The sequence below is a fragment of the Hyaena hyaena genome, unplaced genomic scaffold, assembly GCF_003009895.1.
Source record: "Hyaena hyaena isolate Hyena2069 unplaced genomic scaffold, ASM300989v1 scaffold_74, whole genome shotgun sequence".
In the NCBI taxonomy this organism is placed as follows: Eukaryota; Metazoa; Chordata; class Mammalia; order Carnivora; family Hyaenidae; genus Hyaena; species Hyaena hyaena.
Genome location: NW_024080706.1, coordinates 2,388,828 through 2,460,916, shown reverse-complemented (window position 1 = coordinate 2,460,916; position 72,089 = coordinate 2,388,828). Strand labels below are relative to the sequence as shown.

General features: G+C 43.1%; 1 long non-coding RNA gene across 1 annotated transcript; it reads left to right on the top strand.

The window, feature by feature from the left end:
* The first annotated feature begins 20,343 nt into the window (after window positions 1-20,343).
* LOC120232577 lies at window positions 20,344-53,216 on the top strand. The gene is made up of 5 exons (XR_005528595.1): window positions 20,344-20,423; window positions 25,412-25,541; window positions 49,024-49,107; window positions 51,483-51,639; window positions 52,670-53,216. It is a non-coding gene; the product is annotated as an uncharacterized LOC120232577 (long non-coding RNA).
* The last annotated feature ends 18,873 nt before the right edge of the window (window positions 53,217-72,089 follow it).

Genomic DNA, 72,089 nt, shown 5'->3' with positions numbered 1-72,089 from the left:
CCAATCTAAGAGTGTTTATGAGATTGTTGTACCTGTGCAGGACTTTGAAGTGCCCTCAAGTGCATAGCTTGGTTATCTACCCAACCCAGAGAGCTGTCTATCATTTTCTGAGAATCTCCCCAGACTCCTCTGAGAAGATTGTCTAACTTTTAAATCCTTAAAACAAGATCAGTTCTCTCTTCCAGGGAGATATTAAATACTTGACAACCAGTACACCATGGGAGTAGGGTAACCAAAACCATACCAGTGGTAAGCAACCCATAAGACCAAACTGATCCATGCCAACTGACCATCAGTCCAGCATCTCCTTAACCTAAGAGGGACATTGAAAGCCTGTTCTTCTGATCTCCACAATAAACGTTGATAACAGCTCCTCGTTCCCTGGGAGAAGTACTGAGATCTTCTTTCCTGAGTTTCACAGACCCATGGCTTTGTCAGGGACTCGAGAATTTAGTGTGTCAACTGTATGATGGAAGCCGCCTTCTTAACAGAGCTGCACTTAAATGCCATGCAGTTTGCTGCTTTCTCCTGTTTACTAAACTCTGGAGTCACTCTGCCTGAGTTTAAAACCCAGCTCTACAACTTACCAGCTCTGGGATCTCAAGTAAGTGATTTACCCTCTCTGGGCCTACCTTTTTACTTGTAAAAAGAAAATAATAACAGACCCTGCCTTATAAAAGTTGTTGGAAGAATTAAAGGAATTAAAGCTTACAAGGTGCTTAGCATTATACCTTGTTCATAATTGGTACTCAACAAATGCTTACTGTTGTTGTTCTTATATTATTAACATTTATCTTCTGAAAACATCAAGGGCACAGTATCCTTAGAAACAATGTGTTCAATTCTTTACTTGGACAGAAGGGACTGTGAGGCCCTGGGAGGGTAGTCATTTGCATAAGGCCACACAGCCAATTGGTGGAGCACCATGACTGTGATCCAGCAGTTGAATGGGAGACATCTGTGCATAGTGGTCTGTTGACCCCATGCATAGACCAAGAAGGTAGGTACTTATAGGGGCAGCGTTGGAAGCCTGGGATATCCATAATGGAACCTGCCTCACCATTGGCTGTGAATGGCATCCAGCTGTCCCAGGCCCTCCTGCCACCCCTGGTGGGGGGTTAGCAGGGAAGACAAAGTGGAAGTGAAAGACTCCAGGGAAGAAGAGTCACAGAATCTAGCTTTTGTCTCTAACCTAGCATTATGCTAGCTCCATCCTGCTGGGAGTAACTGGCATTTATGACTGCCTTTATTCATCGCAAAGCAGTTTTACATATCCTATCATTTCATTTAATCTCCACTCCTCCCTGTGAACTAATTATTATTATTAGTCCATTTGAGAAAGAGATAGAGGTTAAATAACTTGTAATTTATCCTTTTTAAAAAAAATGTTATGGAAAGTTTCAAACATGCATAAAAGAGAAAGAAAATAAGACCACAAATCTCCATTTATCTACTGACAGTTTCAACAGTTATCTGCCTATGGCTGTTCTTGTTTTATCTATGTATACCCTCCCCACCATTTTCCCTCCTCCACTATAAAGCAAAGTCCAGACACCATATCATTTCATCCATAAATATATTGCTAAATGATAAGGACTCCCTTTAAAAGATAATCAGAGTACCATAATTCTTTGATATCATCAAGTAGCTGTTCCTCATTTATGGTTCTTTTAAAATATCTTAATTGTTTTCTTAGGAAAGTAGTAATTTCTTTTTTCCTCAACATAGTATCATAAACATTTTACCATGTTGTTAAATGTTCTTCTAAAATGGAATATTTAGGGGCACCTGGGTGGCTCAGTCAGTTAAGCATCTGACTCTTGATTTTGTCTCAGGTCATGAACTCATGGTTCATGAGTTCAAGCCCCACATCAGGCTCTGTGCTGGCAGTGCAGACCCTGCTTGAGATTCTCTTCCTCTTTCCCTGCCTCTTCCTGCTCCCTCTCTCTCATTATAAATAAATAAATTTAAAAAATAAAATAAAATATAATATTTAAGCATGCATGATGTTAATGAATCAGTTAATTTATTGAGCCAATCATGCTTTCAGATATTTATGTTATTTCCAAATTTTCACTGTTAAAAAAGGCTTCCAATTAACATCTGTGGTAGATTCTAGGTGTCTCCAAATATACATATTCCCCTTATTCTTTAGGATAGAACCCCAAATTTACTTGGTGTGACAAAAGATAAGCTAAAAATATTTCACTTCCCAGTTTCTCTTGCAACTAGCTGAGGCCGAGATATGAATAGACATTACACGGGGTCTCTGGGAAGGGTGCTGGAAGGAAATTGATTCGGCTGGGAAGTGCTCATTTTCACCCTCCTCCCCTCCCTTCTTCATACTGCCTAGAACACAAATAGAGTTCTTAGTGGTCCAACACTCTAAGATACACTGTAAGGTGACAGAGCAGGAAAAAATCTTGAATCTCTGGTGACCCCCTGATGACCCCTAGTCAGAGGTCTGTTTACCTCCAGACTTCCTTTAGGTGACAAAGTAAAAACTCTATTATTTTTTTTAAAAAATTTATTTATTTGTTTTTGAGAGAGAGAGGGGATGGGAAGGGCAGAGAGTGAGGGGGAGAGAGAAAATCCCAAGCAGGCTCCACACTGTCAGCGCAGAGCCCACCACAGGGCTTGATCTCACAAACCATGAGATCATGACCTGAGCTGAAATCAGGAGCTGGACATTCAACCAACTTTGCTGACACCCAAGTGCTCCAATAACTCTTTATTTAAGCCACTGTGAGGGCTTATCATTTAGTGTGAAGCCCTGAGACTGGCATATGCTGGTCTTCACACAGAACAGCAAGAACATGATGTGGCTGGAGCAGAGTTAAGGTGTGGAAAATGGGTTCTACCTATGAGGTTGGAGAAGAGTCTGACAGGCCATGGTGAAGACACACATCTTATGTGTGCTATGTGCCTCACGATGGCATGAACCTTCTAGAGTTACTCCAAGGGAGTTATGTGATAGTGTCACCACATTGCCTGCCTCATGGTAAGCATTTACTACTACAATTATCATTATTGTTATTACTAATGACAGGGCAATAGCGTTGAAAGAGAATGGGACCAGGAGTCAGAGAAGTTTTGGAAGTTGCCAATCTCAAGACACTAGCCAAGTGTCTTTGCCTCTTATGATTTCAGTTGTGTCATTTGTAAAATGAAGATGTGGAAGATGTAAGACCAGGTAGATGACGGTCAAATTTATGTTAGCCTCAAACCCCCTGCTCAAATGGAATATTGACTAAGTCAAACATGCCCAATAGACACAAGCAGAGTGACTGTGGTGGAGGTGGGCATTGCTGAATACTGTTGGTACTTGCTGGGGCTTCTCCTTTTCCATGCTGATCCTTCAGGAGGCTTCTCAAGGTGCTGCTTAAAAGCCATTAGACTGAGGGGCACCTGGGTGGCTCAGTCAGTTAAGCGTTTGACTTCGGCTCAGGTCATGATCTCACAGCTTGTGGGTTTGAGCCCCATATCGGGCTCTGTGCTGACAGCTCAGACCCTGGAGCCTGCTTTGGATTCTGTGTCTCCCTCTCTTCTGACCCTCCCCTGCTCATATTATGTTTCTCTCTCCTTCAAAAAGAAATAAACATTAAAATTAAAAAAAAAAAACACTAGGCTGAGGCTGGACATCATTAGACAGTAAAGAAATGCATCAAAACCACACTGAGACAGAGGACAGAGGATTTTCAGGGCAGTAAAACTACTCTGTATGATACTACAATGGTGGTACATGTGTCATCATACATTTGTCAAAATCCAGAGGATATACACCATGAAGAGTAAACCCTGATGGAAACTATGGACTTTGAGTGATAATGGTGTGTCAGTGTAGGGTCATTAATTGTTAGAATGTACCAGTGTGGTGGAGGGTATCGGTAGTGGGGAAGGTTGTGCGTGTGTGGAGGCAGGAGTAGATGGCAACACTCTGGACTTTCCACTCAGTTTTGCTATGACCCTGAAACTGCTTTAAAACATTAAAAATTAAGCTTACAAAATTTAAGTTTATTAATTTAAAAAAGTTTTCTTAAAAAAAACCACAGGGAGGGGCACCTGGGTGGCTCAGTCGGTTGAAGGTCTGACTTCAGCTCAGGTCATGATCTCACCATTTGTGGGTTCGAGCCCCACGTTGGGCTCTGTGCTGACAGCTAGCTCAGAGCCTGGAGCCTGCTTCGGATTCTGTCTCCCTCTCTCTCTGACCCTCCCCTGCTCACGCTTTCTCTCTGTCTCTCTCTCAGAAATAAATAAAAACATTTAAAAAGTTTTAAAAAAAAACACACAGGGAGATACCATTTCATACTCACTAGGTGGCTATAATTTAAAAAAAAGACAAAACAAATGTTGGCAAATAACACGAATTAACAAGAACGTGGAAATTGGTTGGAACCCCCATACTTTGCTGGTAGAAATGTAAAATGGCTCAGCCACTTTGGGGAACAGATCAGCCATTCCTCCAAAAGCTAAACAAATAATTACCACATGGCTTAGCAATTCTACTCTTACGTTATGCATACAAGGATTGAAAACAAGTATTCAAGCAAAAACTTGTATACCAATGTTCATAGCATCACCATTGACAATAGCCAAAGAGCAGAAACAAACTGAATGTCCATCAGCAGATGAATAGATCTGTGGTATGTACATGCAGTGGAATATTATTCATCAATGAAAAGGAACAAAGTAGTGGTAGATGCAAGAACATTACGAACCTCAAAAACATCATGCTAAGTGAAGGAAGCTGACAGAAAAGGTTGCGTATTGTACAATCCATTTACATGGGATATCCAGAAGAGACAAATCCATAAAACAGAAAGCAGAAAGCAGTGGTTGCCAGGTGCTAGAGGAAGGGGGTAATGGAGAGTGACAGCTTCATGAAGATGGGGCTTCCTCTGGAGTGATGAAAATGTCCTAGTACTAGGGGCGCCTGGGTGGCTTAGTCGGTTAAGCGTCCGACTTTCGCTTAGGTCATGATCTCGCGATTCGTGGGTTCGAGCCCCACGTCGGGCTCTGTGCTGACTGCCAGCTCAGAGCCTGGAGCCTGTTTCAGTCTGTGACTCCCTCTCTCTCTGACCCTCCCCTGCTCACGCTGTCTCTCTCTCTCCTAGAAATAAAAAAAAAGAAAAGAAAAAGAAAATATCCTAGTACTAGATGGAGGTGATGGCTGCAAATGTTGCAAATGTACTCAATGTCTCTGAATTGTTCACTGAAAATGGTTAATTTTATGTTATGCAAACTGTACCTCAGCTTTAAAAAAAAACAAAACATCAGACTAGAACCCTCTAAATTCTTTCCAATGCCAATGCCCTGGCTGTCCTACTCCATTGCCATGCATAATTTGTAATCTGGAAGTGGGTTGGTGAATGCTCATTCCCAAGAAGAGAACCACAGCTTATTTTGCCGAATAGCCCATATCACCATTATCCCTTAAGCCCTGAACTAGGCTCTGAGGGGGAAAAGCACCCAGTAAAGGTAAGTTTTAAAAGGATAAAATATAGGGGTGCCTGGGTGGCTCAATCAGTTAAGCGTCTGATTCTTGATCTCAGCTCAGGTCTTGGTCTCAGAGTCATGAGTTCACATCTAGTGTTGGACTATGCTGGGCATGAAGCCTACTTAAAAAATAAATAGAATAAATAAATAAAAGGATAAAGTACAGGAAAATCCAGAGTATGAAACACAAACAAGGTATGAACATAGCATAAACAGGGGTGGGGGTGATAGGTACTGTACTGTGATGGAAGGTCTCTGAATTTGCCAGCCTCTGGGAGTAACAGAAATAATTGTGCAGTTGGAGGGTTAAGTAGCAAGCTATTCTACTCAAAGCCAAAGGGTTGGGTTTTTAATTGCTTATAACGGTTGAAAGAAAAGACCCTCCAGGGCTCCAAGGGATCTGCAGAAGGATCGGTAGAGAATTCTAGACATCTGCTGTCCAATGTGGTAGTCACTTGTCACATGTAGCTATTGAACACCTGAAATGTGGCTAGTCTGAATTGTGGTGTGCTGTAGGATAAAATACATACCAGACTTGGAAGACTTAGTGTTTTTTTTTATGTAAATATCTCATCAATTATTTTCATATTAAGTCTATGGCAAAATGATCATAGTTTAGGAATACTGGGTAAAATAAATATATTATTAAAATTAATCTCACCCGCTTTTTAAAACTTTTTATGTAGCTACTAGAAATTTAAAAGTTATGTATGTGGCACTCGATTTTGCTTGGACATTATATTTTGCTTGGACAGAACTGCTCTGTGGACCATTGTACTACTCCTCCAGGGCAGGAGTGGCACTGTCCAGGGTCTCTTGCAGAGCCCACCCAGCCTAAAGCACCATCTGGGCATTCAAGCTCCCCAAATAACTGCTGGAGAAATGTGGTCATGTCTTTTCCCAAGACAGCATAACAAACAGAACTCATTAAGCAAAGCAAATTTTGCTTGTGGCCTGGATACAAACACAGGTGCAGTGAAAGTTTCAAGTCTTTTTAAGCAACTCTATTTTCTCAAAAGGACAGTGTGGTCATAAGCATAGTGTCAGGGCAGGAGGGAGGTCCCAGCATGCCCTTCTCCCATATCTCAATATGTATCTCAGAGTCCCAAAGGGTAAATGGAATAGCATTTTTGAAATTGGCCAGGAAAATTGTGAAATGTTTATTTAATGGCAGAGTAAAAATTACATTTTCTGTCAAGATGGAAAACAAGAACAAAGATCCAAATAGGCAGTCCCTCATACTACCATTTTAGTCACAGTCGGCCTGTGCTTTTGGCTATGTTACAAAATGAAATAAATCCCTTTATAATCCCTCACACTGGCTCCAAAAAGAAGTATTTTCACAAGCACCAGAGCAGACCCTTTGGGTATTTCTTCTTACAAATGTTCATCCTTGCTCAAACCTCTTTGCCCTGCTCCCTATCACATCCTTTTACAAAATGGTGAACTGAAAGGACTCTAGTGCTGGTTATGTCATGGGGGGAGGGGGTTCAGAAGGAGGGAGATAGAGGGAATGGTCCAAACAGGAATCTCTCTCACAAGCTCAATATCCTTCCCAAACTCTCCATAACCCTTCCCAGGTCACTCACCTTTGTCTGTTTCTTCTTCCAACTAACACATCAAATTTCCTATTTTCTGCCTGGCAACAATTCTCTTGCACTGATGTTACTTAACACTTTCACATAGTTTTTAGTCTTTGAGCAGCGGGACAGTTCCCCTCAACCCTCATCCCTATACCTAGCTCAGTATAACCTCATGTAACACTCAATAAATATTTGTTGAATGACTGAATGTATTTGAATCTGATATTTTCAACTCCGATAAAATAGAGGAAATCAATGTCAGGTTTTCTAGCTAGATAGAGAAACAGGACAGCTATATAAAATGATCTGAAGGAAAAATTGCATCCAACACTTTACTTCCAGGTCTCTGAAGGAGGCTGTTATAACAATGGACTATAAATACAGGGTGAATGCTGTATCTGTAAGGAAGCAATTCTAACAGTGTTCTGGAAGAGCCAAGAAAATCCAGCTTCTTCTCCCTGAGTATACACACAGGTGCGCTGTGTGGAATGAAATCCACTTAACTTGATTTTATGGACAGTGATTCATGCAAACTCAGTTCCAAACTGCTCAGCACGGCTCAGTTAAATAAATTACAGCAAGAGTAAGCCAGCCAGCAGTAAAGGCAAAAGACAGAAAATACACTTGAGGTTGAGGGCTGAAATTTTAGGAGTGCCAAAATCATCTTTCTTCTAGGGGTTCTGAAGGGCCTTCAGTGGTCTTCAAGGTCAAGGCCATGATCTGACTGATAGGGAAACTGAGGACCAGGGAAGACAGAGTATATGTTCAAAGTTACTTAGAGAGTGACCGGCAGAATCAGGCCTCCTGGGTCCCAGGTAAGAGCGTTCCTTCATCTCATCAGGCTCCTGAATGTCTTGTTCACTGCCACAGTACCAGGCACATCCAAGAGACTCGATAAACATTTGTTGAATGGATGAATGACGGAATATTTTAGGCTGGGGATAGCAAGTCAGCCTGAGGGTGAGAGACAGGGAGAAAGATCTAAGATGACCCTCTAGAATGAATACTCATGTATTTAGGGATGGAAGGAGTCCTCCTTAGGTGCTCAGTACTCTAACTCTCACTTGAGGAGACACAACCAGCCCCATACTTCGGCTTCCTTTCTGGAGTGTGTGACGGGCCTGCCCCAGCGTTCAGTCCTAGTCTTTCCCTTTAGTGACATTCCCTGAGGACTCCCGTCCCTTCCTTCAGGGCAAGGCCATCCCTGCCTGGGAATGGAGATAATTCAGTGGGGATGAGTTTGCCTCATTAACCCCTTAGCACCAACTGGCCCTGAGCACGCAAAAGTACTACGGTGACGTCCTTGGAGTGTTCTGTGAGATACTAACGAAACCTTAAAATAAATTACTCATATCTTTTTTTCGAACCTAGCTTCAATTATTTTTTCCCTTTGTAACCAAAAGATTCTTACACAAAATAAAGGATCTTAATAGCTAACACAATGGATAGATAAGTTTAAGGTATGTCAACTTTAAAACATGGCTGAAAATTCTTTGACAATTGTCCCATCACAAAATGAAGTCTACCTCCCTCCCCTTGAATCTGAGCAGACTTGCAACAGTCTTAGCCAATTGAATATGAGAGATGTAAAGGTATATGTCAGTTCCAAGGATAACCCATAAAAGGGCATGAAGTTTTCACCTCACTCTTGGAGCACTGAGCAACCACATAAAAAGCCCGACTGCCATGAAGCTATCATCCTGCGGATAGGCTACATGTTGGGGTCAACAGTCCCCAGCCCAGGCACTACACATATCTGAAGGAAGAAGCTTCTAGATGACACCAGCCTCTGCCATTCAAGTCCTCCCAATCAAAGACTCAGATATCCAGGAGCGATGACCTCTAAATTCCTGACCTGTGGAATATAAGAACAAGAAAAAAATTGGTGGTTGCTTCATGCCATTAAGTTTGGGATAGCTTGTTACACAGCAATGTATAACTGAACCAGAAGTGCATAAAAGGAAGAAGAAAAAGGCCAAGAGTATGAAGCATTGTTTAACTGCTGTGTACAGAGGGGGACCATGGAATTCCAGTTTTCAATCTGAAGATACAAGAGGCAGGTAGCTTTGGGACAGGGAGAAGGGACAGCCAAGGTGGGTTGTTACATTGTCTTCTTTGGTCTACACCTGGGCCAGTTCTGGGCAGAGGCCCTCTCTGTAAGATGAGGAAGCTGACAGAGGGAATAACCAGCCTGCTCTTTGAATGTGCTTTAGACATTCCAGGTTGCTTTCTCAGCCACATAGCTCAGGACCAGAAGCATCACAGATGGGAGGGCAGGCACTGTAGTTTTTCAAAGCTCCCATCCCTAGAACTTGAACTCTTTAGGTTGCAAGGGATAGAAATCCAATTAACTAGTGTAACCAATACGTGAACAATATAACATGGAGCTTACCATCAAAATACAACTTTATTTCTTTTAAAGTTCATTTATTGAGGGAGAGAGGGTAAGAGAGAATCCCAAGCAAGCTCCATGTTGTTAGTCCCGACACATGGTTCGAACTCACGAACTGTGAGATCCTGATCAGAGCAAGGGTCAAGAGCTGGATGCTTAGCCAACTGAGCCACCCACGCACCCCCTCAAAATGCAACTTTAAATTTTATTCAGTAGAGGGTGATGGCATCACACTACTCCTGGTGGTCCGGCAATGCAGGGCAGCCATGGGGATGTAGTTGTGTACTGTCTTGACCATGTTCTCAAACACACTCATTGTTCCCACATGCTTCAGTAAATAGACACCTTTCTTAGGTAATGACTTGACGTTCTGCTATGCTGAGGCCAAGTTATACCTGAGTTTATCCACCATCATGACCTACTAGCTAGTATTCTGTCCATTAGATAGACACCATAGTATATATTATCTATCACCACAATCATGTTATGAAACAAATACCCACAACACTTCAGTGACATATGACAATTAACATTCTGCTCACGAATCCCTGGGTCAGCTGGGTGGTTTCTCTGGGCTTAATAGGGATCATTCATCCATCTACACTCAACAGTAGGTTGGCTTAGGAGGTTCGGCTGATCTTGGCTGGGCTGGACTTCCTCACATATCTGGGGCTTCGACCTGGCTTTGCTTCCCATGTCTCATTCCCCATCAAGCTAGCCCAGACTTATTCCCATGGTGACAGAGGAGCAAGAGGTAGAGCAAAAGTAAGCAACGTCTCCTGAGGCCTAAACTTGAGACGAACACACCAGCATGTTCACCACATTCTGTAGGTTGAGGCCAGTCACAAGATCAGCTCATGCCCAAGGGGTAGAGAAATATCTTAGTGGGGGTAGTTGCAAAGGCAAATTGCAAAGGGCATGTATTAAGAATTAGAACCATCTCAGAAATCAATGTACCATATAACATTTGCCACTCAGCAGTAAAATAATTTTGTATGTAAAATTTAGCAACATGCCTAGTACAGGTTTGCACTACACCAGAACATCGGTATACAGCTTGAGAATTAGTGGTATGATGGCTGAGGACTGGGAGTATAGCATCAGACAGCTGGATTCTAATTCCTACTCTACCACTTACTAAATGAGCTTGGGCAAGGCTCTTAACCTTTCTAAGGCTCAGTTTCCTCCCCTAAAAAATGGGCACAATAATAGCCATCCACATCAGAAGCTTATGAAGGTTGAATGGTAACATCTATTACAAAATTGCCTAACACAGTGCTTGTCATAAAATAAGTGTTCAGTAAATAATAAATAACAATTATTAATTTCTTAATAAGGTGCCAGAGCAGGAGGGGGAATTGCAAAGATCTACCCTGGCATGGCTGTCATGATCACTCCATTCATCTCACCCTCATGGAGTTTTGTTAAAAGTGGAGGGCAGACTCAGAAAGAAATAAATATGAAGTAGCAGTGCTCATATTAATTAATTCATTCATTATATGTCCCTATGCAATCTCCAATTTGCCTTTAAAATAGTATAGTTTTTTTTTAACTTTATTTATTTTGAGAGAGATATAGAGCTCGAGTAGGGGGAGGGACAGAAGGAGAGAGAATCCTAATCAGGCTCCATGCGATCATCACACAGCCCGACATGGGCCTGGATCTCATGAATCGTGAGATCATGACCTGAGCTGAAATCAAGAGCTGAACACTCAACCAACAGAGCCACTCAGGCACCCCTAAAATACCATAGTTTTAAAGTGTGCTGGCGTTAGCAAATAGTTTCAGATGTGCCCAGAGATTTAGTTCCAAGGATTTTTAGTGCATTATTGCTGATAACAGTGAAAAACAGAAATTACAGGAGACTAACAAAATAAATTATACCTTTGAAGAGTGAAATATAATGTAGCCATTAAAAATCACCATGTAAGGTAGCTAGGGGCACAAGATGATGACGCTGTATTGCTTAGAGAGAAAAGCAAGGCGCTAACAGTGTGTGTAGGGTGATGAGCTGGTTTTGGTACCCCCATCCCCCATTTCCCAGTGCACTTGTAGATCCATCAATTTTGAGATTATTGGAGATTCAATCATTCCTTTTTGATTCCTTGCTGATTCAGGAGGCGGAAATATTGGCGGCCTCTTCTCTCGTGAAAATATTTTTCCAGATTTCGATCATTCAGTGCTTCAATCTCCATCTTATTCTAAATCTAATCGTGAATAGAGATATGGAAAAGCACTCAACTTCACGAATAGTCAAGAATGAGCAAATCAAAACTATACTGAGATACCACTACACATTTCGCCACAGCCGAAATAAAAAAGGCGGACCATCCCAAGTTGCTGAGGAAGCGGTGCAGTGGAACTTGCACATGCCACTTGGCAAACAGTTTGGCTGCCGTTATAAAAACCAAATATGCACACCAGCTATGCGCATGACCCGGCAGTTCACTCCTAGTTGACACTCAGCAGAAATGTGGGTGCCTATGCACTAAAAGACACACACGGGAATGTTCATGGCAGCACTTTTTACAATAGCCAGACTGGAAACAACCCAAATGTCCGTTTATAGTCAAATTGACGATTTGTGATCTCATCATATAGAAGAAGCTTCTGTAGTAATGAAGATGAATGAGGTACATGCAGCAAAGGGAAGTAGAACAGAAGAGGCCAGAGATAAAAATGTATGCACACGGCCCCACACATGTACCCACATATGAATAGTTCCAGTTATGTAAAGTTTAACCGCCTAAAACTGTAGTCTTAAAAGTCAGGGTGGTGGGGCGCCTGGGTGGCTCAGTCGGTTAAGCGTCCGACTTTCGCTTAGGTCATGATCTCGCAGTTCGTGGGTTTGAGCCCCGCGTCGGGCTCTGTGCTGACTGCCAGCTCAGAGCCTGGAGGCTGTTTCAGAGTCTGTGACTCCCTCTCTCTCTGACCCTCCCCTGCTCACACTGTCTCTCTCTCTCTCTCTCTCCTAGAAATAAATAAAAAAAAATTAAAAAAAAAAAAAAAAAGTCAGGGTGGTGGTCAGCTTTGGGAAGGTTGGAGGGAGTCATGCTTGAGGAAGAGCATGAGCGGGCTTTCTGGGGTGCAGGTAATTATCTATTCTGGACCTGGATGGTAGTCACATGCTCTACACTTTACTATAACTCATTGAGCAGTATGCTAATAAATTGTGTACTTGTTATGCATGTGAGATTCTTTGCAATAAGCATTTTTAAGTAAAATAAATTTAAAATGGCTCATACCATAAGATACTTTCTAGGAGTTACTGTCTAACAAACTGAGGTTGTCTGTCCTTATGATTCCTTGGGAGCCAAGGGAGTGTCCCTCTGAGAGTGGCCTGAAATCCTAGGAGCCTTGAGGTAAGGCATAAACAACAGGCCCAGGCCAGTCCTGATGAGAGAGAGCCCAATCTGGCTGCAAGCTCAGCCTAACAGAAACCCCAGGCAAGGAATTTCTTTGAGGAGCCCAAACAAGTTGGGAGACTCACCCTGAGGGGACAGGGACAGGGGCCCAGGGATAGGGGACAGGGTGGCTTACAGGAGCCCCTCCCTCTGCTTGCGTTGGAGATTGGCAAGCATTTAAACTGAACAAAGCCCCACTGACGGGAGCTGTTTGTTTCCAAAGGGCTGGTGGAACAACTAACTGTAAGCTGGGGAGAGGAAATTACACAATGGATGTTGAAATGTAGGCTTGTTGAAAAGTTGTCACTCGAGTAATGAATGCCCTATTTCCTGTTTTTTTTCTTTGTTTTTTTGTGTGGTTTTTTTTGTTTTTTTTTTTGTTTTTTTTTTTGCTGAAAGTTAAATGCTGGGCATAATTAGCTAGTAAAAAAGCAAGCTTGGCAGCAGAACAAAAATAGCACATTTTGGGAGCCCAGGCCAATTAAAATTGTTTATGCAGCCATTTAGCAATATTTTTCTCCAAACTATTATGACCGGGAAATATGCAGCATGAGACTGTAAGGCAAAGCTCCTCAGAAGAAAAATGGCCCACACACTGATCCTTTAAACAGCCTGCTGTTCTCAGGGGATTTTATAATAAGAATGAACACTTCCATCCTCCTGAACTCCCTGGGCCTCCTCGGGATCTTGAGAACAGCATCACTCACCCTCTGGAGCAGACAGCTGTTGATGAGTTCTGCAACCTGCTAATGTTAAGATTAGCCAAGCTCCCCTATGTGGTAGAGAGGCCAGCGACTACACAGTTAGCTGCCTAATGCAGTCATTTAAATCATCTGGCTGATGCCGTAATTGGACCGAGCGTATGAAACATTTTTGTTAGTAACCGGACAGTCTGGCTGGTGTTAGGATTAGTTGCTAGAACTCCACGAAATCGCCCTTGGTGAAGTTTGTCACGATGCCAGCTCCTCCTCTCTGCTCTCTCTCTCTGCCCTCTCTCTCTCCAGCACTTTCTGTGTCTCTGATGATCTTCCCCCTCAAGTACACGGGTTACATCTTCCTTTCCCTCTCCAGTCTCCTTGTCAAAACCTACTTTCAGATCCTTCACTTACAATCACGCGTAATGGACTGATAACAGCTTTAGAAGCCATCACAGCTCCCAGACACTTTGAGTATGGAATTGTGGGCCCTGAGTTAAGGGATGGAGCAGGCACTTTGGAGGCAGAGAGCCTTCTCGACATCCCTAAACTTTCACCCAAAGGAAAGAGCCTATTTTGCTTAACTTACTAGGTTAACCCACTTGGCCAATGCCTCCATTGGCTAATGGGAGAGAAATCTTTGGAGACCTTTACTTGGCCACAGGCCTTGCTCCTGATGCAGCAACAGGGTTAGTCTTAGCCTGGCCACCTCCTCTGCCAGAGTTCTAAATCTTCCGCGCCCTGAGGCATCCAGGTGAGCACTGTTCACCTGGAAGGCTGACTGTGTAAAGCTTTTTGCCATCACTGGGTTGGACATGCGTATTCAAACAGCAGAAGGGCTATCTCTCATCTTCCTGTTCATGTTCTGTTCATTTCACATTCGTTTGTAGACCGTATTTATAAAATATATGTGGACCAAAAACAATAATTTAGCTTAATATTAAGAGCTCTCCTTGGCTTGGTCCCAGCTTCCCTGTCTCGCTCTTTCTCTGACGAGTCATTTTCCTGAGTTTGCCAAGACCGTCCTTCCTCCGAACCACACGCTATACTTTCCTACTTCTATGCTTTGTTCAGACTCTGTCCCCTGTCTGTGCTCCTTTTTCTCCATGTATCTAAATCTCTCCCATTATATGAGGCTAACCTGAATCCCTCCCTCTTCCTGCCTATAAAGAAAACCATCTGTGACCACTCCTGGCCATGACAATCTACTACGCATCTGATCTCCTGTGGCATTTATTCCCTCAGCCTGTACATGCCGTGTGGTCAAAAATTGCCTTTGACATGTCCTGTATTCCACTGAACATTTTCTCCTTGCATAGAAAGTATGGCCTAGAGTTGGCTCCCTCCCTCCAGCCGATGGGCATTGGAGTCAGGAGGGGGCCTCTGGTCAGCAGTTTCCAGATCAGAACTAAACCAAGTTCCTGGCAGTGGACCTGCCCCTGCATCCCCACAGGAATTTCCTGTCAACACCCCCGCCCTCTGCCTTCCACTTCCTGTCTTCCAGGCCTCACCTCTGAATCATGAATTTCCCTTCTAGCCCTTCCATTCTCTCCCCTGCATTCAATGAGCTTTACGAGGCTTCAGATAAGAACATTTGGTGAGAGCAGCTCCTGGAGCCTACAAGTGGGACAGTGGTGTAACCCTTCGCTGTTAGCCAGCCAGCGACCTTGAAAGGTCATCAGCTCATTCATTTATTCGTTCATTCAATCCATAAATATTTTCTGGAGTGTATACTGGGTGCCATGCCCTGTGCTGGGCCCCAAGGACACAGCAATGAACAGATCCCAGGCTCTGCTCTCCTTTTTTTTTTTTTTTTTTTTTTTTTACAAATAGTTTATTGTCAGGTTGGTTTCCATATAACACCCAGTGCTCTCCTTTTTTAAAGAGCCAGAGATCTAGAGGGTGATCCCGGCGAGAACACTAGCAGTAACAATAGTATGCAGTCTGCATGAGGGGAGAGGTTTAAGGTATCCCGTATGGATGAAATTCTGTTCTGTTGAACAATATCTGTTGAGAAATAGGGTCCACAGTACTCTACTTTCCAGAAGCTGCTGTTCCTTTATGGTGCACCAAGTCTTCAAAAATATCTGGTTTTTCCCTTTGCCTGTTAAACTTAGCCATAATCCATTAAAAAGAGCTGGTCACAAACTTAGCAGGATTCTTCATGTATGTCACGATAATAATCAGGCCATGCTTCTAGTATTCTACCAGGTGCTTTAACTTCGCCTGGTGTTTTAAAATGATGCTACGAAAGTGATAATTCCAGCACTAATGGTACTATCACTTACTGACCATGTGTCCAATGCCCCAGGCACTTTTCACAGGCCTCATAGAGAGATCTGAAGGCCAGAGGGGGCTTTTTACCTTACCCCGGGCCATTAGTACCTCCTTTGGGCCTATGTCCCCCAGATGTCTGTTCCCCCAGTGAACTTGCATCATTTTTGCCTGCCCCACCTCCGTTCTCCCCTCTTCTGGTGTCCTCACTCTCCTTTGTTAGGGACAGACCATCCAGTTTTCCATCATTCTTTGGCCAAAACCTAGTGCCTCAAACTAGACTCAACAGACATTCCCTTCCCTTAAATCTGAATCTTCAGGAGCTCCCCCGGTGCTCATTCAGCCTCGTAGCCGACTTGTGAGGTGACTTCCCAGTAGGCCCCACTCTGCTTACATTCACACAGTTGATTACTGTGGCTGGCAACCAAAGAACTATAACGCAAGCTGTCGTTAATTGCAGCCTGGTACAGTCTTATCATTCCTTCGTTCCAAAGACGACAATCTGATGCTGTCTGGAGCTCACGGATTCTGCTCAGCACTCTGTGGAAAGAGGATGGACTCCGACGCCAGGGCTGTGGACCGTGGGACGCTGGAGAAAGCAACTGCCTGACAAACAGCAAACGTGCCAAATGAGTGCTTTCAGAGAAACAAGGGTTGCCTGCACAATATTGATTGTAGGCCCACTAATGGTTCAGGCTGTGAGGCTGGGCGTGACAGCTCAGCCTCGCTCAGTGCAGTAATATACCGCCAAGTCAGGCCTATTTTCCGGTGTCAGCAGGGAAATGGGAGACTATTAAGGACGCACCTTATCAGGAACTGAGCTCAGTGTCACTGGGGAGACAGTGGCAATTAGCATGATGGAAGCCGTGAGGCAGCCCCAGCTCCGGGCCAGGTGCGGAAGAAATTAGTAGGAAGCCTCTTAACTGACGGGTCAGCTCAGGCTCCAGCAGGGCGAGAGCCTCTAGCAAATGCTGATGCTCCCTTTTCTCTGGCCGGGAAGACCCCCGCCCCTTCTGGTTGCCTTTTGATCTGCTCTCTGCACACACATTTGCTGGTGGACGTCCATCCACTCTACCTGCCCCAATTACAAAATTCTCTCACACGTGAGTGGAGCTCTCTCATTTATTCTATCAGGCAGGCAGTAGAGTCAAGGGCCCAAGCTTTGGAGACCGGTGTGTCTGGGGTAAATGGGGGAATAAGTCAGGTGCTATCTTTCTCTCTGGGGCTCTTGAGCTGGAGGGAGCCATGAATGAGTGTGTGAGGGGCCTTCTTCTTTTGAAGAAATTCCCACCCAAGTGTCACCACTTCCCCGCTCCCATCCAAAACACACACGAAGGTAAAGGAAATAGATGTGGCCTGTAAGCTAGGAGACCCATTTCCTGCTCTGCATGGGTTTGACGTGTGGCCTCAGAACATTGCATCTCTGAGCTCCAGTTTTTTCAACTATGAACGGGTCATAATCCCAGGGTTGTGGGATTGAGCCCCAAGTCGGGCTCTGTGCCAAGCATGGAACCTGGATGAGATTCTCTTTCTCCCTCTCTCTGCCCTGATCCCCCACTCACACTCTCTCTCTCTCTCTAAAAAATTTTTAAGTGTATTTATGGCGAGAGAGAGAGAGAGAGATGGGAGGGGCAGAGAGAGAGAATCCCAAGCAGCCTCCACCCCGTCCGTGCAGAGCCCAATGCAGGGCTTGAACCCACAAACCCTGAGATCGCGACCCAAGCTGAAACCAAGAGTCAGACACCTAATCGACTGAGCCACCCAAGTGCCCCCCTTCTCTAAAATTTAAAAAAATAAAAGTGAGGCAATTACTAGATGATCTCTGAGTTAGTTCAGGTCCTCCAAGAAGCAGATGTCAAGAGGAGTTGACTGTACTAGGGTGTTCTGAAGAGCTTCTGTGAGAGAAAATGCGGAGGAAGGTGAGAAGGGCTGGCAGAGCCCTCAGACTCGGATGCTCGTTTGGCTCTGAATCAAGAAGAGAGAGAAGGACGCTTACGTGGAAGGATCTCAGACTAAAGAAAGTTTAGCAAGGCCACCGGAGAGTCCTTGAGCCAAAGACGGCTGTCACAGGAGTCCAGTGTCTCCCAGGGACAGGTCTGCCCAGCATCTGTGCTGTTCTCTGGGAGCAGCCGGGAGGAAGTGTGGCCTTGGAGGAAACACAGTGATGGATTTCAGAGCAAGCAGCTGCGGCCTCCTGTGGTGGGACGTCTGTGAGGTATATTCTTTTGGTCACAATAAAGCACCCTGTAGGCTCTGTGCTGCCATGTTCTAGAACCCTAGAGACAGGCCAGCAGACCCAGACCCATGTCACCCCGAGGGGGTCTGGCTGGGCGTTGTGGAGAGCAGCTGCTCTCGGGCACTCCCTGAAGCAAAGCTGGCAGGATGTTTGTGTGTTGGGATCAAATGCTTCCTGTCTCTCCTATTTTTGGCCTTGCTTTGGTCTTCAGAGAAGGGAAGTGAGGGCTCCAGTTTCCCTGTTGTCATCTTTGTTTGAAGGAAAGCCAAACAAAAGAGGCCCTGCCCTGATTACGTCTGTCTTGCCTTTCCTGGGTCCCCCCAAGCTTGGACCCTCCGTGCACATGCCCACACGTCCATACATGGGAAGCTGTATGCCTTTGAGTTCTGGATGAGTCTGGGCTCAGAAAAACCTAGATATGAGTTTCAGTTCCGCCTCTTCCTGGCTGCGTAACCCTGGGCGAATGACCACCTCGTTGAGCCCTGACGTTCTTATCTATAAAAGGAGGGAAACCATACCAACCTCTTAGGTATGGTTAAATAAGCCAATGGGGTGTCTGAGTGGCTCAGTTGGTTTAAGCGTCCGACTCTTGATTTCAGCTCAGATCATGATCTCACGGTTCATGAGTTCAAGCCCCACATAGGGCTCTGTGCTGGCAGTATGGAACCTACTTGGGATTCTCTCTCTCCCTCTCTCTTTGCCCCTCCCTTGCACACTCTCTCTGGCTCAAAATAAATAAAACTTAAAGAATTAAATAAGGCAAGGCACATAAAGTCTTTAGCACATTGCGGCACCTACTACCTGCTTGATAAATGACACTTATTAGTGGTGTCACTTACTAAACACCTACTATCAGTATCTTTATTATCGCCCTCAATATTATCTTCTGGTGAGAGACGCTAAGGTCTCAGAAATTCGTCCTGTCCCCAAGAAGCACGCAGATTATGGGCAAGGACATGTAGAAAGCCACACCGAGATTAGCTGCTAGCCTGTGGGGCTGGCTTGGGAAGTTTGTTACAATCAGGGCTGTCTCGTTCATTTCACAACTTTTACAGGACTTCCCTCTCCTGTCTGTGCATCTGGTTTCCGGAGCTTGCAGGCAAGATCTTAGACCCAACACACCATAATGTGTAGAGATGGTGATCCTGGCTTGCAGAGTACATGCTCCAGTCACGAAAGAACTGGAAAGAGGAGTGCTGGTCGAAGGTGATGACAGACAAAGCAGAAGGAAGAGGTGGGCTGGCAAGGCCAAGTGATGAAGGGCCTTGTAAACTGTATTAAGGAATTGGACTTGATCCTGAGGGCAATGGCGGTGCCCTTGATGGGTTTCAAGCAGGAGAGCCATGTAATCAGATTTGTCTGATGGCTTCAGAACAATTTACCCAGGTTAGCCCCCCCTTCCCTGGGGAAAACCTACGCCCCAGAGAGGAAAATATGAAGAGAAAGGATTGGAATTGCACACGCCCCTTAAAAGCACTGCCCGCTCAAACTTTCCCTGACCCGTCCTCATCTGAACAAAGGCCCCGCGGCCAGCTGGAGAGGAGCCGTGTTGATTACTCACAATTCCCTTCCCGAGAGGACAGGCGCTGATGTGTTTTCTCTCGATAACACTGGCTCCTTTCGAGCAATAGGACTTCCTGTCTGATGGGAGAGCAATTACTGTACCTCCAAAGAGAAAATGCTTTAAACAAATCTAGTTTTAGCCCTCCATGATAAGGGAGATGTTTGCTCACAGATCCACCATTAGCCCCGAGTTTAAGGAAGAGCGGCCACTTAGGACTCCCAGCGACCAGAATGACATCTCCAGGTCTGTTTGGTAAAAGATCCCGGTGGCCAAAGGGAAAGGGGATCTTTCCCCCCAGGGAACCTGCTCCCTCCAACACCAGCCTGGGCCTGGAGCTCCTGGCTTTCCTGCTCCCCACCCCCCAGAGGGGGCCAGGGGCCTATGAAGATCACTGCTAAGATTTAATCAACTCAGGGCACGCCCAAGCTGATCCAGTCAAATGAGGTGCCCCTTGGTCTGTTTCCATTAGCAGATCATGAGGGAATCTGCATGAAGACAAACTGCTCCCCAACAGGCATCAGTAAAAACTGCCTTGTTTCGTGCATTGGGAGAACATGAAAACCAAAGACGCCACCCTTCAATGAGCACGCCAACCAGAGACATTCGTTGTTTTCACTATCTTTCCAGGATCAGCTGGAATACGCCTGACCCCTTGCTCGCCATTGCAATAGCATTAGTTACACTCGTGTAGCACTTGCAATGTGGCAGGCCCTGCTCTAAGTGCCGGACATGGACTCATGTGCAGTCGGTGTAGGTCTCCCAAGGACCCTCTGCCACAGGTACTATTATTATTCTCAATTCTTAAAATGACATAACTGGGGCATATCCCAGAACTGAGGACATATTATGGTATAGCAAAGGCAGGGATTAAGTTTACAGATGAAATTAAGGTTGCTAATCAACTGACCTTGAGATAGGGAGTGTGTCCTGGATGATCCGTCTGGGCCCAATGTGGTCACAGTGAGAGTCAGGGTCAAGTTTGAAGAGGCAACACTGCTGGCTTTGAAGGTGGAGGAAGAGACCTAGGAGCCAAGGGATTCAGGGGGCCTCTAGGTTCTCCCCTAGAGCCTCTAGAAGGAATGTCACCCTCTAACATGATGGTTTTAGACCCTTGAGACCCATTTCAGGCCTCGGAGCTCCAGAACAGGAAGATAATAAATTGGTAGTGTTTTAAGCCATTAAGTTTGTAGTCATTTGTGACAGCAGCCACAGGAAATGAACACACTAGTACTGAGTGTACAGTCGTAAACACAATAAACATGGTCTCTGCCCTTAAGAGCTTGCTGGATATTGCCAGTGTTTGCGGACTCCTGGGTTTGGTCAGCAGTTCCTAAAGCACATTAGGCAGTGGGAGCTCTGCTTTTGCTGGAGCCCAGGGCTGGCAAGAGAGCTGAGTGCCCTCCTTGGCCTATTTAACTTACCTCCTTTGACTTAATAGAAAATATTAAGTATTTTCTAGTATTTGGGACTATAGTAGGTGTTTTGCATATAGACCTAATTTCATCCCGGCCACAGCCCTCTGAGAGATATTTTTATCCCCATTTACCAGATGAAGAAACTGAGGCTCTGAGAGGAAAAATGACTTTCCTAAGAGCACGCCACGAGTAAGTGGCAGGTGTGAACCCAAGACATCTGACTCTAAACCATCCCCGCTGTCAGCCCCCCAGCTTCTGTTCCATCCTTGATGCCGGCTTGCCCGCCCCACCACCCCCACCCTCATTCACATCTGAAGGCAGTTGCAGGGCCCACTCATGGATTCCAGTAATAGGGCGGAGCCCCCGTTTCGGGCAAACGCTGTTCCTATGCATGAACACAAAGGGGTGTTTTTCAGACAGAACCCTGGTGGAGGCTGAGATAAGGGTGGTTCAGGACAGCTCACGAGGGGCTGTTCGGGATAAAAACCCTTGGCAGACGGAGTGGACTAGGGCAGCACCGTGTGGAATCAGAGACTACGTGCCAAGCGCGGGGTGAGCAAGGGGTTCTGTTTCTTGGGGAGCTCTGGGCCCAGAAATGACCCTGAGGAAGCTGACACTCAGATCTGCCCCACCCCAGGCCTTCACATCTAGCCAGCCCTGTCCCTCCCGGCCGTGGCCTCTGAGGCTGCCGTGTCTCCACACGTGTTTCCACCACGTGAGGGCAACTTGAGCTGGCTCTCAGCAGACCGTTGCTTGGGAGGGGGTGGGTGTGTGTCATTATTGACAGCAACAACAGCAACAAAAATAACTGTCACAGCCACTATTTATTAAGTGCTTAAAAACATTAAAGTAATCTCATTTAAACCCTCATGACAATCATTTGGGGTGATCTTATTATCACCATTTTACAAAGAGGGAAACTGAGGCTCGAGAAGGGGACTTCCCAAGGCCACACAACCAGTAAACACAGAGCCTGCTCTCCCTTGTTCCAAAGCACATGCTGTCACAGAAGTCAGGGACACGCTTCCCACTGGGATCATTAATGAGGAGGCTGCCTGTCTCATTGCCTGCAAAGGAAGTGGGGAAGGAGTGGTCTCTGGCTGCTCCCATTTCTCAGGTGACCCTGTCTCTGATGAGGCTCGAAGCCACCACCTTGGCTGTGGAGACGGGATGCTCTGGCCAGCAAAGGGTGTGAGCCTGTGGGGCGAGCCGCACTATCGCACTGCCGAGTGGGGAGGAAGTGACTCAATCATCAAAGGCCTGGTCTTCCTCGGGGAACTGTCCCTAATCACAATTATCCCGCTACAATAATACCATTTCAGAGAGACTGTGAGCCGGGGCACTGTGTAGCCATGTAAACTGCTTCCTGTATCTGCCAAACCCAACAGCATTGGGCAATTAATAGAATCCAGCTAGGCCTCCCGCTCTGATAAGGCCGGAGCAGTTGTTGCCACTGGCCGTGTTGCTCTCCTGACGAATGGCCCTCGTGCTGCAAAGTCATTCTCTCTCCTCCCTGGCAGCGCGGGGCCACAGTGGCCTGGGGCCCCCACCAGGCCGAGGAGAGCCACGCACGTCCTATTTGATTTGGCATTTTGTGGAGATAAAAAATGATTTTCATTCTGCTGCTGAACAAAAGTCATGACCGTCGAGGCTACCCCAGGACCCTGGTGGCGAATTGACGGTTTGATTGAGCGGGACCCCTGCTGTCTAGAACAAGGACCCACAGACAAGAAAGCACTTCATGAGGCAGCTCAAGAGAAGAAGGAATTAGAAAAGGTTTAAATGGCACACCCTCTAGGTCATACCGGGGCTCTAGGGTTCTAAGAGCCTCAGATCCTTACAGTAAACTGCTTCGCAGGGCAGAGAGAAGGGCTTTAGGAAATGACCGGGCCCCACCCAAATGCTTCATGGCTCTTGGGATACAGTTGGGAGGCAACACTTCGTAGTTCCAGGGCCTCCCTGAATCTAGGGGTGAACGTGGTTTGGCAGACAATGGTGGCCCACGGGGCAGGCCTGACTGCTGCCCAGACCTCCAGGCCCTACGGGACGGAAGCATGTTAAACACCAAAACGTAAATTGGTGCAGTCACTATGGAAAACAGTATCAGAGATCAAAAAATTAAAAATACAATTCCACTCTGAGTATTTATCCAAAGGAAACAAAAACAGGAACGTGAAGATACGTATGCACCCCTGTGTTCATTGTAGTATCACTTACAATAGACAAGATATGGAAGCAACCTAAGTGTCCATCGATGCATGAATGGATACAGAAGATGTGTTATATGTGAGATATATATATGTTTATATGATATATGTTATATCTATTTATAATGGAATACTATTCAGCCATAAGAAAGAAGGAAATCTTGCCATTTGTGACAACATGGATGGACCCTGAAAAATAAGTCAGACAGAAAAGACAAACACTGTATGATCTCACTTATATGAGTAATCTAAACTCAAACAAACAAACAAAACAAAACTTATAGAAAATATATTGGTGGTTTCCAGAGTCAGGGGGTGGGGTGGGGGGTGGGCTACATGGGTGAATGGGGTTAAAAGGCACAAACTTTCAGTTATAAAATAAACAAGTCTTGGAGATGTAAGGCACAGTGTGACTATAGCTAATGAAACCGTACTGTATATTTAAAAACTGCTAAGAGTAGACCTTAAAAGTTCTCATCACAAGAAAAAAAATTCTGGGACACCTGGCTGGTTCAGTTGGTAGAACATGCAACTTTTGATCTTAAAGACGTGGGTTCAAGCCCCTGCATTGGGCGTAGAACTTAATTTAAAAGATGAATAAAAAGAAAATAATAATGAGAAAAAAAATCTGTAATTATATGTGATAATAGATGTAAGTAGATTTACTATGTCATTTCACAATATATACAAATAATCAAATCATTATTGTTGTGTGCCTGAAACTAATACAATATTATTATAGCATAAAATGTTAACTAAAATAATATGAACTTAACCAACAGAATGTTAACCCGTATAATAATGTCAACCACATCTCAATTAAAAGAAAAGCCGGCACTCTTCTGGTCTTCCCAGTTTCCTATTTTCTTCTTGGTGACCAGTACTCTCATTTTGTGTCAGTGGGTAGGGCGCACTCATTTTCTTGCAAAGGATCAGGTGTCTACATTCTCGGTGGTAAAGTTTAACTAATAAGTTTGTCTCGTCTGGAACCCTTAAGCCAAATTCCCGAGAAGTCTCGGCTCATCGAGTCGAAGGTGTGATTCATTCCTCAGGGGAGTGAAAGTGAGCTCCCTCACTTTCCTCCTCCCGAGAACAATGCAAATGAAGGCAGAGGGATTTTTGCCTGGGCAAGGTCAGAAAAACCTTTGAGGAGGAGGGAGTGAGGCCAGAGGATGTGGGTGTTTTAAAATTGGCTCTGCCTTTGCGGGAAGATTCTCTCCCAAGGTGACTTGCAAATTGTACTCAAATGTAGTAATTTCCCCCCCATTTGGGCATTTTGTGTTGTTAGTTGCTATTCTGTGTTGAGGCCCATTCTGATGAACTTTCTTGGGAGAAATTTCTTTTCATGGTCTCATAGTTTTTATGCTCTATTAGGAGGGAGACGGGAGGTAGCGAGGAGGCAGAGGTGAGCAGGGTGCTAGAGCAGAATGGGTAATCCTTTGGCAGTTAGGATATGAGGCCCAGCTCTGTACCTCCTAGCTGTGCAACCTTGGGCAAATTATTTAACTTCTCTCAGTGTCAGTCTCCTGATCTCTAACAGGGTGATAATTATAGGACTCAATGCCCAAGATTTGTTGTGAGGATTAAGTTCAGTCCTTGGTGCATGTAAGTGTTCAGCACCCACATATTGAGGTTTTAATGAATGACTTTTCATTGTTTTGTCATTTTAGATCATTTTTCTCCCCTACTCCCAGCATCCAGATCATTCTCACAAATAGCAGGCCTATGAAACATCCCTCAACCATACCCAGGCCAGTCTCAAACACCTCCAGAAACAGAAGACTCACTAGCGGACTCGGTGTCTCATTTCATTTTCAGAAAGTTCTGGTTGACAGATGTTTCTTCCTTTCATTGAGTCAAAGTTTGTCTCTCTGGGTACATCATTTGGTTCTTGCTGTGCTCTCCAGAACTGTAGGAAATTTAAGTCCAATCTATGTGCAAATGCTTCAAATATTTGAACAGAGTTGATACACCCTTTCTGAGACATCTCCACCTGGAAAGCTTGAGTCTTTTATGAGGCTGGAGACTCTCATCGGAACCCGTCTCCCACATATCACTCTCTCTCATGAAAGTGAGTTCAAAGAAACCAGAAGACTCATTCAGTTAGCTGGAACCACATGACAAGTTTCACGTCTTTTGTTACAGAGGTGAATCCCCATGTCTACAGCACCAGAACAGCGGGAGGTGGTTGATTAATGGGACCTGGCTCTAGATATCAAGTGCACCCCAATGTCCTGTGGCTGGCAGAGCATTTCCTTCACCAGAAGGACTGGAGGTAACTTTAAGAGCAAGATGACAGGGCCCCTCAGAAGTAGAGCTATGGCTCAGCCTCCCCAAGACCAGGCGGCAGGTTGGGCCAGATAACAGCTAGATAATGGCATCAAGGAGTCACAGGAAGGCCAGCACTAATCTCTCAGGCCATGTTGTGTGAGCATCTGGAATCTGGGCAAGGGATGCTCCAGTCTTTGAACCTCCTACTTCTTCCTCTGCACACAGCAGTTAGCTGTTTCAGAAGATAATAGTCAGTCTCATCTTTGCCACATCGAGTTCAAAGGGGTGGCTGATCTTGACTTTTAATTGCTAACTAATGAAGATTTTAATCCAAATCTCTCAGCCCAGTGACATACTGAACAATCATTACTATCACACATATTTTAGCCTCAAGTTACTTTGTCTAGTGTTTGGCACTGTTCTTCACTCTTACACTAATACCACACTCACAACACTTCTGACACTGGCTATGTGGGTTTATTCCCACACCAACCAATTCTTTCATACCAGCAAGGTTTTCTACAATTTAATTCACTTCTGACACTACCTCCGTGGAGATAGCATCCAAAGCCATAGGTTAAGGACTCAGTCCCACAAGACTGTCCCCATTTCAGATATCAATGGCAAGTCCTAGGTTGCCCCTGGTATCTATGCCCCTGGGACTTATGAAATGGGGTTCCTAGACCCCCTCTTTGGGTTTGATATTTTGCAAGACCAGCTCACAGAACTCAGGGACATATGTATTTATGTTTATTAGTTTATTATCTAATAAATAATATAATAAAGGATATAGATTAGTAGCCTGATGAAGGACAAGGTCCAGAAGGGTCCCAAGCACAGAGCTTTTGTCACTGTGGAGTTGGGGTGTGCCACCCTCCCTGCACATGGATGTGTTCACCATCCTAAAAGCTCTTTGAACTCTATTTTTTGGATTTTTATGGAGGCTTCAGCACATTGACATGATCAATCATTAGCTCAATCTCCAGTCTCTCTCCCTTCCCAGAGAATGAGAGATGGGGCTGGAAGTTTTAAGCTTCTAATTATGACTTGGTCTTTCTGGTGACCAGTCCCCATTCTGGGGCCCATCAAGAGTCACCTTATTACAGGGCACCTGGGTGGCTCAGTCTGTCAAGCGTCTGACTCTTATTTTAGCTCAAGTCATGATCTGACATTTTGTGAGTTTAAGCCCCACATCAGGCTCTGTGGTGGCAGCGTGGATCCTGCCTGGGTTTCTCTCTCTCCCTCACTCTCTACTCCTACCCCACTCATGCTCTCTCTCTCTCTCTCAAAAAAAAAAAAGTCTTTTAGAACAAAAGACATTCCTATCACCCCAGAAATTCCTAGGAACTTGGGGACTCTATGTCGAGAGCTGGGATCAAAAAACAAATATTAGGAGGAACTTGGGTGGCTCGGTGGGTTAAGCATCTGACTCTTGGTTTCGGCTCAGGTCATAATCTCATGGTTCATGAATTTGAGCCCTGCATCAGGCTCCATGCTGGCCTCATAGGGCCTACTTGGGATTCTCTCTGTCTCCCTCTCTCTCTGCCCCTCCTCTGCTTGTACTATCTCTTGCTCTCAAAATAAATGAACTTAAAAATTATTGAAAAAATATTTTAAATGTGGAAACTAATTTGACAATAAACTATTTGTAAAAAAAAATATTTTAAAAACACAAATATTAGAACAAAAGAAGTTTCTAGTACTCTTATCATTTAGGAAACTTTTAGGAGCTTGGTATCAGGAACCAGAGTCAGAGACTAATAAATATGTTTTCTGTTATTTCACATGCAGCCTGGGCACTTAGAAAGCATTTGTTCATTTGTTTATCCATCCATCCATTCATTCAACAACTTGGTTCTGAGCTCCAATCATGTGCCAAGGCACTGTGGTGCACATGGGACTCTAATGGTGAGCAAGACCAGACAGATTCCTTCTTGGCAGAGCTTAAGATCCAAGTGGTAGAGAGAGAGATTAATTAAATGATCATTAACATGTGCACAGGACAATAAACCACTCTAAATATTATAATGAAAAGAAACAAAGTTCTGAAGAAGCTGTTTATGAAGGATCTAACCTGGGTCTGCAGGAATCAGAAAAGGCCTGAGAATACATGGAGAGAGTGTATATCTGGTTTACTCTCCACCCTCCCCACTTCCCAGGGGCCTAGCATAGTTCTCAACACATAGTAGGTGTTTAATAAATGTTTGTGGATGCAGGAATGCATATATGAACTAACCATGTTGTTCTTGATTAAAGTGATAGACTGAATGGAGTTTTATATCTGGGTAGCTCTCTAGAGATTATGTGATGCTTTCACATGCATAACTTTGTGTCCCCAAATACCCTTGAGTAGTGGGAAAGATGGGTAGTATTCTCCGTGTTTGATGGGTAAAAGAAGGAGCGAAACTCAGTTGATGTCACAGGGAGGAAGTACAGTGACTAAAAACGTGCTCTTGAGTCTTGCTGTCCTGGGTTAAACCCCCTGTCTTATCAGTGGTGAGAGGCCTGTGAGCAAACACGGGGTACAACACCTTTGCCATGTTTTCCCTAGGCCTGGCATCCCCTGAATTAAAGTTCATGCTGGAGGGCTCCAAAGCGATGACTGTTTGAGGCTTTCTTTGGGGCTTGTGAGAACAGGGGCTTGCTTGTGGTCCACATGAATACAGTCTGAATCAGTGTCAGCTTCCCAAGAAGAAAGATGTTCTGTCTTCACCTTTGGTAAAAATCTCTCTAAACAATTCAACAAGTCATTATGAAAGGCACTGTGGGGCGCCTGGGTGGCTCAGTCGGTTAAGTGTCCGACTTCAGCTCAGGTCATGACCTCACGGTTCGTGAGTTCAACACAGATCCTGCGTCAGGCTCTGTGCCGACACCTTAGAACCTGGAGCCTGCTTCAGATTCTGTGTCTCCCTCCCTCTCTCTGCCCCTCCCCTGTTTGTGCTCTGTCTCTCTCTCAAAAATAAGTAAACATTTAAAAAATAAAAAGGCACTACACTGGTGTAAATATGCTTTCATATCTTAGTAAGAGGAACCACCTTCTAGAAATTTGTGTTTTAATAAAATTAATAACCACCACTACCAGTTATTGAACCCTCAGTATGTGCCAGTCAATGTGCTAAGTAGTTTACTTGTATTTACCCTCCCAACTCTGTGTGATTGGTAGTAGGACTACCTTACCCCCACTGTGATGCTTAATTTTTGTGTCAGCTTGAGTGTGGGTCAAACATTACTCTGGGTATATCTGTGCGGTTGTTTTGGATAAGATTAACATTTAAATTGGTAGACTAAGTAAAAGCACACTGTGTTCCTAAATGTGAGTGGGCCTCACCTAGTCAGCCAAAGGCCTGGCTAGAACAAAACGGTTGACCTTCCCACTAGTAGCTAAGAACTCCTCCTGCCTGACTTCCTTCAAGCTGGGACACTGATATTTTTCCAGCCTTTGGGCTGGAACACCATAGGCTCTGTCAGGTCTCCAGCTTGCTGAATGTACATCTTGGGATTTGTCAGCCTCCATAATCACAGGAGCCAATTCCTTATAATAAATCTCCTTTATCTATACATATCTATCTCTATATATCTCTATATCTGTATCTATGTCTCTCTAGATAGATAGATAGATAGATACAGGAGGCCACATATACATATACATATTATGTATTTACATACACACCCATACACACACACACACACATACACACACACACACATACACATATGTATCCTATTGATTCTGTTTCTCCAGAGAACTCTGACTAATACATCCCCTTGTGGTTAAAGAAAATGACACCCCAGCCCTTCCCCTTACTATTTCCCAAACTCATTCCAGCAAATTCCCTCCCAACCCCACAGCCTTGGGACCTGAAACCAAACATCCTTCTCTCTTCCCTAAATCTCCTTTATCTCCTGGATCTAAAGATCTGTCTTTGAACTCTCTTTGGATGCTCCTCCTCTCTTCATGCCTGCTGCTGATACCCAGATTCCAGATCCTCAACTTCTTCCATCTGGGGGGAGGCAGGGTGATAAGGCCTGAGAGGTTTTCAAGCCTGAGGACCCTCCTGCAATATACAGTCAAGATCTTCTCCAAAACTCAGCTCTTCTCCCTGCCCAGGCCCTTTTAGTCATCAGTGGTTTTAAGCATGAGGCCCAGGGCCTATAAGCTTTTATTGGGAGGGGGAGGGGGGCTGTCCCAGGATAATGTTTTAAGCCTAAAAAATATCTTATAATGGGTAACAAAATGTGAAAAAAAGAATTTCACTTAATAAGTGTTCCGCTGGTTAATTTGTTAAATTTTGGTATCTGTAAAAATTTCATCGCAATTGAAGAGAATTAAGTTAGTTTTTTATAACTTTGCACACATTTCTGAATATGCATAGTGATTATTATCCAGCCAACTGTAAAATAAAAGTGTTAAAAGAGAAACTGAGGTATATTAAAATTTTTTAGCTTATTTGAACAAAAAGTGATTCACACCAGACAGCCCCCAAAGTGCATAGGAGTGGTCTTCCTATAGGAGTTGGGACAGGACTTTACAGGGCAGGTGGGAAAACAAAGCGAGGAAACTATTTGACCAGAGCTTAAGTGGGTGCCTTATTGGAAAAGGATAGTTGGCTGCTTGTGACTGGTTGTCTTTGGATTTCGCTTTTGTAATGTTGAGGCATTTACAAGCTTAGGTTTTGGTTTGCTTACATGGATGGCTAAAGCATTAGAATAAGTCAGCCTAATAGCATCTTTGTTTAATTAGTTTAACAAATGTACCTGTAACCAAATAATTTCAGAAGTGACAATTATCAAAACCTTGTCTGCTTCTTCTATAGCAAAGTGTAGAAAGGGTATGCCTGGATCCTACAAGGCTCTTTTTTTTTTTTAAATGTTTTATTTATTTCTGAGAGAGAGAGAGAGAGAGAGCATGAGCAGGGGAGGGTCAGAGAGAGAGGGAGATACAGAATCTGAGGCAGGCTCCAGGCTCTGAGCTAGCTGTCAGCACAGAGCCTGACACGGGGCGCAAACCCACGAACTGTGAGATCATGACCTGAGCCGAAGTCGGACGCTTAGCCGACTGAGCCACCCAGGCGCCCCTGGATCCTACAAAGCTCTTAAAATGCTCCTCTTTATCTCAAGACTTCCCTGCTTCAATTCCTAAGATCATTACCCTTCCCCACACTGGGCCCCCTGCTCTATTGTTCTCACCTCTGGTATTCAATGCTCTCTATACCAATCCATCTTGAACCTGAACCTTATTTCATTCATTCATTCATTCATTCATTCATTCATCCATTCATTCATTAATCTATCTATTTGCTTATTCAGTAAATTCAACTAAATCATGTTTATTCAATTGAATCAACTATTATCATTGATTTTTTTAAGTTTATTTATTTATGTTGAGAGAGAGAGAGAGAGCATGAGCAGGGGAGGGGCAGAGAGAGAGGGAAAGGCACATAGCCAGACTTGGGACTCGAACCCACAAACCATAAGACCATGACCTCGGCCAAAACAAAGAGCTGGATGCCCAGCCGACTGAGCCACCCAGGTGCTGTCCCTATCATTGATTATTTTTAAGTTAAGCATGGTTCTAAGGGGGATATAACATTAAGCAAGGTAAACAAGGCCCCTGCTCTCCAGAAACTTATACTAGACCAAAAGAGGTAGTAGTTGGTGGATTGGAGATAGCCAGTAAGCAAATACACAAATAGATACAATAAACCATCAGCTCTATTTAAAGAAAAATAAGTGAAGGTAAAGAACTTGAGGGTAGGTTCTCTTTTTGAATGGGGTGACTAGAGAAGTCCTTTCAAGAGGCCATATTAAAGTGGAGATCTGAATTAAGTCAGGTAGCCAGCCAGGCAAAGGTCTGATAGGAGAGCCTTCCAGGCAGAGGAACAGCCAGTGCAAAGGCTCTGAGGTAGTTACTGGCTTGGTGGATTGGAGAAAAGGAAAGAAGGTCAATGTAGCTACAACAAAGTGAACAAGGGGAAAGTTAAGGTTGAAGAGATGGGGTCGAGTGGGCAGGATGTGAAAGACTCAGTTAAGACAACTCCTATGCTTTCCAGTATATTCCTTCAGATGCTTAATTTGCAAATGCTGCCTTGTGTGGGAGGCACTTAATGGCTGACTTGTTCACTGAACAGCAGCAGCAGCAGTTTGCAGAACACCAGAGGGCATCACAGATCTGCCGACACCTCCCTTGGACAGACATCTCTGTGGGCAGGGACAGACAGCCACCAATTGTCCCACAACCAGCCACTGCCTGCCAATTCCAGCAAAGGCTGTCTTGGCCCCCTCTCCTTGGCTTTGCTGCCTTAAGACTCCCCACTTGCCATCCACCAGTTTCCTCATGAATGCCCCTTGCTCCATCCTGGTCAGACCGACAACTGTGAGCTTGATGTATTTTACCTTGGCTTGTATTGCAGTGGAAGACCAACTTGTTGTCTGCCTTCTTCTTGGTAATAGGCTCAGCATTTGTGATTTTTCAATCATGGAGTTTGCAGGAATTAATCGAATGCAGTACCTTTCAGAACCCTCCTAGTTTAGAAGCCTGTGGTGAATTATAAATATTTCTCCCATGAATGGAACTTGTTTGGCTTTTGTTGAAAAGTGTTAGGTGTTCAGGGCGCTGTGGCTAAACTTTGCCAATACGTTTCTCTTGAGCCTCTCCTGGAGTCAGACACTATTGAAGGCACTGGGGGAGCTGTAAACAAGACACACCAAATCCTTTTGGAAGGAATTTTCTAGGGGAGGGGGAGGGAGGATAGAGGGGAGAACAGCTAACAAACAAGTAAATGATAAATGATCAAGGTACATTTGGATAGTGATAAACAGCACAAGGGAAACCAAACAGGGGAGAGAGAGTGGCTGGAGATTGGGGGTAGGGTGATGTGGACAGTATCTTGGACTGGGTGACCTAGAGCCTCTGAAAGGATGGCTGTGAGAAGATACCTGAATGAAAACAGGGAGCCGGCCGTGAGTTTCAGGCAGACATAACCCAAAGTGCAAAGGCACTGAGGTAGGAATGGCTTAGCCTTTGGTGGAATAAAGAAGAGTGGATGTCTTGGGCCAGGCTATATAAAGTCCAGTAGGCCTGGGCAAGAGGCTTGGGTTTTAAGCACAACGGGGAAGCACCGGGGAGTTTTAAGCAAGGGAATGATTTGCTTAGTGTGTTAAACTGTGGCTGACAGGTGGAAGGGTCATCAACACTCGGCTCTTATGTTTGTGCCATCCTTTTCCATTTACAAAGGACTTCCTGCTTGGCAAACCTGTTACCATCACAAGATCGAATGAAACAAACAGAATGCATCCTGTTTTGTGGATGAAAAACTGAGGCTCAGTTTTTAATCAGTGACTAAGGCCAGGTAAAATAACCAGCGGGCAACAAGACTCAATTGAAAGCAACTCCTGCTTCTTAAGAGACATTCATTCCCTGAATCTGGGTTAAAAGGAAATTGACCAGCAACTCCCGTTCTATCTACGAGGTTCCTTACTGGGGCCAGTAAACTGCACAATCACACTTGCTTTGTTCCCTTCAGGAGTGGCTTCCCTCACCTGGGATTCATTCCCAACTCCTTTTTCCTACCACCTACCACCCAGTCTCTTCTCAACAGTTCCAGCCAGAGGAGCGTTCTTCCCTTTCAACCGCCCAGAACGCAGAAGAAGGTGCTCTGTTACAAGTATATCAATATGTCCTTGTACTTTATCTCACAACTGTACTCTGCAGATGCCTGTCACCCCCAAATTCTGTTAGTACCCACCTAATTCCTGCGATAGAGCTAAGCATGGAGTAAGCACTCAATATAAAACAATTCTCCCTGGGCGCCTGGGTGGCTCAGTTGGTTAAGCATCTGACTTCGGCTCAGGTCATGATCTCATGGTCCGTGAGTTAGAGCCTCGCGTTGGGCTCTGTGACACCTTGGAGCCTGGAGCCTGCTTCAGATTCCGTGTCTCCTTCTCTCTCTGCCTCTCTTCCACTTGCTCTCTCTCTCTCTCTCTCTCCTCTCCCTCTCAAAAGTAAACAAACATTAAAAAAATTATTTAAAACAACAGAATCTCTCAATTGAATTAGAGTTATTATTATATCCCGAGTGCTTCCTACCTGCTAGGCACTGAGTTATTGGTATTTTCCAAAAATCACTTAATTCTAATAGCCAGCATCTTTGAGAGTGGTACTCTTATTATCATTTTATACATGAAAAAACTGAGGCTCAGAGATGTCCATAAGGAGCAAAATGAATGCCTCCAACACCTATGCTCTCAATCTCTACCACATTTCTTTCTTACTGGAGACAGAGTACCTCTGCTTTTTCAGCCTTGATATTTAACCCTCGGGTGTTAAAAGTAAGAGTCTAAGAACAAATCAAAATGTCCTCTGCCGCAAACATGGAAGAGGCTTGCAAAACTCCCTGAGATGAACCATCAATCCCTTATTCCATCCATCCACCCATTGGTCAGAGCAACCATCCTCCCCTCTGGTTTATGCCAAGTGTTTTAGGAAAGGATAGATACATCCTACAGATGGGTAGGTGGGCTGCGTGCTGAGGTCTGGCTTGCTTAACTCTGCCATGCTATTCCCTGAATTAACTTTGCACCTCTGGGTGAGGCAGGAGTTCCGTGTAGGCCATAACAATAGTGTCGTCAGTGCACCTCTTCACCCATCGCTGGTCCTGAAATGCGGCTGTGAACCCGGTTGGGCTGGGCTTTGGCCCCACTGGTCACCCTCAGGAGGCAAAGCATATTTGAGAACCTTGCCGTCTGTTGGTCCTCTGGACAAAGGATGCCCAGTAAAGCAGAAATGACCATAAAGGCAGTGCAGTGGTGTGGACGTCAAAGGACCACATTTCGGGGTTTTCATTCGGCAATACACCTCCTTTCTCCTCTCCAATGCAAAGCCTCTAGCATGGAAGAGGTCTTTAGTGAGACAAAAAGATTGAAACTTTGAGCTAATAACATATCAAAATGAGACAACGATCACAGAGGCCAGCAACCTTAGTAAGAGACAGGTTTGTTCGCCCTGTGGACACTCCACCCTAGACTTACACGCAAAACAGAAGCCACAAACTAAAATGCCCAGCAGGACCAAGCTGGTCATACAAATGGGCAAAGTCAGAGAGAGCAATATCCACACAGCAAGGCCTGGGGAGTCCTTAATAAACTGAAGAAAGCACACGGATCTGCCTAAAGTGGCAGACGTGACCCAGCTCGGAGCCATGTGGGTACACGGGCTCAGTGCTGAGAAATCATTCCACTTCCTGGTTTTTATGCCAAATCTTATTTTTTTAATGTTTATTTATTTTTGAGAGACAGAGAGACAGACCGTGAGCAGGGGAGGGGCAGAGAGAGAGGGAGACACAGAATCCAAAACAGGCTCCAGGCTCTGAGCTGTCAGCACAGAGCCCGATGCGGGGCTCGAACCTGCAAACTGTGAGATCATGACCTGAGCCGAAGTCGGACGATTAACTGACTGAGCCACCCAGGCGCCCCTGCCAAATCTTATTTTTAAACATTACCGACTACATCAACTTTTTAAAAACAGAGTGGGTGAATAAAACATGCCTTGTTGAGGGGAAATACTTCCTCCCTTGATGATGCTTCACAAGAAGAAACATCTATGGGAGTAAAACCCGACCCTTCCCAATCTTCACTCATTCCCCAACCCCCTCAGTTCCCCACCCTGGTGGGGAAAAGCAAGTTACCTGATGGGTTTGGAGGAAGAAACTGGGTGTCCATAACCCAGCATCTTCCTCCTCCTTTCTTTTGGGAGCTACCAACCCACTGTCCCTCCCTGATGAAGGGCAGCGTGCCCATCCGGCCAGCATGGCTGTCTTCAGCCCCAGGACTCCTATCACTGTAAGCTGTGTTCTCCATCCTCCACTTTCTCAGGAAGGTGGTACCTTCCCTCCACCAGCTTCTCTTCGGTCTTAACTTCTCAGTTGGTTCGCCAGCTTAGACAGAGGAAAGAAGCCCTATTTATGGGGCCAGCTCCAAGAGTCAGCTCTGATCCCAGGTTATAGGTTTGCTCTCTCTAACTTCCAACCACATTTTTGGATGCAGGATTTGGGCCTGCCATACCCCACTCAGGGCAAGGGCAGGATCCAGAAAGAGTCTTCTTCTGGTGACCCTCCAGGATGGCACTCAGAGAAATGGGGCAGAGAAGATGGAGGGGATTGTGGGGAGTAAGAGAAAAAAGGGAGGGGAGATCCAGAAAGAGACCACCCAGATACGCGAGGGAGACACTATGTAGATTACAAGGTGACTTGGTGGGAAAATACAAGAATGTTTGGAAGCTGCTGCTTCCAAACATCATTTGCGTTCAGGATCACTTAATAGTAAGGTTATTTGCTTCCAGGTAATGGTCTGTGCTTATGCACCCTTCCAAGGGGGCAACACGGAAATAGTATCTTCCATTCCCCTTTCACAAGCTTGAAAGGATCAAATGAGTTATCTTTGGAGAATCTGAACATAAGACCTTGTTATCTGTATCATAAACAATGCAATTCAAGATGCCAAGAAGAGTTAAACTTATCTATTCTGAAATTCACTTTCCAAAACCCCAGAGAACTAACATCAGATGTTCTTGTCTTGAGGATGATTTAAAAGTCATTGCGACCAAGAGAAACTAATACCTAGAAAAAAATGTTAAATAGCAAAGTAAGCCATTTTGGGGTTCATTTATTGGAAGTTTAGTAAGCACTTACTATATGCCTGTCACTGGTCTGAGAACTGGGCTTGCAAAATTGAATAGGTACTCAGGGTGCCTGGGTGGCTCAGTCAGTTCTGCGTCCAACTTCAACTCAGGTCATGATCTCATGGTCCATGAGTTTGAGCCTTGCATAGGGCTCTGTGTTGGTAGCTTGGAACCTGCTTCAGATTCTGTGTCTCCCTCTCTCTCTGACCCTCCCCTGCTCATGCACTATCTCTCTTGGTCTCTCAAAAATAAATAGATGTTAAAAAAAATTTTTTTAATTGAATATGTACTCTGAACAAAGAGAGTTTATAGTGGTGGCAATTTCCGGCAATTCAATGTGCTGTGTTTTTGTTTTGTCTTATTTTAACTGAAAGTACATTTTAAAAGAATGTTTGGGAATTACAGCTCTACAATAAAATATGTTTTGTTTCACTTCCTTTAGCTGTTACTTTATGACAGCACTGACCTTCTGACCAGAAGCAAAATTCTGGCCTTTCTAAATATCCCATATTGGCCGGGCTTAATGGGTTTTCAAAATAAATGGATTGGATTTCTCAACCTGTCAAAATACAGAGCACGAGGGCTCTTTTGAACTTGAGAGGCCTGCTCTGAGCAGAGATTCAGAGTCCACTGTCTGGGGGGTGGGGAGGCTGAGAGCCAGTTTATCAGCAACCTGTTATTTTTGATGGAGGCCGAGGTGAGCAGGACAAAGAAATGAGCTCAGGGAGGTCAGACTAACTTAAACATGATGTCACCTGGGGCAATCAAGGCATCTGTTGTCCTGCACTCTCTCAGGCATAAACCTAAGCCCTTCCTGGCAGAAACCGCAGGACCGTCCCTGGGAAGGGTACAGAGTGAAGTAAGCAGCACCGGGACACAGACGTCCATGGCAGATGAAGAAGTGCAGGGTTAGCGATGAAACGATGGGCTGTGTTATCATTAATAAGAGCTTGGATGTTAGACCAGCTTGGATTTGTACCCCAGATCTAATAGTTTCTAGCTGTGGTCTTGAACAAGGCCTCAGCTGCCCCATCTGTGAAATGGGGCTGATGACAGTACCAACCTCGCAGAACTGTCAAAACGGTCACATACAACAACTGGTAGAGAAATTCCTCCAGTAAATGCAAACCCAAACTAGCTGCTCCTGACGATCAATCTGGCTGCTTCGTGGTCACATCCAGGGTCTCTCTGAGGTCAAGAGAGGCTGCTTGTATATATTAAGAAATGCTAAAACTGGGTCAAATGGAAATTGTGATGTTTTAATGGTTGACTTCTGCCAGTGCATTTTTATGGCTTGATGCCAAGTATCATTTAGAGATAATGTATTAAGTGGAATTTGAGGCCTTTTGTGACTGCAAGGCTGCTGCAAAACGACCCCCTCTCACTACCCCACACCCTGTTCTCTCTCTGTACATGAAAGGGTTGTAGTGGTGTTTAAAGCTTGGCTCTTCATATCTTCTCCCTACTGTCTTACATGCTGTGTAACTTTTAAGGACCTGATCCCAAAGGGAAAAGAGGAAGAGAAGATCCCAGAGGCCATTTACAATGTGAAGGGACAGCCAAGCCCTCCCTCGAAGGGGGCTTCTTGTCTCTGCAGGAAGTATTTTTATTTCATAATTAACAAAGGCAAAGAGAAGCCTTTCCAGAGTATGTTTTTCCTTCAAAGCCACAGGAGTTAAAGCTCCCTGCCACCCAGGCATTGCTCCAAATGAATGATAGGAGCCTGTTATTCTGTGAGCATGCCCTGCCCTTGCTGGGACAGACTCCATAGAGCTCGTCAATGCCTTTCTCCCAGGGTGGCAGGGTGGGGGGGTTCTTGTCAAGGTTGGCCAGGGGCACCTTATATGACTCAGCACAGAACCAGAGTCTTCATAAAGGTGGGTTGGGGTGGCGGGCAAGAACAAGAAAGAAAGGGAGGGAGAGAGGAGGCAGAGTTACTAATTCCACCTGGCCACAACCAACAGCTTATCCAAGACCGTTGCAGAGTGCGTTTAGGGCTGGGGGGGGCATGTATCGGATGAGGGCACAGGGAGAATCCAGCCCACACTATGCTGTGTAGAAGTATAGGAACCCACTGGGATGATGCCACATTTCCATTTTGCTGGCTCCAGATCCTAGTAGATCAATAAGTGGACATCAAGAGCTGTCCCTGGTGTTGGGAATTACAAGATAGAAGAGTTTCCCAGCCAACATGTGAAATTGTGGAACAAATGCCCACAGACAAAGGGAAGCGCCTATCAGCACCAGGCCAGGAAACAATCTGGGAGCCACAATGGTATAAACCAGAGGGGGCTGATGTTGCCAGTTTATCTGCTTCTGTCTAACAGTTACTATGAATTGTGAGCCAGGGAGCAATGTTGGTAGACTATTGAACCAGAAAGGGAGAGTTCTTGGTGTTTCTAAATTTTTCTTCTTTTTCTTCTTTATTATCACCATCACCTTCACCTTCATCACCAACATTGTTAACACTATAACTGATCATTTTTATCATCATTCCTTGCCCAGGGACAGTCAGTCTCTCACAATTTAAAGAGAATTTCTGCATCCCTTATGATAATTTGATCATACAGTAACTCTCTGATGTGGACAAGGCAATATTTTCCCTGCTTTCCCAATGTGTAAACCAAGGCTTGGAGAAGGTAAATCGCTGTCCCTAAGTCATACTCAAATTCAGGTCCCTTATTAGTACTGTCATTTACTACAACTTCATTATGAAAATGGTATCAAAATAGTTAACAATTGATAATGCATGAGTACTGACTAGTCAGGACAGAGACTCGTCACACACAATGGATGGATCTTGGAGATATTCCAGCCATGGCTCTAAATACCACACCATTGTATCTTCTGGTCCAGCCTTCTCTGCCATTTCACCTTAAGTTCTGTTCCCAAATAAGATGGAAAGATGAGGCATTTAGAGGTGAGATGGTGAGGTTATTAAAATAAAGAGAAAGCAAACAAATAAAACATAAAGGGAAAAGCTTTCAATCTTCTCTTCCTTGACCAACTTGAGCCAAGAGAGTGGGAGAAGTAGTTGGGAAAAGGGCATGGCTATTACATGGGTTTGTAGACTGCAGGAAGATCCCAGTCTTCAGAGCTGGAAGCTTGAGTTCAGGCTAAGTCTTTAGGGTGTCCTGTGGGAATCTATCTAATTTCTTACATAGAAGAAAAAGCAGGAATCATGAGTCAGGGGGATATAGGATTGGAGTGGGAGCCAGTTGAGAATCAAATGAGAAGTCTATTTTCCCACTGGGAAATAGAAGGGTCTGCTACTTGCTTCTCCTGGCCTGCTTGATCCAGGGATGGGGTGAGACAACAGGTAGCCAGTGTCTTCATCAAAGCTAAAGGAGATATGCACAATGTGAACTCAAAAATTAATAGAGGATAAATCAGATTTTCACTTTCTCAGAAGCCATGCTCCCCATTTTCCATTCAAGAATGTTATTCATTCCATTTTTGTGCTTACTTTTATCAGTTCTTCTTGCAAACTATTCTTTGAAAGGGATCTTTTTATTTCAGAAATAATATACAGTGGCAGTTAGAAAAAATTAACATAGATAAAGGCAAATAAAGGAAAAGAAAATGAAAATCACCTCTGATTTCTCTACCCAGAAGTAACATGGCTTAAAGCGCTGATTCACATACTTCTAGATGGTGTCCCATGGAAAAAAACTATCATTGTCATGATGATGATTTACAAACATTTAGTTACTTTATTCCTAATGTTTTCTCTACCTATTGTTCTTGAAGTTTAGGGACACTATCTTTATTTGACAATGTAGACAATACTAGGAATCTGAAAATATTTTATTGCATGGGTATCTTGTTGATATCATAAAATCAGAGGCAGAAGAATATTTATTAGAAATATCCAAGCACAGGGCTCGGAAACAAATCGCTTGTGCCTGAGCAGCATCCTGTGTTTTCAAAGTGGCCACGTAAAACACAAAGCCCAGTGGAACCATATATCACTACTACATAAGCAATAATAACAATTCTCGATGTATATCTTCGTATTTTCTGCCTTGTTCTTGCAAAAAAGTTGGTAAAGGCTGATTAGACTGTTACACCTCTTTTTTTTTTTTAGAAGATGAGAGATAGGAGAAAATATTATCTCAATGAAAGGTGGCGGGGAGCGGGGGAGGGGGAGCCCAAAGGAAAATCTGTTTTTTAAAAACCTGGGACTTGCCAGCATGATACACACCTCTGAAGATTAGAGCAAAGCAAAACAAACGTGTGAGTTATTTCCTGGATTAAAAGTTTCAATCATCTTTTGGGCTCGCTTCTTAGGTATTTGGATATCTGTAAATGATAAACAAGATGGCAAACAAACAAAAAAATCCGGAATGTGAGGCTTTCAGGTGAAATGGTCTTTAACCATGTTTCTGGCTACAGCCTTCATCAAAAGAATTTCTATCAGCAGGGGGAGCGGAGCTTAACATTAAGATGAAGGTGTGTTCCCTTTTTATGATTATAATCCTGCTGAATTGATACGAAGCAGAAATGTGTGCAGAGATATGTCACCAAACAAAGGATCTCAGTTCCTCTATTTATTTTTTTTCAGTTCCTCTATTTAAACAGGGAATCATCTGTAAAACATTATTCTGCAGGATTTTTGACAACATATATGATATTACTACTTCTTATAGAATTTCTACACAAAAGGTGCTTTGTTAATTAAATTGTGTATGTGGTAGGATTGTATCAGTTTCAGAATCAACTGATTTGGATATTTTTTTAAAATGTCAAGTGTTTATCTAAATTCCAGTTAGTTAACATATATGGCAAAGTTGGTTTCAGGTGTAGAATTTAGTGATTTGTCACTTTCATACAACACCCAGTGCTCATTCCAATAAGTGCCCTCCTTAACGCCCACTGTCCATTGAGCCCAACCCCCCCCACCTCCCTCCATCAACCCTCAGTTTGCTCTCTATAGTTAAGAGTCTCTCTGACTACTTCTTTGCCAATTCTGATGCCTTTTATTTCCTTTTGTTGTCTGATGGCTGATGCTAGGACTTCCAGCACTATGTTAAACAACAGTGGTGAGAGTGGACATCCCTGTTGTGTTCCTGATCTCAGGGGGAAAGCCCTCATTTTTTGCCCATTGAGGATGATGTTAGCTGAGGGCTTCTCATAAATGGCTTTTATGATGTTTAAGTAAGTTCCTTCCATCCTGACTTTCTCAAGGGTCTTTATTAAGAAAGGATGCTGTATTTTGTCAAATGCTTTTTCTGCATCTAGTGACAGGATCATATGGTTTCTATCTTTTCTTTTGTTCTATCTTTTCTTTTCGATTTGCAAGTATCTTGTTGAAGATTTTTGCATCTGTATTCATCAAGGATATTGGCCTGTAGTTCTCTTTTTTTGCTGGGTCTCTGTCTGGCTTGCGAATCAAAGTGATGCTGGCTTCATAGAATGACTCTGGAAGTTTTCCTTCGATGTCTATTTTTTGGAATAGCTTGAGAAGAATGGGCCTCTACTACAAAGCTGTAATCATCAAGACAGTATAGGTTGGCACAGAAACAGACACATAGACCAATGGAATAGAATAGAGAACTCAGAATTGGACCCAAAAGTGTACAGCCAATTAATCTTTGACAAAGCAGGAAAGAATATCCAATGGAAAAAAAGACATCTTCTTTAACAGATGGTGCTGGGAGAACTGGGCAGCAACATGCAGAAGAATGAAACTAGATCATTTTCTCACACCACACACAAAAATAAACTCAAAATGGATAAAGGACCTGAACGTGAGACAGGAAACCATCAAAACCCTAGAGGAGAAAGCAGGAAACAACCTCCTTGACCTCAACCGCAGCAATTTCTTACTTGACACATCCCCAAAGACAAGGGAATCAAGAGCAAAAATGAACTCTTGGGACCTCATCAAGATTAAAAGCTTCTGCACGGCAAAGGAAACAATCCATGAAACTAATAGGCAACCAAAGCAATGGGAAAAGATAGTTGCAAATGACATATCAGATAAAGGGCTAGTATCCAAAATCTATAAGGAACTCACCAAATTCCACACCCAAAAAACAAACAATCCAGTGAAGAAATGGGCAGAAGATATGAACAGACACTTCTCCAAAGAGGACATCTAGATGGCCAACAGACACATGAAACGATGCTCAGCATCCCTCCTCATCAGGGAAATACAAATCAAAACCACACTAAGATACCATCTCATGCCAGTCAGAGTGGCTAAAATGAGCAAATCAAAGGACTCTAGATGCTGGCGAGGATGTGGAGAAATGGGCACCCTCCTACACTGTTGGTGGGAATGTAAACTGGTGCAGCCTCTCTGGAAAACAGTGTGGAGGTTCCTCAAAAATTTAACAATAGAACTCCCCTATGACCCAGCAATAGCACTGCTGGGAATTTACCCAAGGGATACAGGAGTGCTGATGCATAGGGGCACATGTACCCCAATGTTCATAGCAGCACTCTCCACAATAACCAAAACATGGAAAGAGCCTAAGTGTCCATCAACTGATGAACAGATCAAGAAGTTGTGGTTTATCTACACAATGGAACACTACATGGCAATGAGAAAGAATGAAATCTGGCCATGTGTAGCAACATGGATGGACCTTGAGGGTGTTATGCTGAGCGAAATAAGTCAGGCAGAGAAGGACAGATACCTTATGTTCGCATGTATAAGTGGATTAGGAGGAACGTAATGGAGGACCATGGGGAAGGAGAAGGGGAAAAATAGTTGGGGAAAGGGAGGGAGGCAAACCATGAGAGACTCTTGAATGCTAAGAACTAACTGAGGGCTGATGGGGGTGGGGGAGAGTGGAAGGGGGGTGATGGGCATGGAGGAGGTCATTTGTTGGGATGAGCACTGGGTGTTATATGGAAACCAACTTGATAATAAACTAAGAAAAAAAAAAAGAGTCTCTTATGGTTTGCTTTCCTCTCCCTCTTTTTCCCCATCCTCTATGTTCATCTATTTGTTTGTTTGTTTGTTTTCCTTAAATTCCACATAGGAGTGAAATCATATGCTATTGGTCTTTCTCTGATTGACCTATTTTGCCTTGCATAATACACTCTAGCTCCACCCCTGATTTGGAGTTTTTTGATAGTTTAAGCACAGCATACTTGAGTGTTACTGGGTTTTAAAAAGTGCCATTGATCAACTCTTTAGTGTTCATTGAGGTTTACTTGCCCAGAATTCAACAAACCACTCTCTGAGTTAGAAAAGAAATTCTGTCCTCACAGATCTCACACCTTCATTGGGAGGAAAGTCTTATTCATATGAGAATCTAAGACCAGGAGAGCTCAATATTGAGTTGCTGTTGAGAAAGTTTCAGAAAAGAAAAAAAAAGGTGTGTGCTAGAAAGCTATATCTCAGTTCTTATATGCTAAAAACATCAAGAAGAGAAAGAGCGTAAGAGAAGAAAAAAAAGAAAAAAATGGATGCTCTATTCCATAAAATCATATTCCATGAAAACAGGAAATAGAAGAAAATCCAGGCAATAGCTGATAAAAGAGGGAGGTAATAGAATTGGCAAGAGTGGAAGGGAAGCTGGGAATGGAAGAAACATTTCTAATGCCTACTTTTTCTTTATTTCTTAAAACAAACATTTACGGAACACCTATTATGTGTCAGGCGCTGTACTAGGTACTAGGGATAAAGCTGAAGAAGACAGACATGGTCCTGGCCCCCTGGGATTTCAGAGATGGGGGGAACAATGGCCAAGGAAGCAGCTAAACAAATCGAATATAGCATTTGTTAAGTGAAGGAAACAAAAACAGGAATGAAGAGTGGGGGGAGGAACCTACCTTAGGTAGAGTGGTCAGCAAAGGGCTTACTGAAGAAGGCGCTTTTATACTGAGATCAAAAGAAGGGCAGTAGCCACCAGAAATTCTGTGTTTCCGGTGTAGGGAACAGTAGTGCAAAAACACCAGTTCAGAATGAGTTAACGTGATTACGAACTGTGAGAAGACCGCCAAGGCTCCAGCAAGGTGGGACTTTGTGGGGGAGGGGGGGGCGCTGAGATGAGACCAAAAACCTTGTGGTAAGGAACTAAGATTGTGTTCTAAGAGCAGCCGGAAGCCAGTAGAGAATTTTAAGCAGGGGAGTCACTGAGTTTGGTTTGTTTTTGAAACATCACCCTGGTTCCACCTCACACCATATACAATAGTTAACTCAAAATGGATCATGGACCTAAATGTAAGAGCTAACATTATAAAACTTTTAGAAGAAAACGTAGGAGTAATCTTTCTGTTGTTGAACTAGGCAATGGTTTCTTAGCTAGGACACCCAAGCATAAGCAAGCAGAGGGAACAGATAAATTGGAGTTCTCAGATATTAAAACTTTGATTTCAGAGTACACCATCATGAAAGTGAAAATACAACTCACAGAATGGAAGATAATATTTGCAGATCATGTAAGTTTAAAAAAAACTCTTACAACTCCATATTAAAAGGACCCCAAATCCAATTTAAAAAATGGCAAAAATATTTCTCCAAAGAAGATATACAGGTGGCCAAGAAGCACATGAAAGAATCACTAAGCATGAAGGAAATGCAAATCAAAATCACAATGACATATCGCTTCACATACCCAGGAGGATGGCTATTTTAAAAACAAAACTAAAAACAAGAACTGCAATAACAAAGAGAAAGGAGAATAGTTGTTACCAGGGACTGAAATGAGAAAGTAATGGGCTAGCGTCTCAGTTCATGAAGATGAAAAAGTTCTAGAGATGGGGGGTAATGAGGGTTGCAGTGCACTTGGATGTACTTAATTCCGCCAGAACAGTTATAGTTACAATGGTAACTTTTACGTTATATATGTTATGCATATTTTACCACAATAAAGAAAAGTTGAAAGGGGAAGGGGCAAAGAGTTTGAATAACATTTTCCCAAAGCAGACAGACACATGGCCAATAGCTACATGAGAAGACGCTCAACATCACTGGTCCTTAGGGAAATGCAAATCAAAACCACAGCGAGATACCAGTTTACACCCACCAGGACGGACTATGTTCAAAAAAGCGGACAATGACAAATGTTGACAAAAATGTGGAGAAATTGGCACCCTCGTATGTTGCTGGTCAGATTAGAAAACGCGACAACCACTTTGGAAAACAGTTTGGCAGGGCCTCAAAACACGTTAAACACGGAGTTACCATGTGACTCAGTGACTCCAGTCCTACGTACAGACCCAAGAAAATTAAAAACATAAGTAAACACAAAAATGTACACAAATGTTCCTGGGAGCATTTTGCATGATAGCCAAAGAGTAGAAACAACTCAAATATCCATCCACTGATGAATGGATAAACAAAATGGGATATATCCATACAATGCAACGGTATTCTGCCATGAGAAGGAATCATACTGATCCATGCTACAATATGGATGAACCTTGAAAATATGCTAAGAGGCCAGAAACAAAAGATCGTATATTGTTTTGATTCCATTTATACCAAATGTCCAGAATAGGCAAATCCATAGAGACAAAACGTAGATTAGTGGTTGCGAGGGAGTAGGGAGAGACTGCTAATGGATACAGGGTTCTTTTCGAGATGATTTAAATGCTCTCAAATTGGATAGTGATGATGCTTGTGCAACTCTGTGAATATATTGAAACCCACTGCATTGTACACTTTAGATGGGTGGATTTTATGGTATGTGACTTATATCTCAATAAAGTTGCTATAAAAAACAAACAACCAACATTGACGAAAAAGATCAACCTAGCCGCTTTATGGAGAAAACAGCAAGGATCCTTCAAGAGTTATGTGGAACCCAAGTGACCAATGAAGAAGCTACTAGTGCCCTCAAGGCAAGAGGTGACAGTAAATCACCTGGGTGGGGAGAAAAGGAAAGGAGGAAGCATGGGTTTTGGTTTGGGTGAGTGGGTTGTAGGGTGGTACCACTTACCACCCATCTGAGAGAGAACTGAGTTTGGGTCCGAAAAGGAAAACCTGCACTAAATCATAATCCCAGTCCTATGAGGTAGATACAGTTATCCCCATTTATAATTGAATGAATGAGGCTCACTGAAGTTCAAATAAATACCCTAATAAGCATTAGTGCTGTGATTCAGATCAGCCTGACTCTGACACCTATGGTCATTTTTTGCTTTGTTTTTGTTTTCCCATGGCAGCATTTATTTATTTATTTTTATTGTCAAGTTAGCTCACACACAGTGTAGTCTTGGCTTCGGGAGTAGATTCCCATGATTCATCACTTACGTACAACACTCAGTGCTTATCCCAACATGTACTCTCCTCAATGCCCATCACCCATTTTCCCAAACCTCCCAAGCCCCCACCCGCATCAACCCTCAGTTTGTTCTCTCTATTTAAGAGTCTTTTACGGTTTGCCCCCCTCTCTATTTGTATCTCTTTTTTCCTTCCCTTCCCCTATGGTCATTTGTTAAGTTTTTCTATTTTTTTTAGGAAAATACCCTCCAGTTCCATCCATGTTGTTGTAGATGGCAAGATTTCACTCTTTTTTTTTTAATCACAGAGTAGTATTCCATTGTGTATATATTACCACATCTTCTTTATCCATTCATCAGTTGATGGACATTTGGGCTCTTTCCATAATTTGGCTATGGTTGACAGTGCTGCTATAAACATTGGGGTGCATGTGCCCCTATGCATCAGCACTCCTGTATCCTTTGGATAAATTCCTAGTAGTGCAATTGCTGGGTCGTAGGGCAACTCTATTTTTAATGTTTTGAGGAACCTCCATACTGTTTTCCAGGGTGGCTGCATCAGTTTGCATTCCCACCAGCAGTGCAAGAGGGTTCCCCTTTCTCCACATCCTCATCCACATCTGTTATTTCCTGAGTTGTTAATTTTAGCCACTCTAACTGGAGCGAGGTGGTATCTCAGTGTGGTTTTGATTTGTATTTTCCAGATGAGGAGCAATGCTGAGCATCGTTTCATGTGTCTGTTGGCCATCTGGATGTCTTCTTTGGAAACATGTCTATTCATGTCTTCTGCCCATTCTTCACTGGATTTTTTGATTTTCAGACACCCATGCTCTTTATTGCACATTATATGAGCAGAGATTTTTAAAAGATAAAAAAAGAGAGAAAGAAATTGGGGAGTGCAGTACTAGAAAGAGGTGAAGAGGGATGGGTCAGGTACCCTGTATGGAGCATTTTTGCCACCCGGTTTTGGACAAAAGTATTTCTATTTATACTGATATTTATACAAAATATTAGTATACACTGTCACTAATAACCAGAGAACCCCAAAATGTCACCCCCAGCTCTCAGTCAGTAGCCAGAGGCTGTTAATTCTTCTCAAATGTGCTTTCAGCCCTCTCCATGGACAGTGCTGCAGCTTCCTTGGGTCAGGGCCCTCTCATCTCTTGCAGGAGGTATTACAACACCCTCCAAATGTTGTCCTATAGCCATCCCCCACCCCAGCAATTGGTGCTGGAGTGTGCACAGACATGCACACACACCCATCTCTCCTAATCCCTTTTCCATTGCCAGGGTGCTCTTTCTTTCTTCTTTCTTCTTTTTTTTTTTTACAAATAGTTTATTGTCAAATTGGTTTCCACATAACCCTCAGTGCTCATCCCCACAAGTGTCCTCCTCCATGCCCCTCCCCCCTCCCCCCTCCCCACCCATCAGTCCTCAGTTTGTTTCTCAGCATTCAAGAGTCTCTCATGGTTTGCCTCTCTCCCTTTCCCCCACCATTTCCCCCCTTCTCCTCCCCCATGGTCCTCAGTTAAGTTCCTCCTAATCCTCCTATACGTGCAAACATATGATATTTGTCCTTCTCTGCCTGACTTATTTCGCTCAGCATAACACCCTCAAGGTCCATCCATGTTGCTACACATGGCCAGATTTCATTGTTTCTCATTGCCATGTAGTATTCCATGGTATAGATAAACCACATCTTCTTGATCCATTCGTCCGTTGATGAACACTTAGGCTCTTTCCATGTTTTAGCTATTGTGGAGAGTGCTGCTATGAACATTGGGGTACATGAGCTCCTATGCAACAGCATTTCTGTATCCCTTGGGTAAATTCTTAGCAGTGCTATTGCTGGGTCATAGGGGAGTTCTATTGTGATTTTCCTGAGGAACCTCCACACTGTTTTCCAGAGGCGCTGCCCATTGCCAGGGTGCTCTTTCTAAAATGCAAACCTATCCATTTCATCACATGCCTTAAAACCCTCCAGGGATTCCTGGTTGTGCTCAGGATCAAGTTCGAGCACCTCAACACAACTTACAAGGCCTTTCACTCTCTTGACTGCGTGTACCTGTTCAGCCTTTCCTCACTCTTCCCCCTTCCCTCCGTCTGGCATCACACACCCTTAACCTATGGGCCGGCCACACTGAACTATTTTCAGTCCCCTAATGCACCATGCTCTTGCTGACCTCAGGCCTTAAGCGTGTGCTGTTCTGGCTGGAACAGCCATCTGTAACAGTTGCATAGCTAACTCCTACACATCCTTTGGTCTTCTGTCACCCTCCATGTCAGAGCTAGGGTGCCCTTTCGGACATTTCTCGTGGCCCTCTGCACAGCCCCTGTCGGCACAGTGGAATTAAGGGGTGGCCAGCCGAGCAACCAGCTGGAGAAGCAATCCACAAGAGAGAATAAAAATCATAGGAAATGTAATGAAACCAGAAAAATTCTTTCTCCCAGAACCCTCTCAGAGGGACTTATCAGAATATTCTTCCCAACCACATAGTGCTATTAGCCCATCCTGTACAAATGAAATGAAAAGCAGATCACAGATTGGGTGGTAGATAGATAATAGCTGGATCGAAGGATAGCTGGACAAACATTTCACAATTATTCATCTTTGGTCAACATCTTCTAGTTTCAGTCTAGCAGAGTCCTCGGATACAGGACCCGCGTGGGATTTCCAGTTCTGCTACTTCTAGCTGCAGGACCTTCCTCACAGGTGCGTTGGGGTGGGGATCAAAAGAAATCAAAAGAAGAAAATTATCTGGCATATTACCAGTCCCAGTTGGTGCTCAATAAACACTAGCGATATTTATTGGCTCACTGGTTCATCCATATTCTTTAAAATCTGTGTCCCATTCCAGTGTATGAGCTTGTGCTTCAGCATCATGCCAGCTTCACGCCTGACAGTGTGCCTTCTGGTTTCAATAATCACTCCGTCCCGGTGCCCTCCCTCATCCACACCTGCACCCCCCTCAATTTTAAGCTTTGCTTGGCCCAAGCTTCAGGCTCTCAGGTCGACAAACCCACATCGCCACCTAGAGGACAGTGTGAGAATCTGGGGAAGAAAACCATTTCACGGTGCCAAATAAACGAACTCAGCTGTTTCGTGCTGGTGCTAACGAGGCCAGGTTCACAGGTTTATCCCCAAAGGGGCCAATTAGCTTTACACGGAGAGACACTTCAGAGCACGGCCCCAGCCTCTAACCCTGGCCCCTGGTTCACACGCGTGTTGTTAGAAAGTGGATTCATCAGGCCAATCCCATTTTCCATAATTTCTTTAAAAGAAAAAAAAATCCATCTGTAAGGTCATGTGGAAACAATGAAGATGAACAAGACCTGCTCCCTACTTTTAAGGAATCTTCACCCTCAGGAGTGTTTCCCCACGTGATTCCTGAGACATCAGTGGGAGTTAAGAGACTAGATGGCTCCACTGCGTTAAATTAGTTTGGGGAACGCTGGTCTAATCCAAGTCAGGCAGGTTCTCTTATGGAAGGGTTTCTTAGAGTCTTTAACATGCTAATATGCACTGTTAATTTTCCAATAAGGAAATGTGTGTGCAGATTTTCCCAGATTTGGATGGCCATAAGACGTCCCCCCAGTTTGTAAAATAAATAAATAAAAGAATAGTAATGAATCTGCTGGCCCTGACTATGGCTGCTTCCACAGGAACATCTATTTTAAGAAGCAACTCATCCATGGGGAAAAGTTCACAGTCTATTGCTAGGTTAAAAAAAAAAAGCAGACTATAGAACAGTATCCCATTTTGAAAAGACAGAACAAAGATGTCCATACACTTGAGAGGAAAAAAACTGAAAAGACATAAACCAAAATGTTAACCCCGGTGATCTTTATGTTGGAGCGGCTGTTGTTTTTCTGCGTTCTTTATATGGTTTTCAAGGTTTTTGTATTGAGTATATACATACATTTTATTTTTTTTAAGTTTATTTATTTTTGAGAGTGAGCATGTGAGTGAGGGAAGGGCAGAGAGAGGGAGAGAGAGAGAGAGAGAGAGAGGAAGAGAGAAAGTCCCAAGCGGGCTCTGTGCTGACAGCGAGGCTCGAATCTGTGAACTGTGAGATCATGATCTGAGCCGAAATCAAGAGTTGGACACTTAACTGACTGAGCCACCCAGGTGTCCCACATGTAGATTTTAAAACAAAAACCACAGAGCGTATGTTCTAGGACAGTATGCCATCTTCATAAGACTATTATTATAGAATACTAGCAAGAGCTAACATCTTCTGAAGGCTAAGTGCCCAGCATATGAATTGTCTAGATTATCTTGTTTAAACTTCATATAAATCGTATGAGATGAAGTACTATTTTTTGCCCTAATTTAAAAAGGGAAAATTAAAGAAAGAAACAAACCCTGTGGAACCAGAATTTGGACCCACTACTTTCCTCTTTGCTGTCTGTCCTGCCTCCCCAAGACACACACACACACACACACACACACACACCATGAAGAAGAAAGATGATACTTTTCCTCCAGGGCGAGGGACTCTCTGAGGGCAATGATGCTGTACACTGTCACTGTGCCACACAGCCACTGGCTGTCATTTATTAAATGCTCGCTGGTGCTAAGAATTATTCTGAGTCCTTTGATATATATAAACATGTAAACTGAATAGTAGCTGGGCTCTGCAGACTTTAAGATTTGCCTTCTGCAGCATTGCTGGGGCCATGTCTCTCCTCTTTCTCTTTCGCTGGCCCCTAGAAGCCCTGAACAACTATTGGGGAAAGCAGTTCAGCCCTCTCCAGCCACCAGAGCCATATTCAGCTCCACTTCCATTGCGGTTAACATGCTCCATTAAACAGGCTTTCTACCCAATTGCATGCTTGTGCTCGCTCGCTCTCTCTCTCTCTCTCTCTCTCTCTGTGTATGTGTGTGTATGTGTGTGTGTGTGTCTTGCTTTTCCTTCTCTGGGAAGGGGCCCAAAGGAAAACTATTTCCTCACTGGTACGAAGTATGCCTACCTTCCTTAAAAGGCAGAAGTGTCTATCGTCAGTTTGGGTTTAAAATACACTCTTTCTTTTGTCCATCACAAGTACATTATCAAAATAGTTTCATTCATTAATTTCATTTTACAGATGAGGAAACTGAGGGCAGGGAATTTGCCCAAAGTAGCAGCAAAAGGATACTCTGGACCACTGTTTGAACCAAGCCTGTCCAGCTCCCCTATGTCACCAAGATTCAGAGGAAAACTGACCCACTTGGACTCTGCAGGACACAGAAACTTTCCTGAAGGTAGGGCTCTTGTACTATGGAAAACATGTTAGGCTGACTCAGTTTCTCAAGTGCAAGTGGAAAGAAGCTGGTTGGAACAGACTGGATTGAAGCAAGCACACAGTTCTTCACTTCAGGTAAAAATCTATCCTGCAAACCAGTTTTATGTGATTTGACTGCTTTCCTCAAGGGCAACAGTAGCCCTCTGAAAGAAAACCCCTTCTTTTTCTCTGTTCCCCATCCCCACTCCTGCTGATTTCTTCTGAGTCAGGTGACCATTCATCTTGGAAAATCACTCCATTTTTTTTTTTTTTTTACTATGGGAGATCTTTTCCTTTGTGCGACTTGGGTCTGGACGGAAATGATTGCTAGATCCTTACCCTCACTGAGTGGCATCTTCTACCCCACTGAGGTCCCAGCCTCCTGCAAAGTTGAACAAACCAGTTCTTTTGTCTTTACCTTGCCTCCCAGGTGAGCTAGCAGCTGAATCTCCTCCACCAGCTGGGCCTTAAAGGGCGAGCAAGGCTCAGGGCAGAAGGCATCACAAAGCAATTTAGGACAATGTGGGTTCTTCATTACATCTGCAAAATGCCACTAGCACTTTGGACCAAACGTTAATATCGCACGGCTTTGACATCTTGTGATATAGCTGGAGTTTGAGGGATGGGGCTGAGAGTTGATTGGGGTCCAAAAAATAAATCTTTTCTATTGCCATGAAGCAGTTACAGTTGCACAACCGAAACACCAGCCCTTTGGAAAAGCTATCAAACCCACTCATGCAGTTGGGTAATATCATCATCCAGAGTACTTCCTAGATGCCTAGTGTTCGAAGCACTGTGAAGAGCAAGTTGAGCAGACACAATCTATTATGTTAGACATTTCCAAGGCAGGATATATATTTCTGATGCTGGCAGTGAAACTGGTTCAGAAAGATGCCAAAGTACCCCTCACAGGTTAGTGTATATGTATGCATATATATATATACATGTATATATATATGCATATATATATATATGCACTAACATTTATTGGGTTCTCTTTCATTTGCCAGGTTCATCCTATACATCTCACATCATCTTCAGAGCAACCTTTGAAGAAGGGGCTATTGATACCCCCATTTTACAGAGGAGGGAACACAGGCTCTTAGCTGTTAAGTAACCAGCCAAGAAGATACAGCTAGTAAATGATGGAGCAGAATTCAAATCCAAGCCCCCCTGACACCATGGTTCACAACCTTAATCACTGCACCCTACTTGTACAATTCATGTAAAGTGGCTCCAGTGTGAATTTTGGAGTCTGGGAACTGGACAGCCCCAGATTCACATTCTCATTTTACTACTCAATTGGTCCATGTAAACAACCTCTCTAAACCTTGGTCTCTTCATCTGCAAAAGGTAGGAACCTTAATGCTTAGCTTTCAGGCTTGAAAATAAAGAAGAACTTCTGTAACCATATTGCTTCCAAAGACCTGGTTCAGTCCCAGAACCGGAATCCCTTTGCACGGCAGGAACACAAAGACTCTTACAACAATAACTGTGGTTGTGTTTTGTTTCATGTACGAAGGCTCTGGTGGACACACAATGGTATGCCCATGGTAGACACCCAATCAGTGTGCAGCTATTCTAATTCTTGTTTCCAAATATACTTTAAAGTTATATCTTTAAATAACTAACTCAGTTTATCTGATTGAAATGCTACTTAAATCAACCTACTTCTCTACTCCATCCTCCACATTTTAAAAAACTCTCAGTTGTTTCTCCTCATTTGTACTGAAACAGAATGAGATGTGTATCAGAAGCCCCATTTTAGCCTCAAGCTACTTTCCCTCAAAATCTTATATTGGCTTGTACCTATTTAGAAATCTGAATAAATAACCCCCCAGGACCAAGATGCTCCTGGAAAAGGAGTCAAGAGGTGAGGCCCACCTCCTGACCTGGTTTAAGTACAAGGGCAACCTCGAGACTGGAGAGGAAATGGATGTGTGCCACACAGATATTCCACTGGCCCAGCTCATGGGAATTTCTTTCCGATTTGACACAGCAGTCAGTCCCTACTTCTTCCTTCTTTCAGGACTTCCTGTATGAGACTCTTGTCTTGCTATAATTTAACCTTCACACAGCAGCCAGAGGGTCTTTCTAAAATGTAAGTCAGATCTTGCCAACTCTCCTGCCCTATTTAAAACTTCCAACAGCTTCCCACTGCGTGGTTAAAATCCAAACCCTTTATCATGGCTTACAAGATCCTTACAAGAGTTGCCCCTGACTACCTCTCTAACTCATTTCTTTCCACCTGTCACTTTGTTCGTGACACTCCAGCTACAATGGCCTTCTTCTGTCATTCCTGCCTCAGGGCATTTTCTCTTGGTGTTCCTTCTTCCTAGAATACCACCTTAGCTAAAACAGAAACTCCCAGTACACTATGCTATGCCATTTGTCTTTATAGTACTTACCAGCACGGGAAATTAGCTTATTGGAATAGAAGCTCTAGTATCGGGAATAGTAGCTGGTAAATAGTAGGTTCTCACTGTTCTCTGCACCCATTCCTCCCCACACTCCACCCCCCACCAGTTTCCAATCTCTGCTCTACACCCTGGATTTCAGCACAGCTCTGCCATGGCTTGGTAACCCATTTGGATTTCATTGTCTGGCTTTCTGATCTCAGCCCTTGATTCCATTTGACTCCTGGTTCTGCAGATTCCTTGGATTTCAGCATCATCCAGAATTTTGCTTGAGAAACACTTTTTCTGCCATTCTGGCCTGGCCCCAAACCCATTTCTCAGTGAATGAGCTCTGTCTGCTAGCTCATGTGGGAGCAGCCATCTACGCTGGCTCTCAGGACTGTAGGGGGTCTTCACCCGAAGAGGCCCACTTTGACCACCAGACCTGGAAGCAGTTAAAGAAAAACAGAAACACACCCTACTCCAAAGGAGGCAAGATCCCTTCTCAGTGACTCTCTTCATATCAGGTGGCCCAAACCACTGGGCTATCCAGAAAATTGGACTGTCAGGATGTGACCGAAGCTTGTCTGGCCAGAGCAATTGTCTGGCCCTGGAACAATGCTTCCGTCTCATTCTGGGGGTGACCAGCTGAGACAGTCTATCACATATGGCATCACACAATGATTCCCTGCTACATGCAGAAAGCCACAATAATGAAAGCCACCACTACTAATGTCATTTACTGAACTCCATAATCAATACTAAGTGTCAGGTACTTTATGTTCATGGTTCCACTTAATTTTCACAATAAAATTAAGATAGATGATTAGCCCCATTTAACAGATAAGACGATCAAGTCTCAGAGACAGGTCAAGTAATTTGGTCAAGGTCATATAACAAATGAGTGGGAGAGCCTGAATTTCTGATTCCAAAGCTCATGCTCACAATCCCTACCGTGTAATTATTCAATCATGGATCTCCTCACACACACACACACACACACACACACACACACACACACACACCCCAAATTATATACTCCTCAAGAGCTAGAATTTATTTCCTGGTCATCATTCACATAGCACAGGGACTGACCCTTAGCAAATGGTCAGCATATTTTGCAAATGCATTTTTCATACTATTGCATCAGTGTTATAATTTATATATACTATAATTAATAGATTAATATAAATATGCGTTGCCATAACACTCCACTCTTGGCTTTTCTATTCCCTACTACTGGTCATTGGGACTACTTCCAATTTTCAGTTTTACTGAGCAGTACAGTAACTTGCTCTTACTAAAACACAGAGTGGGAGGGAGTGAGAAGTAGAAGGTGAACCTAATAAAGGAAAAAGAACCCTACATCTTTCATGAGACTATTCAGAGGGAATCCAATTAAGTAATATACTAATTATACAAAATAGAGAAATAATTCTGGGAATATGATAATAAAATTGCCAGCCTTTTCTAGCAATCTTCAATACCACACTTTTCATTAGAAAAGCAGATGTGTTTAGTGTATTATAAAATACACATTACCATCCTTTTTAGACAAGATTCAAAATGTTTTCAAAGCCGAATGTTGGTGTACAAAACAAAAGTGTCAAAATTCTATATAAAGGGGAAAAAAACATGCGACTATCTTTTAGCATTTTACTATTTTTAGTATTAAAATATATATACAGCACTTTTGGTCTGTGGTTTCTGGTTCACATTTTTAATCTGGTTTTCTGAGTGCTTTTGTTGAACAACCCTCAGGTACCCTCTAGTGGATGAGATGAAGAATGGTTTGGGGCCAGAGGCATCATTTGTTACCCATTTGTGTATTAGATGCCTAAAAGCAATCATAACTTGTGCTTCTAGGTCTACATGAAGGATATAGAAATAATGACTATTTTAAAGGAAACACTTCATATACTTAAGTCATTCCTAATGGCAGACTTTACTTTTAGATTTATTAGCATGAATAGTTTTTGGCCTGCTGGTTTATTTTATCTTAAATAACTGTTACCTTTCCCACTCTCTTTTAAAACATGAACAAAAAGTAAATAGGATGGTTTTAATCATATTAAATAGGTCATTAAAGATCTTTTCAAATAACCCATAGGTGGGTTAAAGAAAGTTATTAATTTTTACCCAAAAGCAGGGAATTCTAAAAGGAACAATAAAACCCAGTAATAATTTCTGCCTTAAGGAGACTTCACAATGACATAGGCAGAGATCACCATTTTCCAAAATGTGGTCTGTGAGATACTAGTTCCTGGATGCATTGATGGGGAGGGGAGGTGTCTTTCAGCTGAAAGACATTTCAGAAGATTAACTCACTTTCCTTGTTTTCTTTCCACACTCAGCTCATAAATTTCTGATAATTTGCCTTTCTGTGTTACTTGCTCATGGGAAGGGAATGCAGTGGGCCATGAAACACAAGCTTTTCAGGCAGCTTTACTGGTTATCATGGTGAACTTAAATGTCGGCATTCCCTATTTATGTAGAAATAACTACGCATGTGTTCCTGTATATGTATAGTTAGTTGTTTGCTAGCCAGTTAGTGGATATAGTCATAGCAAACATATGAAACTTTTAACACTTTGTGGGGCAGGGACGGGGATACGAAAGGATTTCACTTTCAAAGCTATACTTTCCCTAATATTTAAAAATTTTACAACATGAATGTTTAACTTTTATAATCAGAAACATGTATATACACACATCAATTATTATATTCAATTGTAGAAGTTGAGAGATAACAACATTTCTCTAGCAATGGCCCCAAATGCACTTCTGGAGCTCCATGTGCCCAGACTAATTCACTCTCTACTAAGCACCACCCACCCACCTACCTTCCCTGTTCTCTCCAAAAATCTCCTGTGTTTGTTTATATCCAAAAGGCAAGACCTGGCTAGATGCTCTTGTCTGGTTCCTGGAGCTGAAGTTTAGAGTGCCCCCTTGAGGCTTAAAGATTCCACAGTGCTCCCCAGCTGTGGTTGTTTCAGAAGATGCCACCCACCGAGGTGACTGGGTGTCAAAGCTGAGACCAAGACAGTCCCTTGAGACTGTCTTGTCACTGCTGATGTTGTTTCTTCCAGCAACCTTCAAGTTCTCTGTAGTGTTTCTCTCACTGAAAAATGTAAAGGTCATCCCTCCCAGACTCTAAATTATCTACTTGCTCTGTCTCTCTCAATCCCTCTCCCTCTCCCTCTTCTCCTCACTCCAACCCCTTTCTCTATTTTTCTCTGAGCTTATACACACACACACACACACACCACCAACGTCCAGTATTGTAAGTACACCCCCCAATTACAGCCATGACTCTCTGGGTGCTGACAAAATCAGGTTTCTGCATCAGTAGAATGAAGACCAGACCCCAGGTCAAGATGAACTCATTGGAATAAGCACCATCCCATGGGGCTCTGCCTAGAAGCTGAGCCAGCTCCCCTGTGACACCCTGTCTACCTCATTTTCTGCTTTCTTCAAAGTGAAACAAGGACCTAATCTCTGCGATGTAACGATACATCAACATTTATTGCACACTTGACATAAGCCAGAAAATGTTCTCTGTCTCTTTATTTTTATTTATTACCTCATTGAATCCTCACAACAACCCCTGAGGTAGTATTATTTTTCTCCCCATGTTATAGATGAGAAGACTGACGGGTCCAGAGCTTAAATAACTGGTCCAGAGCAATACTACATGAATTTAGCCTCTTGCAAGAAAGGCACATGAAATTTACATGGTGTGATTCTGTTGGAAATATTTAATCGAGAGCTCTTTGGTCTACATCTAGGATAGGCTAACCTCAGGCTTTTTGAACTAGGACATTTGTGCTTCTAGATGGTCAGAGTGCCAGAGGTTGTTGATGCTATTTTCCTTCCAGGTTTCTTTGGGAGGAAATATTCTTTTATGGTAAGACCAATGAGTATATTAAGGAGTATAATGAAAAATTGTGGGTTTTTTAAAGATAAAATGCAAAAAGATCAAATACAACTAAAAGCATCCCTCTAGTGAAGGGCTGCAACACAGAATCCTCTATGGCTATGCCTCTCACGCTTTACGGTACCCATGTATCATCTGTGGGCAGGGCTGGCTCCTTGGATGTGAGACCTGGGTAGTCCCACCCACATTTGGTTTAAAGTTCTCCTGCCGCCATCTCGAAATGCTCACTGATTTTTAAACTAAGGGCTTCACATTTTCATTTTGCATTGAGTCCTGCCAATTATCTAGCTGGTAGTGTCCAAGGATCTTGCTAAAATGCAGATCTTGATTTGGCATGTCTGGGATAAGGCTGGGGCTCTGCAGTTCTAACAGACTCCCAGGTTATGCCTGCTACTGGTCCGAGGACCACACTTTGAGTGGCAAGACCCAGCCTTTCACTGTATCCCACAGTTGGTAATATGTAAGTGAGAAAGTTCAAGAGCAGTGGAGAAGGGGGACAGTGAAATCCTAGAAGTCAAATTGACAGTAATTAAAAGCACTGGTCTTTACTTCCACTTACGCTGTATGATTCCACAAATTACTTTATCCTCCTTATGGTTTAATTTTCCCATCAGCAAAATGAGAATGATAGCAATCACCTCAGAGGATAGTTGTGGAGAGTAAATGTATGAGACATCTCACATTCAGAGTTCAATAGAGATAACGACCTTAGTGCTGTAAATGGTAACTCAGCATAAGACCAGGATGGAAAAGAAAACATATAGGATGTCTCTTTCTCCATTCTAATGATGCCTCCCACTTTCCAGGCTCTCCTCCTTGCATCCAGGCAAATACTCTAGGTGGAAACAATTTTGTTAAGGAAATATTGTATAAACATTGCTTATTCTTTATGGGAATCTACTTTGCTGACACCATGGGAAATACTATCAATCACAAGACTATAAATACTATATCAGTTTTCTAGAGCTGCCATAATAAAGTACCACAGACTGGGTGGCTTAAACAATAGACATTTGTTTTCTCACAGTTCTGGCAGCCAAAAGTCCAAGATCAAGGTGTGCACAGGGTTGGTTTCTTCTGGGCCTCTCCCCTTGGCTTAAAGATAATCTTCGTCTTCCTTTGTCTTCACATGGTCTTTCCTTTTGTGAATATTGGATAGGATGCACCCATATGGCCTCATTTTACCTTAATCGCCTCTTTGATGTCTCCACCTGTGAATATAGTCACATTCTGACATCCTGGGGGGTAGGGCTTGAACATGTGGATTGGGGGGTTGGTTTACAAACTTCAGGCCACAACAGATACAGAGGACAAAACCAAGGAGAAGTAACATGTGTCAGTGGGTCCATATGCAACCCATTCCTGATTTCAGCATTCACTGTGAAGGATCCTTCATTCTTCATGAATGTTATGCACTGAGGGTGAGAAGCCCCTCCCTGGCCAGGAGTAAGGGGCAGCGCATGTGAAGGGGCTTTCAAGTCCAACAGAGCCAGCTCTGAATCTCTGCTCTGTTACCGACCACCGAAAACCTGGGCAAGTTACTTCGTGTCACTGGGCCTTAGTGTTCTTCCTATAAAATGAGGATACCAATAAGGCCTACCTCATAGGCTTCTTGTAAAGATGAAAAGCAGATCTTTTTAAACAAAGGAAATTGCCGGCAGTTTCGCACTGGTCACCTTTAAAGAAGTCTTTAGTGTCCCCTACCTAAGGAAACTTTGAGTGGGCCCCCTGTTTAACTGAGCGAAGGCCCCCTCTCTGTATGGAAGATTCTGGGGAGTGTTAGGGGGCAGTTTGCAGAGTGAGCCCAGGGATCTTCTGGGAGAGAACAGACTGATTCCTTTCTGTATTCCCAAATCTTCCCTCTGAGAGTCGGAGCTAGGGAGGTATATGGAGGTGAATACGGGCAACCCAGAAAAGGATTCAGAAAGGCAACAGGTCCAGCTGAGTCAAGAGATGTGGGACTTGTGGCCTGCCTTGGCAATAAACCTCGAAAGGAGAGTATCAGATAGGGATTCAGGGTCTGTTAAGTGTTTGTGCTATAATGGGCTCTGCCTATCCATCAAGGCCGGTATATTTTAAAAACGATAACCCTGGAGGTACAGCTGTTTTAGGAACGACAAGGGTCTCTCAACTGAGCCTAACCCAGAGGCCTCCGATTCCCTTGAAAAACTGCTAAGGGGGACCAGGGTTGGTGAGCTGAGGCCCCGCCTCTGCAGCATCTTAAGCAAGGATTGGACTATGTGTCGGTTCTGCTGCTATCATCTTGCGAAGTTCTTGAGAAGTTGAGTCCCATCCTCACCATCCCTGAGTAGACTGGCTTCTAGTGGATGCGGTTCCATGGGGGGAAATACAATTAGAATCGAGGATGGTCTGGCTCTGAGTCCCCTAGGGAGTGTTGTCCTGGGGGTGTACCGCCCATTCTCTAAGAACCCCTTCTCTCCCCCTGCGGGAGACTCCCTCCAGCGACTGTAGCTCAAGAGCAGAGAACAGAAGCCGAACTCCCATGCTTTGGCCACCACGACCAGCTTCCGATGTACTCAGTACCCTTCACTGCAGTTAATCCACTGAGATAGGACCAAACCCGTCTGAACCTCTTGCCACACGACACATGTCAGGGCTCCTGGACACCTAAAAGAAAGGCGGATGGAGCCTTGGGGACAAGTCCGTAGGACTTCTGAACTTCCGGCTCCTACCAGCAGGTGGGGCCTCAAGCAGTGCAATCTGGGAACTGAGACCGTCGCATCCGGAGAAAGGGAATCCTCAGGCAGGTAGTACAGTCTTTAACATACAGTAACTACCTTTAAAAAAAATGGTAGTATTATGGGAAAGGTAATTACTCACATAATACCACCACCACCACCACCATCACCACCGTTGATTGCGTTTTCACGAATGGAAAGAAGAGGACTTTCTCCCAACTAGCAGAAGAATGAAACTCTAGTCAGGAATATCATTTTTCCTCCACCTTAAAGTATTGAGTAGACGGTATGACAAGTCTTTAAGTACCCCCTCTTTCCTTGTCAACTCTCCTTCTACCCTTACTTCTTAACATTCAGTCGCCTACTATACCTATAACCATAGCAACCCAGCTGGTGGGAAATGATGGAAACTCCTACTCATTCTTATGGAGTCAGGTAGGTCTTCACCTTATCCGTGAAGTCTCCTTCAACCCTCACTTCAGCCTCAGAGGACATCATCTCACGGCTGCCGTGACATGGCTGCCCCGCGCACACCTGTATGGGAACATTTATTGCAGGCTTTCAGAACTGTGCTTGCTTGCTTGCTTGTCTCAGTCACAACACCATGACCTTTTTGGGCATATTTGCACACCCACTGCTTGGATTAGTGCCTGGTGCATAGGAGCTGCTCAGTGCATTTCATGAATGTTGGAAATTTAAGGGAGGAGGGTAGGAGAGTGCACTGAATTGCCTTCAAAGGAGGTGGGGAGGCAGGTTGTTGCATGAATGGAATCAAGCTAGAGTGGCCTAAGGGGCACAAGCAACAGAGCCAGGGAGGAAATGGAAATCATGCCCTCAGCCAGCCTGCAGGCTGCCAAGGGGAGCGATGGTAGCTGAGAATTGAAGTCCAGATCAGCGTGTGGCTCTTGCAACCGGTTAGGACAAGGGGCTTAAGATTGAGACTTGGTGGGAGGGGGCTTGAGTCCCATTTTTATTCATTTATTTTTAATGTATTTATTTAAGTTCAAGTTAGCTAACATATAGTATAGTACTGGCTTCAGGAGTATCAAGTCCTATTTTTAAATGTAATGACGGCTTCGTCGGGGGGAGCGAGAGTTGCAGACTGCATAGTTTAAACGGAGGAAAACATCTGTGTAGATTTCCTCTCCATCAGCTCCGAGTGGTGAAAAAAGAATCATCCAGAGTTTAGACCTGGTGCTCACACTTTTAACCTTTAAATTGCCAAATTACAGACATCATCTCATTTAAAAGCAAATACGAAAGGAGAGTCAAGCGGATCTGAGTTCAAATCCCGAGTCTTCCACTTATTAGCTATGTGAAAGGGAAAATTTAACCAACTGAACCACCCAGGCACTCCTTGTGAAAGGGAAAATTTAAAATAATGTATGTAAAGTGCTTAGGACAGGGCCTGACACAGGTAGACATTTAATACTAATTTCATCCTTGGTCTCACTTTCCAGGGTCAGCCCGGGGTATGTTTCTCAAATGCTTCTTTCTAAATCCATTTAAACACCAAATATTACGTGATTTACTTTTCAAATGAGGCGTGAGTTCTCAATATGATTGCACAAACCCAAACTAGCCCAAGTGTCTTCTTTCGGGGTCTGCAGAAGATCATGAGGGTACTCGCGAGCTTTGGAACTATATTTTTCTTCTTTCCCTCGTCTGTTACCTGGTGGAGGCAAACTGTGCCATTTTATTTTCCTGTTCTTTCACCTTTGAGTGATGAGGCAATAATCGTTGCTGCAGGAGCATTTACTCAGCCAAGCTATTTCGCCAGCCTTTCACCCTCAAATATATTCTTTGTTCCCCAACTGAAAATTGGGCTGTCTTTCATGAACAGAGATGACACTGTGACACTCTTCACCTTCAATGGGCTTTGTTAGTTTTCTTACAATAGCAATAGGTTGTAAGCCATCCACAAACTGTTTCACTTGGGATCTCAGCCTTATTAGTAAGAAACATGATTGGAGGACCGAAGCAGTAGGCTGGAAATTTGTGCAATTACAATTCCAACCTTAGCCATAAAACTGTCACATATCAAAGAATGGATGGCGGGACATATAGACAGAAATTTCAAATAAGAAATCTCAAGGATGACTCTCTTTGTATGATAACCATCTTACATGAGGAAGGAGGGAGGTGCCTACCCTATATTATGTCATTAATCTACTCTAAGCACATCCCCTGGCATTTGTCACTCCAGTGTAGTAATAATGAGATTCTGTAAACACACTGGAGAACACAACGTGCTTAAAGAGCTAAGTTTCAATGTAGGGCCAAAATGAAGGGCAAAACACCCATGTTATCTATTTCTCTATTGAGAGATATTTGGACATACCCAATAACACTCTTTGTGCCTTAAAGCTGGTCATAGAAAAATGAGCCATACAGTGACATGGTCAGGATATCTCAACAAATTCAAGTCTACAGATGGTTCATTCCCAAATGAAGGTGGGTTCTGGATAGATGTTGCCACTTTTTAAATGTGTTACCCTAGACAAGTCATTGAACCTCAGTTTTCTTGTCTATAAATTAAGAGGAATAACAATTAAGGAGAGATGACCATTTACCAGAAAAGATAGAACAGTAATACTAAAAAACAAATACTTAGAAGATAGATAGGTGACTGTGGTTAAAACATCTTAAGGTCCTGGGGCACCTGGGTGGTTCAGTCAGTTAAGCATCTGACTCTGGATTTCAGTTCAAGTCATGATCTCACAGTTCATGAGTTCAAGTCCCACTCAGGCTCTGCACTGACAGTGTGTAGCCTGTTTGGGATTATCTCTTTCTCTGCCCCTCCCCCGCATGCATAGGCACACTCTAGGTAAATAAATAAATAAACCTTTAAGAAAACAACCCTTTAAGTTCCTTCTATTTGTTTCAAAGGAAGATAAAGCTATTGACTAACTCTAAACTTTGTTAAGATTGTTAAACCTTTTATTGAGTAACCAGTATAAGAATGAAAATATAATATGTAGCTTTCAAATAAATAGAAGAGAAAAGCTGTCTGGAGGGGGGAGGAGCAGACAGAGAACAGAACTCAGTCAACTCAGTGGAGGGCAGGAATTGAATAAAAAGAAATAAACAAAGAAGAGGTTTTTTTAGGGGCCCCTGGGTGGCTTAGTCGGTTAAGCATCCGACTTTTGCTTAGGTCATGATCTCGCGGTTCGTGGGTTCGAGCCCCGCGTCGGGCTCTGTGCTGACTGCCAGCTCAGAGCCTGGAGCCTATTTCAGAGTCTGTATCTCCCTCTCTCTCTCTGACCCTCCCCTGCTCACGCTGTCTCTCTCTCTCTCCTAGAAATAAAATAAAAATAAAAATTAAAAAAAAAGAAGAGGTTTTTTTAAAAGGCAAAATAAGATAGTAGAAATAACCCAGTATAGATCAACAATAATAATAAATGGAAAAGGATTACATTTATCGATTGGAAGACAGAGACTCTCAAATTTTGTGGGTTTTTTTAAAATGTTTATTTATTTACTTTGGGGGGAAGGGCAGAGAGAGAGAAGGATAGTGGTAATCCCAAACAGTCTCCACATTCAGCACAGAGTGCCACACGGGGACTTGATCTCACAACCATGAGATCATGACCTGAGCAGAAATCGTCAGATGCTTAACTGACTGAGACACTCAGGCATCCCAAGATTCTTAGATTTTAAAGAAGGAAAAACATGGTTCTCCTGAAAGAAATCTCATTTTAATATAATGAAAACTACGTGATTGAATAAGCTGCAAGGGACTCTCAAACAAAAGCAAACTAAAAGAAACCTTACGTAGCTCCTTGTTATCATACAAAGTAGACTTTAAAAAAATAATATCACTAGAAAGAGAGAGAGGGTTATTGTGAAACGCTAAAATGAGTAATTTGTCAGGGACACCTGGATAGCTCAGTTGGTTAAGCGTCCAACTTCGGCTCAGGTCATAATCTTGCAGTCTGTGGGTTCAAGCCCCAGTTCGGCCTCTGTGCTGACAGCTCAGAGCCTGGAACCTGCTTCTGATTCTGTGCCTCCCTCTCTCTCCTGCCCCTCCCTCTCTCTCTCTCTCTCAAAAATAAAACAAACATCAAAAAAGCTTTAAAAAAATCAGTAATTTGTCAGACAATTATAAACATTTCTGGATTCATGTATACTTACTAACACAGCTTCAAAATAATTATAGCAAAAATGGATAGAATTTCAAGAAGAAATTGGTAATCCCCAATCATAGTCAGAAATTTTTAATATACTGTTTTTAGAAACTGATAGATAAAGCAGACAAAAGAAAAGTAGCAAGAATGTTTAAAATGTGAACAAATTCAATCGAATGACTTGTATAGAACTCTGTGGTCAATAATTCCATATTACATTCTTTTCAAGTACATATGGACTGCTGATAAAAACTGACCCCAACCTAGATCACAGCGAAGTATTAACAAACATTAACAAACACAAAGTAATTTATATCACTCGAATTACATTATCTGTCTAAAATACAATGAAATTTAAAACCCTTTAGCAAATATCACAATTCCAGACTTCAAGCTATCTTACAAAGCTGTAGTAATCAAAACAGTTTGGTACTGGCATAAAAATAGGCACATAGACTCACTTGGTGCCTGGTTGATTCAGTCAGTAGAGCATGCAACTCTTGGTCTCAGGATTGTGAGTTCAAGCCCCACATTGGGTATACAAATTACTTAAAAATAAAATCTTTTAAAAAAATATTGACAGATAGATCAATGGAAAAGAATAGAAAACCCAGAAATAAACCCACAATTACATTGTCAATTAATCTTTGACAAAGCAGGAAAGAATATCCAATGGGAAAAAGACAGTCTCTTCAACAAATGGTATCAAGAAAACCGAACAGCTACATGCAAAAGAATGAAACTGGACCACTTTTTTTTTACATCATACACAAAAATAAACTCAAAATGGATTACAAACCTAAATGTGAGACCTAAAACCATAAAAATCCTAGAAGAGAGCATAGGCAGTAATGTCTCTGACATCAGCCAAAGTAACTTTTCTAGAAAGGTCTCCTGAGGCAACCAGGAATTAAAACCAAAAATAAACTATTGGGACTATACCGAAATAAAAAACTTCTGCACAGTGAAGCAAACAATTAACAAAGCCAAAAGGCAACCTACTGAATGGGAGAAGGAATCTGCAAATGACATGTCTGATGAATGGTTATGATCCAAAATACATACAGAACTTACACGATTCAACATCCAAAAAACCAAACAATCTAATTTAAAAATGAGCAGAAGACATGAGCAGACATTTCTCTAAAGACATCAAGGGGGCCCCTAGGTGGTTCAGTCGGTTAAGTGCCAACTTCGGCTCAGGTCATGATCTCACCATTGGTGAGTTCAAGCCCTTCGTCAGGCTCTGTGCTGACAGCTCAGAGTCTGGAACTTGCTTCAGATCCTATGTCTCCCTCTCTCTCTGCTCCTCCCCTGACTAATGCTCTGTCTCTCTCTCTCAAAAATAAAAAAATTAAAATATAAAATATAAAGAAAATCAAAAAAAGAAGAAGACATTCAGATGGCAAACAGACACATGAAAAGATGCTCAACATCACAAATCATCACGGAAATACAACTGAAAACCTCAGTGAGATATCACCTCACACCTGTTGGAATGGCTAAAATCAAAAACATAAGAAACAACAAGTGCTGGTGAAGATGTGGAGAAAAGGGAACCTTTCTGCACTGTCAGTGGGAATGTAAATTGGTGCAGCCACTGTAGAAAACAGTGTGGGGTTTCCTTAAAAAGTTAAAAATGGAACTACCTTATGATACAGTAATTGCACTACTGCAATTGCATATGCCCCCAAAATACAAAAACATGAAGTCAAAGGGATACATGCACCCCTATGTTTATAGCAGCATTATTTACAATAGCCAAATTATGGAAGCAGGTCAAAAGTCAATCAATAGATGAGTGGATAAAGAAGATGTGGCATATAAATAAAAAAGAATGAAATCTTACCATTTGCAAAGACATGGATGGAGCTAGACAATATAATGGTAAGTAGGATTTAGTCAGAGAAAGACAAATAACATATGATTTCATTTACATGTGTAATTTATGGAACAAAAAACGAGCAAAGGAAAAAAGAGAGAGAGAGAGAGAGAGACAAACCAAAAAAGAGATTCTTAACTATAGAGATCAAATTGATGGTCACTGGTGGGGAGGGGGGAGGGGTCACTTAAATAGGTGAGGGGGTTTAAGGAGTGCACTTGTCATGATGAGCAGCAGGTGATATATGGAGTTGCTGAGTCACCATATTGTACACCTGAAACTAATAAAACACTGTGTTAACAGTATACTGGAATTAAAATTTTTAAAAAATAAACATAAAATTCTTTGGCAAAAGCATGATCAATCACCCCATCATACCCTAATATAGCTAGAAAATTTAAAACATTTAAAAAAATAAATACATCAATTGGGGTGCCTGAGTGGCTCAGTCAGTTAAACATCTAACTTCAGCTCAGGTCATGATCTCATGGTTCATGAGTTCAAGCCACATATCAAGCTCTCTGCTGTCAGCACAGAGCCCTCTTCGGACCTCTGTCCCCATCACCCTCCCCCCCACCCCGCCCTTCCCTTGTTTGCATGCACACACATTCTCTCTCTCTGTCTCTCAAGATAAATAAACTTTAAAAATATATTTAAAAATAAAAATAAAATAAATACATCAATCAACTAAAACACTATGGTTTTATTAAATTTTATTAACTATTTTATTAAATATTTAAGACAAAATCACAGCCAAAGAAATATGTATCAAACAGCCAAAGCAGATTTTGAAGGTAAATGTATAAGCTTAAATGCATATACTAGAAAAAAGGAAAGATTGGAAGTTAACTTATCATACAACTAAAGTAGTTACCAAAAGGGAAGCCTGGGTGGCTCAGTTGGTTGAGCATCTGACTTTGGCTCAGGTCATGATCTCACAGTTCATGGGTTTGAGCCCCACATCGGGCTCTGTGCTGACAGCCCAGAACCTGGAGCATATTTCGGATTCTGTGTCTCCCTTTCTCTCTGCCCCTTCCCCACTTGTGCTCTGTCTCAAAAATAAACTACAAATAATAATAATAATAAAATAAAGTAGTTACCAAAAGAACCACAGAAAGCATGCTCAAAAAATAGAGAGAAAAGGAAGACTAAAAGTTGGCATAGAAATTAATGAAATATAAAACAAGGAGACAAGAAAGAATGCCACCCCCAAAACCTTTGGGGGGGGGGTGAAATATTAATCCAGTAAACAACCCTCTAGTGAGATCTATTAAAATAAAAGAGAGAGAAGACATAAATGAACAATATCAGGAATGAAAAGGAGTATATATTACAGAATATTTGTAAAGCAATCATAAAATATCAACTTTATGCCAAGATATTTGAAATGTAGATGAACAGTTTTTTTGAAAAGTTGAAATTACAAAAACTGAGTCAAGAAGAAATAGAAAACTTCAGTGAACTTTATAATGAGGAAATTGAACCCTTAATTTAGAAAATCTGTCAATGGTAAAGCAATGAGAAATAATTTTTTTAGCAGACAGATTGATGAAAATCTGATACATCTGATAATGCCAAGAGTCGTCAAGAATGAAGGGAAATGGAAATTCTCAAACTCAAATAATGGGAGTGTAAATTGGCACAACCACTTGGGAGAGCAACTGAGGGTCTTCTAAATTGTAGGTTTTACCCTATGACCCAGCAATTCCACTTTCAGAAATTTGCTCTAGAAAAGTCTGGCACGTGTCTAACAAGGACAGAAGCATCCTGGCCATTGCCATATCTCTTGAAATGGTGTGAAACAAAGTTACTAAGTTTCTAACAGCAGGAGACTAGATGAGCAATACATGTGTGCATATACAAATAAAGACAGATGCTACCTGTAAATAAAGTGAATAAACTTAGATTTCAATGGAGAGAAATCTTAAAAATGCAACTTTGAAAAAGTTGCAAAAGGATACATAGTATGATATTAAATAAAAGTTTTAAGAACAAAATAATAATAATACCCATTGTGGATTCAGAGATAGATAAATAGATAATTAGATATAGTTTTAGAATCTGTGTGGGATGGTTCAAACATACAATGGGTTTTTAAACCCAGCGTTTAAATACAGTGGATTCTCTGAGGAAGGACTGAGGGAAACGGGATGGGAAAGTATTCAATGGTATCTGTAACATTGTATTTTTTTAAGGAAAAATACATGTAAATATCCCAAGTCTGGGCAATGGTTCATGGATCTCTCTATATCATTGTATAGATACAATGCATTGCGTATGCTTGAAATGTCTGTACATTAAAAGTAAATAGGGAAAGTAGTACCTGCTCTGTCTTCTTCTATAAACATGGGAGGACATTGTTCAAGTGTACTGTAAATAACAAAGTTTTATGCAAATGTAAATGGTGTCCTCCTTGGAGGTATCCAGTATGGCAGAGGTCGAGGGGTGGGTGGGGAGCCAAGTCTGGGGCCCTCTCACCTATATTTCCTACAAGGTCAATGTGAAGATCATTTCCAAGAGAAAATTCTGGTTGGAGCTCAAGCTCAAGCTTGTTGAAATGCATCCAGCCAGAAGTGTGGAGAGGGAAGAAAGGAAACCAAAAGGAGCAAAAGTGTACTAGAAAGATGAAAAGGAGAGTACGAGGATCTAACCAGGCAAAACCAGAAATGGCGTGAACAAAGTCTGGAGATGAAGGTGGAGACCCACAGCAGGGTTTAGATGAGTTGGTAGAATGGAGTGGGTGAAGGGCAGTGTTGTTTTTGCTTCTGTAAGATGTGCTAACTTGAAGTCTTGTAGGATTGGTTTCGCTCACTCAGGCAGCTTTTCTTTGATGCTGCTTCTTGCTCTTGAGACTCAGGCTGCATGGCTTGGGTATGTTTGGTTTGCCTTGTGGAATATGAATGGTTGTATTCACTATTGTTAAGAGCATGGGCTCTAGGGTCAGAGATGAGAGTCTTCATCCTGGTTCTACAGCTTACTAGATGTCTGCTCTTGGAAATGTTGAACTTTTCTCTTTTTTGAGAGACAGAGAATTTTAAGCAGGCTCCATGCCTAACTCAGAGCCCAACTTGGGGCTCGATCTCACTACTGGGGGATCATGATCTCAGCCAAAATCAAGAGTTGGACACTTAAGGGGTGGCTGAGTGGGTCAGTTGGTTAAGCGTCTGACTTCGGCTCAGGTCAGGATCTCACGTTTAGAGGCTTCGAGCCTAGAGTCGGGCTCTGTGCTGACTGCTACCTCGGAGCCGGGAGCCTGTCTTCAGATTCTGTATCTCCCCTGCTCGTGCTGTCTCTCTCTGACGGTCAAAAATAAATGTAAAAAAAAAAAAAAAAAGCATAAAAAGAAAGAGTTGGACACAAACAACAGAGCCACCCAGACATCCTTGAACTTTCTGACCCTTCATTTTTTTGTTTGTAAGATCAAGTTAATGAAGGGCCTTCTCCACAAGGATGTTAAGAAATCAATTAGCAGCACGATACCTGGCACATGAAACACTTAATGAGCATCGGGCCTTTTCTGTAAAAAGAAACAAAAGCAATAATTCAATCATGCTTCTGCAAAAAGTGCCAGCCGTCTAACAGCAACAATATATCTCACCAAATGTAGACCTTTATCTCATTCCAGAGTGGTGTCCGGAGAGGTGATACTAACTACCCAATTAATGAAAGATAGCTGATCCTGTTGAGGGGAGGTCCCCTTGCAAACAACACCGCTATGTGGGGCTTGCAGGCAGCAGGGCTCTCGTTCACAGTCACAACAGGTGCCTCAGCCTTGTCAAACCAGTCTGATCAGGACACACGGGCATCAAATAATCTCCTTTCATTCCGGCTCCAGCCAGGTCTACAAGCTGAGATGACCTAGGGAGTTAAAGAAAAAAATAAAAAAGAATTAAAAGGAAAGGTATCCTGGGGCTGTTATGAGGGTTGCACAACATTATGAATGTACTAAATGTCACTAAATGGTAAACTTATGTTTCTGTGTGTTTTAGCACAATACAGAGAGAGAAAACAATGCATACATAGCAACCAAGATCTGCAGACCAATCCACCAGACACAAAACTGGCCTACACTTCCAGTAAAGAACAGAAGAGATGAGGGGCACCTGGGTGGCTCAGTTGGTTGAGTGTCCAACTTTGGCTCAGGTCATGATCTCGTGGTCTGTGGGTTCGAGCCCTGTATCGGGCTTTGTGCTGACAGCTCAGAGCCTGGAGCCTGTTTCAGATTCTGTGTCTCCCTCTCTCTCTGCCCCTCCCCAGCTCGTGCTGTCTCTCTGTCTCAAAAATAAATAAACATTAAAAAAATTTTTTTAAAAAGATCAGAGGAGATGAGTAATCACTTCATGAATGGACCGAAATATACAAATGAAGTAAATACATCCTGCATAACAGACAAAAAGTATTCCATGTCAGACAAGTGACCTTAAGCTTATCAAGGTAAACTGAAACCCGGATTGGTCTGACCCCTAAGAAGCAACTGCGTATGATTTGAATTCAGCTTTATGGGAATAAACAAAATGTAACAGTTTCCAATGGTGCCACTTTCTTGGTGTGGTCACAGTCATGTGGTTTTTCATCTATCAAAGATGTCTGGCTTAGGACTCATGTATCTTAAAAATGGCATAAAACTTACTGACGGTTCTTGCCCCAAATTAAAGTCTGTCATTCATTGGTTTAAATATAAAATAAGGGGCGCCTGGGTGGCTCAGTCAGTTAAGCATCCAACTTTGGCTCAGGTCATGATCTCACAGTTCGTGGGTTCAAGTCTCACGTCGGGCTCTGTGCTGACAGCTAGCTCAGAGCCTGGAGCCTGTTTCAAATTCTGTGTCTCCCTCTCTCTCTGACCCTTCCCTGTTCATGCTGTCTCTCTCTCTCAGAAATAAATAAAAAACATTTTAAAATTTTTAGATAAGAGGGGTGTGTGGGTGGCTCAGTTGGTTAGGGATCCAACTCTTGATTTGTGCTCAGGTCATGATCTCACATTTTGTGAGTTTGAGCCGCACTTCAGGGTCTGTGGATCTGTCTGTTTGGGATTTTCCGTCTCCTTCTCTCTCTGCATGCACCCCCCCCCCACACACACACCTTTGCTCTTTCTCTCAAAAATAAATAAATATTTTTTTCAAAAGTAAGAGGAAATAATTAGAAGGCTTCTGCTATAGGAGATCTTTTGCACTACCCCCCATATTTACTTTTTCTCTCAAAAATAAATAAGCATTTTTTTCAGAGATAAGAGGAAATAATTAGTCTTCTGCTATAAGAGATCTTTTGCTGTATGTTACAAGGTGCCCTGTTTTGCTTGGATGGGGACCTCACTTGGGACCTTCAAGACCAACACAGGAGGAAGAGTCTGGTGGCAGAGAGGTTCTAAGTGCATTTCAGTTTTCTATAGCAG